At 38.2% G+C, this 71674-nt stretch overlaps 5 protein-coding genes, 1 long non-coding RNA gene and 1 other non-coding gene across 19 annotated transcripts; 3 read left to right on the forward strand and 4 right to left on the reverse strand.

Moving 5' to 3' along the window:
* The first annotated feature begins 1158 nt into the window (after positions 1-1158).
* LOC105052331 (GCN5-related N-acetyltransferase 3, chloroplastic) lies at positions 1159-8810 on the forward strand. Of its 11 annotated transcripts, none has more exons than XR_012134834.1 (6): positions 1159-2479; positions 4213-4338; positions 6417-6485; positions 7048-7104; positions 8223-8468; positions 8570-8810. XR_012134834.1 is itself a non-coding variant. In XM_073244463.1 (6 exons), exons 1-5 carry the CDS (start codon positions 2037-2039, stop codon positions 8465-8467), a joined length of 876 nt encoding a protein of 291 aa, XP_073100564.1. In that variant the 5' UTR covers positions 1719-2036; the 3' UTR covers position 8468; positions 8570-8810. The 11 variants fall into 11 exon arrangements, 7 of the variants coding, with proteins under 7 accessions (XP_073100569.1, XP_073100568.1, XP_073100565.1 ...); XM_073244463.1 differs by having other exon boundaries at positions 1719-2479; positions 8287-8468; XM_073244465.1 differs by having other exon boundaries at positions 1728-2480; positions 4277-4338; positions 8287-8468.
* Positions 8811-10093: 1283 nt separating this feature from the next.
* LOC105052330 (uncharacterized) lies at positions 10094-15125 on the reverse strand. 2 transcript variants are annotated; one of them, XM_073244383.1, is made up of 6 exons: positions 14787-15125; positions 14193-14679; positions 13729-14068; positions 12748-12846; positions 12547-12661; positions 10094-10584 (listed from the first exon to the last, which is right to left on the reverse strand). In XM_073244383.1, exons 1-6 carry the CDS (start codon positions 14974-14976, stop codon positions 10571-10573), a joined length of 1245 nt encoding a protein of 414 aa, XP_073100484.1. In that variant the 5' UTR covers positions 14977-15125; the 3' UTR covers positions 10094-10570. The 2 variants fall into 2 exon arrangements, with proteins under 2 accessions (XP_073100484.1, XP_010931404.1); XM_010933102.4 differs by lacking the exon at positions 10094-10584 and adding an exon at positions 10623-11104 and having other exon boundaries at positions 14787-15124.
* A 144-nt stretch (positions 15126-15269) lies between these two features.
* TRNAP-UGG (transfer RNA proline (anticodon UGG)) lies at positions 15270-15341 on the reverse strand. The gene has a single exon. It is a non-coding gene; the product is annotated as a tRNA-Pro (tRNA).
* Positions 15342-15683: 342 nt separating this feature from the next.
* Positions 15684-18011, reverse strand: LOC105052328 (pentatricopeptide repeat-containing protein At3g14730). Its single transcript, XM_010933101.4, has one exon. The coding sequence runs from the start codon at positions 17758-17760 to the stop codon at positions 15853-15855; it is 1908 nt and encodes a 635-aa protein (XP_010931403.4). The 5' UTR covers positions 17761-18011; the 3' UTR covers positions 15684-15852.
* Positions 18012-26773: 8762 nt separating this feature from the next.
* Positions 26774-30201, reverse strand: LOC105052327 (uncharacterized). Its single transcript, XR_833354.4, has 2 exons — positions 27226-30201; positions 26774-27134 (listed from the first exon to the last, which is right to left on the reverse strand). It is a non-coding gene; the product is annotated as an uncharacterized lncRNA (long non-coding RNA).
* A 24746-nt stretch (positions 30202-54947) lies between these two features.
* On the forward strand, positions 54948-59020 carry LOC105052326 (uncharacterized). Of its 2 annotated transcripts, none has more exons than XM_019853250.3 (6): positions 54948-55192; positions 56090-56266; positions 56681-56803; positions 57070-57249; positions 57884-58048; positions 58369-59020. In XM_019853250.3, exons 1-6 carry the CDS (start codon positions 54977-54979, stop codon positions 58873-58875), a joined length of 1368 nt encoding a protein of 455 aa, XP_019708809.1. In that variant the 5' UTR covers positions 54948-54976; the 3' UTR covers positions 58876-59020. The 2 variants fall into 2 exon arrangements, with proteins under 2 accessions (XP_019708809.1, XP_010931402.1); XM_010933100.4 differs by having other exon boundaries at positions 56684-56803; positions 58369-59019.
* Positions 59021-61622: 2602 nt separating this feature from the next.
* Positions 61623-64145, forward strand: LOC105052325 (uncharacterized). Its single transcript, XM_010933098.4, has 2 exons — positions 61623-62165; positions 62384-64145. The coding sequence occupies exon 2, from the start codon at positions 62591-62593 to the stop codon at positions 63539-63541; it is 951 nt and encodes a 316-aa protein (XP_010931400.1). The 5' UTR covers positions 61623-62165; positions 62384-62590; the 3' UTR covers positions 63542-64145.
* Positions 64146-71674: the final 7529 nt, after the last annotated feature.

Genomic DNA, 71674 nt, shown 5'->3' on the forward strand with positions numbered 1-71674 from the left:
TCTGCTAAACTCGATTAAAATCATCAGATGAGACCTCCCACTACGCTAATCCTAGAGGAATAACTTTAGAGAGAGAGGAATCCATCAAGAGAGAGAAATATCCTAGAGAGAGAAAATTCTAGAGAGAGAAAGTCCAATTTTAGAGAGAGAAAGTCAGAGTTCAGACTGAAAAGAAGAAAGAGAAGAGAGAGAAACTCTCTCTCTCATCAATTTCAATTTTTCTTTTTATTTATTTATTTATTTATTTACTTAATTACTTATTTGTTCATATATATATATATAAATATATATATATATATATATTTTATTATTATTATTATTATTATTATTTTCTTTTCTTTTCTTTTCTTTTTTTCTTTTCTTTTTTTCTTCTTTTCTTTTTCTTCTTTTTTTCTTCTTTTCTTTCCTTTTTCTTCTTTTTCTTCTTTTCTTTTCTTTTTCTTTTCTTTTCTTTTTCTTTTTCTTCTTCTTCTCGGTTCTTCCCACACCGGAACAGGGGACCGGCATCCCCTCGGCCTTGACCGGCCGTTCGGGCCACGACCGCCGCGGCAGAGGCCGGCGGCCGACGGGAATCACTCCCCCGGTCACGGAGGAGGGTGGCCGGCGATCAATTTTCGATCGCCGGCGCCGGAGATTTCAAGGAAAATAAGCCAAAAAAACAGAGTCTGTTCCCGACCAAAAATCGGCGACGCTCGTCGCCGGCCACCGCGCACAAACGCACGGGGGAAAGAGGAAGGAAGGGAGGAAAAAGTGAAGGACTTACCACGACCTCCTGGGACCTCGTCGGAGAGAAAACACGGCGAGGAACCAACTGCGCCCGCGGCTCTTCTTCGGGAAAATCGGAGAGAAAGAGGGGAAGAAAAGACCGATGAATCGATTCTAAAGAGAGGGGTCTTCTTATAGGAATTCCTAGGACTCCGAGGGGTCTTAGGAGTTCGATCTTTGCTCGGATTTCGCCAGAGAAGGAGACTCCTATCGGGAGTCTTCTTCCCGGTTTAGAATTTCTCTTTTTTTTTTTTTTTTTTTTTTTTTTTTTTTTTTTTTTTTTTTTTTTTTTTTTTTTTTTTTTTTTTTTTTTTTTTTTTTTTTGGCTTTTGGCTTTTGTGGGCTGAAAAGGGTTTTGGGCTATAACAACGTAAGTGTGTAGAGATAGAGAGAGAGAGAGACAGTCAGCCGACGGTGGACCTCGCTCGCTGGAAACGGTGGAGCAGACCGGAGAGAAGAGAAGAGTGATGAAACGGCGAGAAAGAAGGGAAGCTGGAAGACATAACCGCGGTGATATTCCTCCCTTAATTGCGGCAAGCGTAACAGCTAGCGTCAGATCACATGCCACGTTAGCACTACAACGTTTGCGAAAACGAAGCATCAAATCCCACCGTTCACATCCGCCGGAGGGGGAATCCCACCCTCTACGTTCGCCTGGCGCTTGGACCCGTAATGGCAGAAACCCGAATCCTCCCACGATCGTCAAATTTGCATCTTTTTAGAGACTATTCTCGCCGCCATTACTAGCCAATGACGAGGACGAAGACCCGGTCGACCCGAACATCCCCGACCGACGATGATCTCTGCCGGTGCAAGTTGGAGTCGCTCATGAGGAAGCTGAGGGAGGAGCAGAGCTGGAGGAGGTGGTGGACTGGAGGTCTCCGGAGTTGGGGACAGAGGAGGAGGATCGGGGAAGATGGGTATACCAGAGGACGATTTGAAGGCTGGGGTGAAGGGAAGGCGTTGGCGGTGGGGGACAAGAAGCGCCGGCGGCCGGCGGCCGATAAGTCCAACCACCGTCACCCGCGTCGGGGGAGGAGGTGGAGGTGGTCTTGGGAGAGTGGGGGGCGGATACGGCGGCTTAAGTGAGGAAGTACGGTTATTGGAGGTTCAGGAGAAGCTTGATTCGGCAAATCCATTACCGACATCGCTGCAAAATTAATACCGTACATTACTTAATTAACCCCCTACTAATGTTAACATTGCTAGATTTTATGTCACCCGCTTCTTGGTGGTTGGGCACAGTCGGATAGAGCTCTTTCTTCTTAATAATGGCGGCCACTTCCTCTCTGTTGTCGATCTCCTCCGCCTCTCTCCACTTCTCCCCCAACCCGACAACCCCGAAGATGCGAAGAAAACCCCCACCTATCTCCATCTCCACGAACCCCTCCCACGTCGATCCCCTCCAGCTCCAAGACCTCCTTCGCTCCGCTAATTTCTCCTGCCACCGCTTCCCGGCCCTCGCCGCTGATGGCCGTGCGGAGCCCGTCGATACCGGCAAGCTCCAGATTGCCCTCGCCCACAGCTTCGTCGTCGTCTCCGTCTTCTGCCGGCCCAAATACTTGGTCGAGGATGATAAAAATGAGATCTTGAGAGCTGGGATCGCAAATTTTTTTGAGAGGGCGTTGCCGGTGCCGGAATCGGACAGCCGATTGGTGGGGTTCGGCCGGGCGGTGTCGGATGGAGGACTGACGGCTTCGATCCATGACATTGTGGTAGGAGTAATTCTGGAATTTTATTACCCGTCCATAAAACTTGCTTTTTCTTTTTGTCGTTGTTGTTGAAAGATTCATATCGATTTTTGGTACTAATTACTACAGTTGCTGGCTTTTTGCTTTGGTATAGGAAATGTAATGGGAATCAGATTTTGATACTACTTCGTTTAGCAAATGATTAAATGGTTCCAGTTCTGCAGTAATTTCTCAAGTCCTTTTTAAAAAAAAAAAATTATGTAATACATATTAGAGGGTTCTTTTCATCAATTTTGGAGCAAAGCTAAGGTTTTGATCACATGATATGCACGTGCCATTTGGTAAATTAATAGTAAATAATATAATATTTATAAAAATTCAGGATTTGGTGAGATAAGAGTATAGCATTATATGATATACTCTTTTATGGAAATTATTTTACTGAAAGTGAATGGATGTTCATAAATGATTCTTGTTTTCCCTGGTTATCAAAGAGAACACAGCTTAAGTGAACACAACCTTTTTAGCATCTGACTACATGTTATCTTTATAGCCCTTTCAAACGCTTTTGGAAGGTTATAGAGATACATTAAGTTTCTAAAATGAAACCAGAAATTTCACATGAGAAATTGCTACTATCATAGACAAATAAATTAGTTGGAAAAAGCTAAGCAACTACCGACAAACCAAACAATTGAACAAGCGTATGCAATGCAAGGATATAAAAGTGCTTTATCTATTTTGTTGTTTGGTATGATCCCACACAAGTACAAAGGGGAAAATTGACCTTACCTTACTGCATACATGATACTCCACACGAATAAAATCTTCACGACATCTTCAGCTCAACAAGATAATCACTGACATTCATAATGTAATGCATGGTTGGCTATTGGATATATGATTAACAGATATGATCATGTCTCATAATAACAAATCCTTCCGGAAACACTAATAAGTTTTGCTGTGGCAAAGCACAGTAGTTGCATCCACAAACAATACATCCAACAAATAAATAAATAAATGGATGAGTAAATGAAAGAAAGACTTTAACATCAGTTGTTAGTAGCAACATCAAACTTAAAACTTTAGAGTGATTCTATATGTATAAAAAAATATATGATCATGGACATAGAAATTAGAATTTGATATAAGTTTAGTATAGATCATAGTTAGTAGCTAGATTAATGGAAATATGTTATTGAAATAAAGTACTTGCCTAATTCTGTTGCACGCATGAGAATGAAATGAATAGTTTGACAGCAAGACTCATTTCAAGTAACCATATCAAATGAACATTTTGACAAGAAAATCTGGTTTCCAACTAATATTCCATGTATGACCCATAATGATGCAAAATCATATTTCAATTTTTGAATGTTAGTATCTCAAACTTTCCAAACTCTTGCATACAGAAGTTTAGATCCCAAAGATGCCCACTGAGGTGAAAAATCACGATCTTATTCAAGTTATAATAATAGCAAAACTGATCTCAAAAAATAGTAAACATATATATCAGATGTTTTTTTCCTTGAATGAAGCATTTTCTTTTGGTATACAAGAGAATTGTCCTTGCATGGTTTCATTTTTTGTCTAAAAAAAATGATCTGTTAAGTTTTCATTCTATGAGTACATCAAGGGTTCACTTCAATTGTCAAGAGAAAAAATATGCTCCATTTTACGTTACTTCCAAAAATTTGCCTCCTCCTCTATAAAGAACATAAGCAACTGAATGTGGAGCAATCAAACATGTTCCGCTTGTCAGGGATTCATTCTACCTTGTGAAAAGGAAGAACTTGAGCATTCTGTCTCCATTGCAGAGACCAGCTTGGAAAGCTTTGACCTTGCTGCTTCCACTCCCAAGGATTTCAAAATTCAAACAGTAACTGGCAAGCGCTTCCTGTGCCTTTCATCAAACTGATTGCAATTGCTTTCCTTGCCCTTTATATTGGAGCTGCAAGTGTATCCACACCTGAAGGGACCAATCATATTCCTCCATAGCGAAACTTAGGCTTAAAGATATGACTCAAGTATACCGTGATCTCACCTTAATTTGTTCCTGCAATTTCCTCTGCACCTCGAATTGTACATGCAACATGGGTCCTGGAAAAAGAGATTTCCTCTAGAAGCAGAACCAAAGTTGCAACAAGTATTGGGGAAAGAATCCAGTAGCAATCTTATTCATCATACTCATTGAACTGAGGTGGTGTTTTCTCCTTGTTAATATGGATACTTAATTCTCCATGGTCTTGTCATTAGCTTACTTGCAATCTGTTGCAGAGAATCATTATAATCATGCAAGAAAATTTGTAAATATTGAACACCCTAGAAATAGAGTATCTTACCTTTTTTTTCTTACATCTCTCTTAATTTGCTGGCTTCCCTCCTCCATTAAAGAGCTCCACCATTTTGAATAATGAGCCTGCAACTTTCACCCACAGCGTATGGCAAAGAACGGCAAAAATAATTGACTGCTCCATATCATATGTTTTGCTTTTAAATACCACAACAAAGGTAATTGATTGTGCTAAAGGAAATCTCTCATTTTAGAAAGCAAAAATATTTTTTGACTGAAGTGCAAGATCGTGTCAAGCTTTTCTGCTGATAGGAGGAAAGAATCTATTCTAGATATAAGAAGGGAGAAATCTGAAACTTATGTCTTGCTCATTAGTTCATGCATGTAAAGAAATACAATACTTTAAAGGGTAACAAGGATAGTAAGATTACAAAACAAGCAGGATAGCATTCTTGCTGGAACCAGTCTTTCTGAGCTAGAGCTATTCGGTAAAGCAGATAAAATGCAGCTCACTATTTCCAAATGTTGACTTCAAACCAAAATAAACCTCAGCAACTTTAAGCTTCAAAACCTCAATTGCTTCATTAAAGATCGGGTTGGGTCCAGGTTTGGGCACCATTAAGTATCAAACATTATATTTTAAAAAAAATCAGGCTAAAACAATGAAACATCCTATACATGCTACAAAAATTAAATAATGAATAACAAGCACTTGATGCTTAACTATGTAACAGTGATCGGCTAGATACTGAAAATATATACTTAAAGCCAAGTGTATATATATATGTATATGTATATGTATATGTATATGTATATGTATATGTATATGTATATGTATATGTATATGTATATGTATATGTATATGTATATGTATATGTATATGTATATATGTATATGTATATGTATATGTATATGTATATGTATATGTATATGTATATATATGTATATGTATATGTATATATATGTATATATATATATATGTATATATGTGTATATGTATATGTATATGCATATACATATGTATATGTATATACAATATGCATATACATATGTATATGTATATGTATATGCATATGCATATGTATATGTATATGTATATGCATATGTATATGTATATGTATATGCATATGTATATGTATATGTATATGTATATACATATGTATATGTATATATATATATGTATATATATATATATATATATATACATATATATATATCATATGCTTTCGTGTCAGGTTTGGGTGGGCCAAAAAGCCTCAAACCACAAACTTGAACCTGAAAATTTCAGGGGTTCTGACTTTGGACCTATAGCCAATGCATCGTCATGTCGAAGTTGGGTTAGATCGCGGTTGGGTTGTGTACAGGTCGGTTGCCGGGTTTATGGGTTGGAGTGACAGCCGTACATACCCATAATCACTTGAAGAACCAATTTAGAAGTTTGTTATAGTCGCAAAACTCTCTTTTACTTATATTGCATTATGGTTTTTGAAAGATTCCTAGATGTATCAGGCTATCAGCTAAAATCTCTAGTCCACAGCATCATTTGAAAGAGGTGCATTGCCTCAATCAAGAAAGTCAAAAGTCCATTCATTACTTATCAGGCAGCTTAAATATTTCCTTTCATGCCAAGCACTCTTCCTTTTATTCATATCATTTATGGTCAGTGTCTTTCAGGTTATCCCTTCATTACAGAGACGGGGTATCGGTCAAAAAATAGTTGAAAGAATAATAAGGTATGTAGAGAAATAGTACGTTCTCAATATTGTAGAGAGTGATCCATGATACTGTAGCATCTGTGATTCTTCATCATAATATCAAGATTCCACTTCCCTGTAATTCTTTGGCTGAGATATTAACATTCAGTTTTTTGCATGCTTATGAACATGCATATATGTATAACTCTGAAGAGTATGTCGCTCCTTCAGCATCATGGATCTCAAACACTGGCTTATTGAATTGCTTTACTATATTGTCAGGCTTAAGTTTTTTTGTTCCATTTTGTAGAATGTTAATTCATCCAATAGGCTGAGAACTGCAAAATCTATAATAAAAAATTTTCCAGCTGCTAACTCCTGCATCTGCACAAGAGCTTACCTACTTTTCCACACTGTAAATAAACTACTACAATATACAAGTTATGCTGCTAAAATGCTTACAGTTTTGCTTTTAGATTATGAAAATGTCTTAACTCCATGAGATCTTGAGAAATTTGGTTTGAAAAGTTCACCTTTTCTGATAATATCTGCCAAAAGCCATTTTTTCACTTTGTCTCCCCCTTCAAACAATTTCTTTCAGGATTCTCACCAGCAAAGGCATATATGATATTTGTGCCTTGTGCACAGAAAAGGAGAGGTATGTCTGTCATACCTTTTTTGTGTATGTACTTATTGTATCATGGTAGTCAAACCCAATTTTTAATGGCACCTTTTGTGTTTGGGTTGAGAGGCTGATGGGTAAGAAAGGAGAAATAGTTCTCAGGACTTGTGCATGCATGCCTCCCTCCTTGCCTCATCCTTGAGGGCCAGATATAATGGTTTTGATCCTTGAAAGATGGATTGTGGAAAAACAAGAATAGTGGCTTGCAGATGTTTTTTTTTGGGGATTGCCGATAGCCTTGTGACTTTTTAACAATTCATTGAGGTTGAAACTTTTTTAAATTAGTGTAACATAATCTATATTATCATTACTTTCTCTGTCTGGCTCCAATAATCTTAGTATATCCCACTTTATTTTCTCCTTTTATTTTATTTATTTATTTTTGTGTACATGGCGGGGGCAGAAGGGCCACAATATCTTTTTAAATTGCATCAATATTTAAAACTATGCTAGAATCAGGAGGCCTCATTTCTTATTGTGCCATCAGGAAAACAGCTTACCTATGATTGAGATGGCTTGGCTTGTTTGAGCTGAAAAGGCAGGTTATGTAGATTCATCATTTGTAGAAATATAAAATGAATAAAATGTTTATTTAATTGCCTTTTGAATATTAAAATTAAAGGCTGTAGAATGCTTTAAAAGAAAAAAACCTCAGGAGTCAAATTTCTGCAATTCACAGAGGAAGTTACAAATAAATCATGTTCTTGTTGAATTTCTTAATGACACTATATTATTTATTTCTCTGTGTAGATATCTTTTACTTAATTTGGTCTCTTAACCCAAAGAGGATTCTGAATTTGAGCTTACCTCTAGAATATTGTTGGTAAAGTCCAGCTTGACTGAAATGGATGATCATTAGTAGTTAAGAGTGTTAAAACAAAATTCCATGAATATTTAGTACTTGGGTGGAACTATCTTTACCTCTTTTTTTTTTTTTTTGAAATGACTTTCTACTGATTAAAACAAATATCTGCTGACCTATGTATCTTTCCTTTACTACATGGATTCACATTTACTTATAATTGTATATATAATGCAACTCTTATCTTCTCCTCTTAACATGCATTCCCTTTTGCATGCATATACATGATTAGACCATTAATATATGTACAGACATGTAAAGTCTGGCTACGTATAGCATGTGGAAAGTTTTTTCAGGTTATTTTTCAAAGCATGTGGATTTGGAGGGGATTCTCTGGGGTCTACTACAATGATGTATACCCGATCTGCCTTGAGTTACCTGCAAGGCAATCTCATGGTCAGACCTGCTGGTAGGCTGCTGCTTTTGGTTCCACCCTCTCGAGGTCCCACGAGTGAAGTTCACACAGAAGTTTCATGAGGTAAGAATGCAGCAAATATGTCTTGTTTTTAATAAGGTTTTGTAGGAGCCCTACATGATGATATACTAATTTAAAGCTTCTCCATGATATGCTGTTCGTAGCTGTCAGGAAAAAAAGGTAGGAGCATGCGAGGACCCACATGTTTTTGAGTCAAATTATGACACCTTGCCATTAATTTTAAGAAAGCAGAGGAGAGGTGAGGATCACCCTCAACAGCAATACATGACCTCAATTTTTGTGACAGTTGTATAAAAAAGAAATTAAGACCAAGATAGGGATGATTCAAACTTTCACTCTATTGCAACTTTGTGAAAAGCAAATCCAACATGTTCTATTCGATCATCTGACTTCTTTTTTCTTTGTTTCCTTGAAAATTCTGAATCTAATACTCCTTGTCTGGGGACATACTTTTCTGTGCGCTTTTATTTCTATTTCCAGCACTTGCAGATTAGCATGTGATTCTTTGTATGAAAAGGGCAATTGGTTCCTCTAGAAGTGCTTTTCTGCTAGGTAGGAACCTACTTGTTATCTAGAAAAGCAGTGTTCTTTGCTATTATGCCGATATCCATCTATATGTTTTTTCTTTTCTTCTTTCAGTCTCACTTCACTGAAAAAACCTTACCAGATTGGTTTTTTTAACCTTTTATATCACACTTCGTGCAAAAAACGCTTCCAAAATGGCAAAAATCCACATCGAGATTGCATGATCTCTGCTCATGGCCTCCGTTGGTCATCATCTTTCTTGAAGCCCTAGTGATTTGTTGTAGGATGGATTTATCCCAACAACAAATACCGGACAGAGATGGACACTTCTGGGATTGATTTTTCATGAGTGAATGGGGCATTGGACATATATGAATATTAGAACAGACAAGCATCCATTTGAATCTGGTTTTCAATAAAGAAAAATGTTATAACAAAGGTTACATTCGTCAATTGCATACCAGATGGACACCAACTCAGTGCCCTTATAGCAGCCAAAACTAATTTGAAAAAGTTCGATCCAAACTTAATTCACCAGGCATTGGACCTGGTGTAATTATAACCGAGATTTCTGAGATAATTGCAAGCTTGTTTGTTTGGTGAGGTTTTGACTTGTGAAAGTATGATCGTCTTTTTGTTAAAAAAATTAGAATAAACAAATGAGGGTACTTCCACCCTGACCTGTTGTGTCTGCTTAAAAGGTATGGTAAAGATAAAAGCAAAGAAGATAGGATGGAATCTCCATTGCGATAGCAATTTCCGACTTCCGGGTTTATGATACATGGACTTCGCCTCCTCCATCGCACTTCCACTGGCACACGCTTTTTCTTGTCTTTAATTTTTCAAGAAGGTAGGAGAAGTGGGTAGCCCCAAGTTGTATATGTTAATGAAAACAATCTACAGTATCACAAAATTATAGCTCTGGTGGGATTAATAGATTGCCAGACTATCTTATTGCTTGCTGTGGCACCATGTTCGCCAACCAATCTGCAGCAAATCTCACTTCATTGTATATATTGGAGGCCAAACCAACCAATTTTTTAACTGCATTTAAGTTAGGATTTGTGTTCCATGCATGAGATATGGGACATCAAATAGTTGAAATTAAGTTGATGGATGCTGGGAGATCAACTACTAACATGTATGGATCCTCCTGAGATGAAGTATATGGTTATGGTTCAGACCACAAGCAGAGTGTTTAGTATTTTAGGACTATTAATTTGGGGCCTTATGTCCTTGACCCCTGCACATTTTGTGTCACCAGAGCCAGCTAGGTTATCCAACCCGACCTCAACCACCTCTACTTAGCCAGTTCGGAGATTTGAGCGAAAACAGCTACCCTTACGACGACCCAATGCCACCCCATGTTAACCATTCACAGCCATCAGAATCAGGAACATGGTAGCACTGGACTCGAACTCCTCCACCGTCTCCACCACCCTCCGGCTTCCTGCTAACGTTATTCCCAGGAACAAGTTGAATGCCACAGAACTACATGAATTTCCCACCTCTAGGGCCTGCGGAACAGCAGTGGACTAGGCTTTGGTGCAGGGGTTTGGCGGCTGAGGCTGTAATATTTGGCGATGACTTCATGTCGAGCACCAGCTTAGAGTCTAGGACTATACATGATCACCTGTCAACAAGATTTCAGCTTCAGCTAGTTTCTACAAGTAATCAAAATATTCTGTTCTTATAAGATGATAACATTGTTACATCAAAGTCCTAAGCCAGACCAACTTATGGAGGACTAAAAATCATTTGAATTTCAGTAGAATTTGATTGTCCTCTGTGGCAAAAGAACCAGGGACAGATCTGTCCTCTGCAAGAAGCAGTAACAATTATGGCTTCAGTACTATTGTTTCTATTGATTTATCAACATGTTGGGCTCTGGTTGCTAAAGAATTGCTTGTTTTCTACTCGTATTCGTTGCTACCATAGTCATGCTGCTGCTGGGGAGAACTGCCTGTTTGAAACTCCAAAAACTTTTTGAAGAAACCTTTCCACAGCCAATAGGAATTCTTCTACCCTTTCTTCATGAGGTAAGTGTCCACAATTCTTGATTACTTCAAGTGTAGAACCTGGTATGGCCCATGATAAGCGCTCAGCATTCCAGGAAGGAACAAGGCGGTCGGTGTCACCAGTAATGATCAACACTGGATCAAATGAACAAAAAGGCCAACTAGTAGGTATTAGTAATGCAATCAGCATCATGCTTCTGACTGCTTAAATAGTCCTTAGAGAAAAGTTCTAACTTTAAAATTAAATATTTTAAACCACATTACAGTCTCAATCAGTCAAACAAGAGACCAAATGCTAGTTTTGTAAAATGAAAGTAATAAGTAATGAGGTTTTTTCTCTGTATGCAGCAACTTTATTTGATAAAACATTAAAACAATATAGACAAACTTGATTTAATCAGCATAGACAAACTTAATTCAATCAGTTTAAATTAGGTTTACACTTCTTTCTAGAACTACATTTATATTCCAACTTTCTTCAACCTCCTAAAATTCAATGGGACAAACATCATTAGGTAATTTTTCTACGGTCCATTACCATACTCAATGTTACCCAACCTGCATTTTTAAGTTGACAGTGCCAATAAAGATATAGCAGCCATTCATTGATGACCAACTGGACCCCCCCCCCCCCTTGAGAAATTATCTCAGCTTAACAACCATGTAAAGTTCAGTTAAATCACTTTGGAGATTGACTACATATGTATAGCATTATTATCTTATGAGGGATCATCATGCTTGACTATGGTTCAGAATTTAATTAATATCGCAATGGAGTTGACCATACAGTCAATCTTTCTGCTGATTAAGCTTTGGCCGAGCAAGAGGAAACAGAATTTACCCTGCAGGAATAAGGAAAAGCTAGATGACCATATCCATACCTGATCAACTGACCCTAGTCAAGGAATATAATGGAATCGCATCAGAGTAAACTCGGATCCCAATTGTGCTCTAACACACAATTGGATCATCTGGACTATCATTCTGATAGGTTAGGATGGTTTTTAATAGCTTTATCAAGTGAACTCTGTGCCTAAACTCCTCAAAAATTGACAGCATCTAATAAAAAATTAGAGTTTCTCCTTAAAGATTTAGCTAGTTGGATTGCCCAGGATGTGAATACTGAGGGATAATAAGTTTGTCCTCTTCATCTGAACTATTTCCAGATTTAGCTAGTTGGATTGCCCAGGCCAATTTTCAAAATGCCACTTGACCTTCTAGGTCTCACAGGATGCCCCTTCCTTGCCTAGAGTTGGTTTGACCACAAATTTAGCACAAATTTAAGTCATGAGTCTATCATATCTCAAAAATACCTTGATCTATAAATCCATGTTGTATGTATTGAATGATATTGGTCAAGAGAGCTTTAATGTATATGAATCTTTATGCAACTTGTGATAGCATCATCTGTACTAGAATCCAATAGTGCTACACTATGTACAAACATAAATATATATTTGAGAAGCCAATAAATAATTACATGCATACTATTTAGAGTATTGCAGTACTACTGAATGACACAAACATTATACTTAATATAAAACAAAAGGCTAAAGAGAAGAGTTTAATAGCTTTACCAGGGCATGAGATCTCAGCAAGTCTTTTAGTCAGCGGTGGTTTAGATGCAGAATCTGTAAGCATGGCTAAAGTGTACTCCAAAAGGGCCATTTCCCAACCCTTAGATCTTAATGGCTGCATAAAAGCATGGACTCCTTAATTTTATTTAATATTTGAAATTAGATAATCTGAAATCATCACCTTACCTGATAGAAACTCACCTTTGTATAACCTTGAAGGACATGATCTGTGATTTGGTTTGCATCAAACCATGCATTTCTAATAGCAAGTATACCAAACTTATCCATGATCATCCTTACCTGCAAACCACGACTAGGTACAGTATTTAAGTAATACCTCATGAATGCTCACAATTGCAAGAGATATTGAAATCCGTTTCTTTGCAGAAATAGACAAAACTTGTCAAAAATGGAATAAAGTCAATAAGATGAGAAACTAGCATGAAGAGACTACAAAATTCATTCATTTATTTATTTAGTTTGATCAAAAGATGGGGATAAACCAATATATCGTTTTAGAAAATTTAATTATGTTAAGAGAAAGTTTCCTCATATAATATGTGTTGGCAGTTCATATTATAGAACCACTGATCAGGAAAAAACATCAATATGTTCATAAGTGAATAAGTGTAATCTAAAATTTCATCATATAAGGAAATACTACCATAGGAGGAAACTGGAATTTGAATTTCATGATAAACATGGCATGCAATAAATAAGAAGATAATCAATGTGTAAAACCTAGGGCATAAAATATTATGTTAGATGAGTGGGGGATATTACAGGAAGTTTTGGACTCACATAAGTAGAGAAGCAAGTCATGTACAATCAATTTAGGTTTTATGATTTTTGCCCAAAACAAGGGTTTTATGATAGCATGAAACAATACAGGGCAATTGTAAGGAGAGGGATTCTTACATGCGTGAATAGATAGAAGACAGAAGTGATGATATAGATCAACATTGTGAAGATATACTTGAAAGATAAAATTCTTTTTTGACAAGATCAAACAGTTCACTATCATGGTTGTATCTGTTGCCATGCCAGGTTACTCGAACATTACATTACAAATTAGATCCGTGCATGGTAAATAAAATGCTCATAAGATATGTTAAATTTGTAACAACACAATGAAATACAGTGTGATACATCAAATAAATACATTTCACTGCTTCCGCTTACCAGCATTACAGCAAAGGCAGACCGTAGAATTGCAGATAAAGCTTTGATATAAAGTGAGCTAACCATATCTCTCATCCCTGATAAAATCCCAAAAGCCACCCCAATAAGACCCATACATAGCTTACATAAAGCCTTCCAAATCCTTACAAATGGATGCTGATGAACATTTAAATTTGATTCTCCATTTTCTATCTTGTTTGCTTTCTCCATCTCATTCTCCTTTACCACTTTCTGCGAAATAAGTGGCGCAAAAATTGCTGGCGCAACCAAGATCAGTGCAGCAACCTTCTCAGGAGCTTCAAAGTATGTATTAACTGCTACAAGGCAACCAGCGGAGTGCCTGAGATCCCAATTTCCTTTCAATCTTTGCAAGTTTTAGAATATTTTCTAAGATGACAATAGCTAAGTTCCACAGAAGCAAAAGCAAACGCTACTTTCCTATCAACTAAGGGAACTGAACTTACCCCATTAAAATGGCTTTTCCGGCACCTAACAAGTCCATAAATGAGAGTGTGACAAGCACAGAGAAGGCCATCGAGTATGGATTCAAAGGCCTAGCATCGCCACCACCAACACCCTGCTGCCCCAAATAACTTGCCCTTGATGTCAGCCCAAAGGCAGGCCGATCAAAGGCAAGAACCTTCGAGCCAGTCAACCGTGCCAGAGGCTTCATCACTCTATCCCACGAGAACACCGAGGCCCCAAAACCATGCAATAGAATCATGGGCAATCCAAGTCTCGCAACTCCACTGCCCGTAACCTGAAAAGATTGCTCCTTTACCTCTTCTTCGGCCTCATGGTCGCATATCTTGTGGTGTATCTGAACTCCATTGAACTCACAAAAGAAGCTATCAGGATCAGCTAATTTTTCCGGGTCTACCAGATCCTCCTGGTCGACTCCCGCCACGCTCCTCCTCCTCCGCTTCCTTTGGGCATCATCCACCAACTGTTCTGCCGAAAAGGAAAAAAAAAAAAAAACCAGAAAAACAGTAAATTATACCGTTATAGTGGGAAATATTTGAATTAAAGAGGAGAGAGAAAGAAAATTTTCAGCTTACCGGGATAGTCAGCACCAGGACTGCTAACAGAAGCAGCTTTCGCGATGAATTTGAAATTTTCGCGGAGGGAAAAGTGGAGGGAGGTCTTGGAAATGTTGGCGGGAAGAATGGATTGGTGGCGGGAGCGGATAGGGCTCGGCTGAGAGAGGAGCGGGGAGAGGCAGAGGAGATGGCGGAGGGAGAAGGGCATCTCCAGCGAGGTGTGGTGGAGAGATGAGGATTTGGAGACTCCGGTAGGGTTCCGGCGAGGAAAAAGCTTGGGAGGTCTTACAGGGGAAAAGAAATAAGCAGCAAGAGGAAGGAGCTCGGATCGGATAAAAGTCGTATCCTTCGTTTAACAAATTCTATGCCCTTTTCTCTTTTCAGCCGTTGAAATAAATAAATAAAATAAAAACTAAAAGATTAAAAAAAACTAATTAAATAAAATAAAAACTAGAACATTAAAAAAATATTAATTAAATAAAATAAAAAAATAAAAAAAGTGGGGCGTTGCGAGAATCGAACTCGCGACCTCTTGCACCCAAAGCAAGAATCATACCACTAGACCAAACGCCCACGTTTTAAAATGATTTGGATTTTCTTAACTCGAGCTTAACTTAAACTTCAGCTAAAACATAAAACTTGGACTTGGGAAGGAAGAATTAATGTTTTTTTTTTTTTTTCTGTTAATTTTCCCATCTATGTGATTGTTGGAGGCACGGAAAGCTCCGTGAGGATCAAATGAGAATCGGATCATTTACACACCCCAGGTTCTTAAAAAAATAAAAATCAATAGCATTTTAAATAAAATATATAACACTTAATAATAGTTTTACAAATATTTTTTAAGCAACAAAAATAGATTATTATTTTTTTTTCATATCGCGCTACTTGTACCAATTTTCCAAAGAAAGAGGGGAAAAAAAAGAGTGAAAAATTAATCAGATGGGGATCAAATTCCCCTAACTCGCAAAAATGAGGGTAAAACTAAAATCCGGCAAAAGTTCGGGCCTCTTGCGACAGTGGCAATATGCAGTTGGCATCCACAAAGGCAGAGGCGAGGCCATGCAAGCCGTGAATACTAAGATCATTCGCCATTGATCAACATCACATCAGAAACGTCCCGATTCTCTCTCATCCGGCCAATGAGCCCGTGCAGCGCCCCGTAGATCCCCTCCGCTTCTGGGTGGTCCCGGTCCCCGGTCAGGAAGGCGTGCACCCCCTTCCCCGCCACCTCCACCCAGCTACACCCGGGCGCCTTCTTCACCCCGCGTCGCCTCATCTCCCGCCGCACCCCCGCCACCTCTCCCCACCTCCCCACCCCCCCGAGCGTATTCGCTAGCAGCACCCACCCCCCGCTCCCCGCCGGCTCCAATCCCACCACCCTCTCCGCCGCCTCCGCCGCCCGCCCCGCCTCCCCCTTCGCCCAGCACGCCGCCAGGTACGCCCTCCACGCCCCCGCCCCCGCCTCTCCCGCCACCTCCGCCACCACCCGCGCCTCCTCCAGCCGCCCTGACCGCCCCAGCATGTCTGCCACGCACGCCCAGTGCTCCGCCGCCGGCGCCACACCGAACTCCGCCACCATCCGCCTCAGCACCTCCCGCCCCTCCTCCACCATCCCCGAGTGGCTGCACGCCGCCAGCACCCCCACGAACGTCACCTCGTCCGGTGCCACCCCCGCCGCCGCCATTCCCTCGAACAGCCCCAGCACCTCCCGGCCCCGCCCGTGCGCTGCGTACCCGTCTATCATTATGTTCCACGAGGCCACGTCCCTCTCCCGCATTCCGTCGAACATTCTCCGCGCATTCTCCAGAGCCCCGCACTTAGCGTACATGTCCATCAGCGCGTTGTCGACGAACACGTCTCCTTCGCTACTCCTCATGCCGCTCGCGACCATGTACCCGTGGATTTCGCGGCCGAGCGAGAGGGCCGCCATCTGTGAGCACGCCGGGAGGACGGCCGCGAGGGTCACAGGGTCCGGCGGGACCCCGGCACGCCGCATCCGGCCGAAGAGCCGGAGGGTCTCGAGATGGTCAGCGGAGTACTGGCGGGCGGAGATCATGGAGTTCCAGGAGAAGAGGTCCCTCTCCGGCATGGACTCGAAAACCTCCGCCGCCGCCTCCACAGCATGGCACTTGCCGTAAAGGTCGATGAGAGCATTGGCGACCGCCACCTCGGAGTCGTACCCAAATTTCGTGGCAAAAGCTTGGATCTTTCTACCATTTTTCAGGTCGGCGGTGGCGGTGAAGACCGAGAGGATCCCGGTGACGGTGAATTTACTTGGAAGTATACCTTCATGCACCATGCGGCGATAGTAATCGAGAGCCATGGCGAACTGGCCCCTCTGGGCGAAGCCATTAACCATGGCATTCCAGAGGACCACATCTCTCTCGGGCAACTCGTCGAACACCCTCTGAGCGTCGTCCACGAAGCCCAATGTTAGATACGAATGGATCAGAGCACTTGAGGTGAAGACCTCAGTATCAAAGGCCGCCTTGAAGAGCTCGGCGTGGATCTTCCTGAGCTCGGCCGTGGCACCGAGGTCGGAGCAGGCTTTAATGGCGCAGGGGTAGGTGAACTCGTCGGGGGGAAGGGCGGCCTCGGAGCGGAGGCTGCGGAAGAGGAGGAGGGCATCAGCGGGGAGGCCATTGGAGGCGAGGGCGGCGATGGCAGCGTTCCAGAAGAAGAGGTTGGGAGGGCCGGTGGCTGAGCGGAATACGGCGAGGGCGTCGGCGGGACGGGCGCAGCGGGAATAGAGGGTGATGAGGGCGGTGACGGCGAAGGGGGAGGCGTGAAGGCCGGTGGCGAGGAGGCGGGCGTGGACCTCGCGGGCCTTGGGGAGATGACGCCGAAGGGCGCAGAGCTGGAGCTGAGAGACGTAGGTGGCGAGGTCTGATTTGGTGCGGTGATGGGATCTCAATGGGTTGGGCGAGCGAGGGATGATGGTGAGAGCGGGGCTTCTCGTGATGAGAGAAGAGAAGGGTCTAACGTTCATTTGGGTGGCATGGCTTTCGGGGGGATATTGAGCCTTTGTAGATGCGGCAAGGAGGTTTTGAATTGGTCGGCGACGCGAAAGAGCAACACGAAATAAAAATATTCGTGCAACCGGTTATTTTGAGCTCAATTTTGGTTGAGAAACAAGTGGAGCTCAAATTCGTTAGAGATTTTTTTTTTTCTTCTTCTTCTTTTGGCCCAAAAGAGATGGAGAATTGAAGGAAGATTCACTGCACTGTAATTATTTAGGTCAAATAGATATATGATTTACCACTTGAATAGATATATCAATGTTAGTTCATCTTGAGCTCAGTTTACCAAAGAGAATAAAGCTCACCAAAATGAATAGAAATTTGCTTAAACTTAAAATGGAACTCATTCAAGTTTAACTTGAACCATAAATAGGTCAAGCTCAAAAAATCTATTTATAAATTGGGCTCAACCTTGAATATCCTCTTTATATGACAAGCCTAGTTGAAGAAAGCTGCTATTCGTTTCAGCTCATCTGCATCCATGATGCCCGCAAACATAGTTTATATATGAGGCTTTCACATGGAGAGATGGATATATTTAAGTGCTACCATTTTTGTGTTAACTCCGAATTCAGATGAATATTTTTTTCTCGGTACCATGCATGGATAAGCTATCGTTAAGCCATGGAATTTTGAAGGTACTGTAGAGCTCTTTGCACAACTTATATGATGTCTATGAATCATATCATAATAAGACTGCATTTGGTATATTGTCAGACAATCTTAATCTAAATTATCTAATAATCTAGATTACTTATAACCTGCATAGATTGCCAATAATATTGATTACTATATTTGGTACATGCAGGTAATATTGTAGTAAAATTATTGAAAATCTTGATTGGCATGTTTAGTATGACAATTAGATTACTGATAATATAATATCAAATTCTCAAAATATTCTTAAATCAAATTATTAGTTTAGTATTTTAAACTATTTTTTTAATTTTTTAAAGATAAAAATTATTATTTTTAAATATTTATTTTTATTATTTGTATTATTTTATTTTTTTCCTCTTCCTTCTCTTTTCCCAACACGCCACACCTCGACACCATCCTCCCCCCACCCCCGGCGGCCCCTGCCTACTCCGCGCACCCTACCCCCCATGACACCCTGTTTGTTGCGCCTCTGGTACCGCCTCTTGGTTGTCCATGCCTCCTCCCACCCTCCTGCATTGTCTTTTGGTCCTCTGATGAACTCGCACCCCGTGCCTCCCACAATTGCCTCTATCACCACCCTCACCTGCTAGCATCGCCGCCCTCACCCATCCCACTGATCCCCCGCACCCCATCCCCCACAGCACCCCGCACGTCATGCCTCCGGTACGGCACCCCGACCACCAGCGCTGCCCTAACCACTGCACCCCGGCCCTCCGGTGAAGACCTGTCACCGCATCTTCGGACTCGCACCTCACCACCGCCTCATCTAGCTCCATCATTTGTCAGTACGAGCAAGGAGACGACGGCGAAGAGCGTCTCATCTGGCTCCACCACCGGCTCATCCAGCTCCACTGCCTCATCCAGTTCCATCACTGTCTGGTGAAGAGCGTCAAGGAGACGACAGCGGCCCACCGATTGGCTGGTTTCCGGCCACTGCCGATCCGATTTTATAGAAAAGGGCGTCGGTTTTAACCCTCTCTCTTTCCACTGCTTATCGTGAGGAAGAAAATCATCCGAATTTTTTGAGGATATTTTTGTCCAAAAAAATTATTTCAAGATTACCAAATATGTGATAATCTGGATAGCTACCCTTCTTGAAGGCAATCGAAATTGTCACTTAAAAGACATACCAAATATAATAATGTGGTGGGCTCATATTAAATTATCAGTAATCTGGATAGATTGCCAGCTGCCAAATGCAACCTAAGTGTTATAGGTGGGGCTTAGGTGTTTTAACACCCATGTTCAATTAGACATTTTACGCTTATCTGGGTTACGTTGGATAAGGGTACAGCTTCTAAACATATACTATTATTATATTTGTTTAAATCCGTTCATATGAACATATTTCATTACAAGATTATTTTAAGTAGGAATATTTGGTGAGCAAATATCTATAAGTCCATCAAATAGTTGAGCAAATATCTACAAGATTATTTTAGTAGTTATGGTCAAGTTTTATGCATATAAATTGATTGGTTTTATAAAACTTGTGGAGAATATAAAGGTAAAACTACATGTTTTATATTGGATGAGCTATAGTCTGAATCCAGCCCAGATATTGATAAGGTTTATAAAAGATAAATCCTAGAACTTGAACTATTACATAATTGAGTTGAGCTAGGTTTGGATCACCTTTTGCTAGAATAGGAAACAAACACAGAAGAGGACATAAACCCAAAAAGATTCAAAGGGTACCCAAAAAGATTCAATGGGTCCAACTTTCAAACTATGCTCATCCTATATGCATCCTTGTGCCTACGTTAGGTCGAATAAGATCCAAAAAAAACATCGAGTAATAAAGATGAACAAGTATCAACATTCTTTAGAGTTGAACCCTAGCCCCCTGCCTTAAGTGGCAAGGGATCATACCATCTGATCAAAAGCTGCTATTTTGCACTTCTTAGACTTATTTGATGAGATCTGATGCATTAGTATTGGTATGATCACCTCACTTCTTAAACTTATTTTAAGCCACCACTTCCTAGATATTTTGTTGCTCGGGTATCTCCCTGTTTGCTTGACAACCGCTCTTTTCTGGACCACTGGATCAATTAATTGAAGATGCCATACAACAACTTCAGTTCTTGTACCACTTAAAAGAAAAAAAACAACTACAGTTCTAACAAACACTACCAGATTAACCCAACTACCAAGCACTTAGTCTTAGAGATTGACTGCAGGACTCCAAATCACACCATCACTTGAATCTCACTGTTCTTTCTTGACTAGACCGGTAAACCGCAGCCAAACAAGCAAGAGCTATATCTTTTTCTTCTTTTCAGAAGGGGAGGAAGATCCATCCACATTAATAATTACCCAGAGCCAAATTGGGATGCACATCATTGAGATAACAACAACAAAGCTGTACCTTAACATCTGAATGATTTAGAGCATGAATAGATAGATCTACAATGTGATTAGATGATATTCTATCTACGCTTCAGCTGCTAAAGTAAAACTTTCGAGCAAACCACGCACATATCTACAGACAAGCATATAGAAAAAAAATTTCATCTCATAATTACATTCACTTAATTGGGCTGAGATTGTTCTCCAATTTTTATATGGCAGTGGGTCTTGGCCGGTGTTTACCAGCTTTGAGAAACCGGGTGTACTCCTGCTGGACCATCTCCCCTCCTTTCAGAGGATCAAAGCTGCACCTGCAGAAGCTGGAAAAGAAACAAGAAGGAATTATGAGAGCTACAATAGTAGGAGGAAACGAAACAATTTAAGACCGTTTTAAGTTTTGAGGCCCATCCAAACCTAACTCCAGGTTGGCGAATGATGGAGCTCAAGTACAGAAGGCAATAGCTTTCCCATTTTAAGTTCTGAGGCCCATCCCAACCTAACTCCAGGTTGGCGAATGATGGAGCTCAAGTACAGAAGGCAATGGCTTCCCATTTATGTTGCATTTGGTAGTTAGTAATCTATTCAGATTGTTGATAATTTAATATGATAATTTAAATTACTGTATTTGATATATTTTTTGAATGATAATTTAGATTGCCTCAAGGAAGGCAATCTGGATTATTTTGGGAGAGATGTTTATCCAAATTACTATTTTTTTGATAATGTTGCAATAAAAATTTGAGACAAAACTATCCCTCAAAAAAATTACATAAAATCCATTGTCCAACCCTCCTCCTACCCCCCTTCGCGTGCACCCCCGGCCCACGACTCCTTTATTCCCTACCACCCCGCATCGCTCCTCTACGCCTATCCCCACACCCCCTATGATTCCACATGCGCTCGTCCCCTCCCCACTCTCCAGTGCCCACAATTTTTCACATCTCTCAGTCCGTCACTTCTCCACGCCACCATCACATCTACATTACTCCTGCTACTTCTCATTAGGAAAAAGAAAAACATCAGAACAAAAATATTAGAATATTTTAAAATTTTGATTTCACATTAGATAATCTGATTGTCATATCAAACGTGTCAATCAAGATTTTCAATAATCTAACTACAATATTACCTATGTATCAAATATAATAATCAAAATTATTGATAATTTAATAATGATAATCTATTACATTATTTTTCAAAATTATCTAACATGCATCAAATGCAATCTTAGAGTTATCTGTAGTGTATATTAAAATATTTATTAGGTTAAAATAACAAATCAACTAAGGCGATGGCTTTTTATTGAACAAAAGGCAACTCAACAGCCCCTAGCTATCGTAATGTTGTTACGAAAATTAAAAACTAATCAGCCATTCTAAAACATAAGAATAAAAAAGTCAATAAAATTGTTGTCTACCGCATGCAAGAACAATAAAAATAATCAGGTATTTAGGAATGGCTAAAGGGTGTGCTGTCATTCAAATTTATATGAGTTCAAATTTATTTTTTTATAAAAAATTAAATATTTAAATCAAAATTTATCATCTCAGTATCAACTTTCATACCGATATTATTTTATTACAATATCGGTATGCGATACTATATGAAATAGGAAAGCATACAAAACATCAGTATGGTGCAAGAATATATATCGATTTGATACTGATATAGTATGGTACATCCAAAATAATATAATATCGACTGATATGATAAGTCTTGATTCAGACTAAGATGTAAATGATAGTTTCCTATAAATATGATGGGGATAATACCCTGATGATCACTTAAATAGTAAATTTCCCTCAAAAAGATTACTTGAATGGTTAAGATAATTCTAGATCATAATCACAAACAGGTATTACATATAGAGGTACATTTGCACCTGCTAGCATGTCACCTAAATGATTAACATATGGCCCAGCTAAGATGCCACAGGTGAGAAAATGTTTGGTTCCAAGTTGTTGACATGATTTGATATAAAATAGAAATGATGTGTATTTCCAAAGCAAGCCACATTTTTCATTGAAATACAACATTTTTCTTTGGAGAATTTTTCATTTAACAGACTGCAGCAATGATAGCTTTTTGATTAATTAGAGATCATGAAAGTTTTTTTTTTTAAAAGAAAAAAACAAATTAACTAGGAGCAGATAGACCATGATACTTTCACTGTCATACTGTTTAAGGAGTGCACCTAATAATCTAATAGCGGTGGAAAGGTTTGCAGGACCCACTACCATTAATTATTAATAGACGTTGTGGCAAAGTAACGTGCCATCCATCTCCTAATAATATTCCATATGCACACTCTCTCTGATTGGGCACTAAGCCAGCTGTTCCAGAAGGCTTTCTTCATCATTATCATTTTGGAAGGAAAGTAGGGACTTTTCTTCAGCCGATCTTTAATGCTACAGCCTTCATTAGTTTTGATTTATTTTTTAATCTTCCAACTTATTTTCTTCAGTTCAATTTGTTGTTCTTTCCAAGTATTTTACCAAATCAAATTTATGGAGAGGGATAACATTGTTTAAAGAAAGTGGAAAGTGCATCATGGTTACCTTACACCCTACAATCCCAACAAGATAGATTTGATGAACTTTAATTCTACACCTGGTGAGCGATCACCATAGCCACTCTTTTTCTAGCTTTTTCTTTTTCTTAAAAAAAAGGACAAAATCTAGATTTTGTCATACCCGGAGACCTCACTGTGAAATATTATCTACCGTTAGTAGCTCGAGGAGGTGGATGCATCATCAAAGAATCAAACCCATGAGAGAGGAGCACGACCAGTAGAGCAAGCCTTAGATTATCGTGATTATTCTAATATAAAATTATTAAAAAAATATATATTTTGTGAGTAAAAAGTTTACATATTCTTTTTCCAGAGATTTAGTTGGAGCACTATCTTCATGCAGCAAATTTGGAACCTTTCGTTGAGACGAGATATGCTAATATGCAAATATAATCTAATATGTTACGGTAGAAATTCATCTTTGATCGGATTGGTTGGAGCTAGACAGTGACCGTTGGTAGGCGATGGTAGGACCTGTAAGATAAGTCTCCGATCGAAGTTGGCTTCGACAGGGATCTTCCGACACTCAAGTTAGATATCTGAAATATATGGAAAGTAACGAGCATTTAGGAAGAGAAGTATTTCATATCTTGGGGGTCTTCTGTAGACCTCTATTTATAGACAGGGACTGAGCTGTCGTGAGAAACTAGGAAGGAGAATCAAATGGTTAACCCTATCTTAACGAACGTGATATACTTATAATCTTCTACCTTATTTAGAGAGATATTTTATTATTTTTTTCTTCATCCGCTTACGACAGGTTGTCATATTAATTCTAAGATTTCTCTAACTGGCATGAATCAAATATCATATCAGTTTGGATCGGCCATTATCGAGATCGGATCAGCCCATCTTTCCTGTGCATCGGCTTTATTAGAGAATTTTTTTTTCTATCTATAATATAATATATTAAAAAAAATTTGAATATTTTTTTATCAGAAAAGTGCCAGCTACCATCTGATTGAGTTTTGGTGATTATATCAAAGATTTGGGATTAAGTTTAATCTCCTAGGAGCTGTTGAGGGGTTTATTTCGGAGCAATGCGAAGTTGGCTTCTCATCTACTCACACATCCAACCAGCTTAGTAGCTTAATCATATATAACTTGCTCCCATTACAAAACAACAACAATTACTTTTATAAAATGCATAATTGGAATTGCTCATCGGATCGATTTGCCAAGAAAATCTATTTGTGAAAAAACTTAATATTTATAATTAAAATCATATACTAAAACAACTGTAACAAACAATTTGATGCAATAATTTATTACTTCACCTTGCTATTTCAAATTCACATGCCCCTAAAAATATCGCATTAGAACTAGTAACTCATGGACCATCGATTAAGAAGATAGTCATATTTCCAAAGTTAATTTGTTATTTACTAATCAATAAATTATAAAACAAGTATTGTATCCTTCCATATACTGTCGAATATCTTACCATCTTTAAATAATGCAACAGTTAAACCACAATTTATTACCATGAGCATAACAAAACTAGCTCTAACAACACCATATTTTTCTTGAACAAAATTATAGGTTTGCCATCTTAATTAGCCCCAGCATTATCACCACTCAAGAATGTTGCCAACGGAAAAAGGGTACATGAGCCAGAAAAATCAACTGCATCGTACCTGAGGAGTCAGGACAGAATATTTTGGAGGTTGGCCTGCTTCAAATCCCAACCCATATCCCACCTTTAGCCTTTGTTGCCAAGACAGCGACCACCCACCATTGCCTGTCTCTCTGGGCCCATCATAATGTACCCATACAAAGACAGATCGCAAACACTCGGAACCACTCACTGTGCCCAGCGGAAACCCTCTCCCCAATAGGACAGGAATGACCAAAGTCTTAATCCCCTGCCCCTTAATGAAAGCTCTTCCACCATGCTTTGCACAACCAATCATATGCTTCAATGGAGAAGTGGATGTCTTTTTCCAATTCATTCTCTAGATTGTAGAAGGTTGGAACCTAAAACCATATACTCTCTTGCTTAGTAACAGGAAAGTTCTACTTAAAGTGCGACACATATTTCAAAAACTTTCTGAAAACTTGTTAAAGCACCTGCTCAGATAGCCTTTGCCTGCTCTTGCAACACACATATATCTAAGATCCCACATCAGCCTCATTATGGCTTAGCTCTTGGTAAAAGAAAATTGTTTGTCTATGTCATGCCATATCGAAGAGACGCCATGGGGATTGGTAATTTGGTGAAGCTCCTTTATTGCTTGTTAGCTTTCTTTTTTGCCTCTTGTTGAAAAATATATTATATAGTGATAAAACCTTGCCGACCATTCTTTTCTGGCCTCTGGTTAGAATATATATTTTATTTTATCAAAACCTTAGCAACCAATCTCCCCATCATATTTTTCAAAAAAAAAAAAAAGAAAAAAAAGCAAAAAAACCATATTTATGCTAAGAAATCAATTGGTTTGCTGTCTCCAGAATACAGCCACTCTTCAAATCCAAAACACTTCAGTGCTGATTATTTGTCCTCAAGATTCTAATGTTTCTTTGTTGCCTTACTTTAAGACAGTCACATACTCCTTTGCGGTGTATCCATGGATTCATTGAATTATGTCAACACTGCTTTAGATGCCAAATTTTGATATCACATGAAAGAAAACATTTGCATATCACCTCACCTCTGGAAGGAAAACCAAAAAAAAAAAAAAAAAGGTTTAAGCAGTTGAGCTGCAGCCTGATCTGTAGGGGTTTCCATGAGAATTAGGAAGGCAGAAGCCATTGAAAATGGTGTCCATGAGAATTAGGAAGCAGAAAGGCAGCAGGCTGTGGAACACCAGATGCCAAACCACAAGTCTTACACACTCCGGTGATGTCACTCCTGGAAGCAAGCTAGTGTACCACCAGATGATATCCAGAAGCTTTAACCATCCATCAGTGTAGAGACTACATCTATGGAACCAACGTTCTGGTACTCTGGAAGTGATTATTCGCATTTATTCAGGTGAGAATAAATGTGGAATTTGATAGAATTCTAGGTTTAGATGATACCACCTGAAAGTACTCTACCTAAGGAGCTCCAATCCAATGACCCCAATGTGGATGCATTACTGTAGTTAAAAAGCCTATCAGCTATTAATTAAACTAAAAGAATCCTTAAGTACAAGGCCACGCATGGGCTTACACACCCTCCCTTTCCATAGAAGCTTCCATAAATGGCCGTCTTTTACATAGGAACCCTATCTCCACTAGGCTTTTGATAGGCACCTTATCCATATCTGGCAAGTCCCTTAACCCTGAGTGAACCCATTACCAATCTCAAAAGCAGAATTCTAAACATGGACTCCAAGAAACCATGCCAATCTCATTGCATTAGCACAACACCCAAGAGTAAGCTGTGGTTCAAAAATACACTTGTGTACACAGTCTTTTAAGAGAGAAGGATGCATTATAGAGCAAGTGCACCTTAGCATAGAATAAAATAACCAGGTGATGTGTACTTCTACAACATAATCCACATAAAAAGAACCCTTTGAAGGCAATGTTCACAACTTCCAAGGCAATGTTTAAGAGAGACATGCTCAGGTGAGGGACGCATGGGGAGGAGTGCATCAATTTATAGATGTGTGAAAGAAAAAGCATTTTTCATAAAGAACTTTATACAGCACAGGTATCAGCAAAAAAAAAGACAGGTATCAGGTCGAGATGAACAAAGCCATGGACCTGAAGTGATGTACTTCCACTGTAGATCAGAACAGTAACTCAGTCCTTCCTCAAGCTTTTTCAGACCTGCAGCAGAAGAAATACAAAAGTGAGACTTTTTTAAAATCTCCAAAGATGAGGCTGAAAACAAAAAAGCACTAGTTTTGATGACTGTTACCCTGTCCTCCTCCTTCAACGCATATTTCAAGGACTGGCAGAAGAGAGGCCGCCAGTTTCTGTTCCGAAATCCCAAAAAAAAAAAAAAAAAAAGAGAGAGAGAGAGAGAGGGAAGGGAATTGAGGGTTTACCAAGCATGTTATTACGACATAAATGCAAAAAGGCCACTAGCAACAAAAGTAGAGAATACTTGATCAATTTCATCCAAGCAACCACACCCCTATGTTCACTAAAAACAAAATAAACACCTGAAACACACTCAGTTGGGGAAGACTTTGTTTTAACCCTCTACTGAATTCCTCTGAGGTTGCACACAAAGGCCAGCGTGATGAGCCTGAGACTAGAGAATAGTATATATTAATGTCATTCCTTAAATAAGAGTGTTCCAAGGGACCCTACATCGAGCAAACTATCCACCAAGAGAAGCTACATATTGCAAACGAGAGGATGAAGAAAAGAGGCACAAAATAGACAGTAGAAGAGGAAAAAAAAAACACTATCTCAGTGAAGTATCAAGCAAAAGAGAGGTAGGTGCTATTCGCTCGGAAGAAAGAAACTAAATGGAAGTTTTCAAAGAGAATAAAGAGGGAGCTCCCTTCAGTCCAAGCATGGAATGGAAAGGAAGGAATAGACTCCCGCATCATTCACTCATTCACACAGTAGGGCAAAACTTCTTCCATTTCTGTCGGTGAGCTTGAGCAGTGGAAAAGTACTTTAAGTTCTACTGAGTGTTTGAATGAATGAGTCGGCAGCTGATTCCAACCCCGGAGCCATCCATGAGTGGGCTGAAGGAAGCTCTCTCCAACCCATTTTTCAATTCCTCCAATAAAGGGAAAAAACAGACAAGGAAATAAAAATGCTAGGATCACAAGGAAATGCTAGGTTCTTTTATTTTTTGAACATTATAATCAGTTCTCTCTCACACACAAGCACACAAAAGGAGGTTATGAAAGCAAACATATAATGTGACTCATGAGAATTAGTTGCATTAGTTCTGATCAATCAATAATTTTCCTTTTGACACAGGTTATGAGATTCCCTATCAATGGTTTCAAAATTAATTTCGACAAAAGCAAAGATCTTGGTAACAAGATGACTTTCTAAATAAGAATTAAGAAGAAGATGTTGATTCACCACTGGCGGATAGCATCCAAATCAGAGATGTTATGATGCAAAAATAACATGCCAAGAACTTCATGAGATTATTCCATTTGAGATTTTTATAAAGGAAAACAAAATACCTATCATGATGCTGAGTACCTGAGAAATATGGTGGCAGTGAATCACCAAGGTTTGACCCCTATAGACATCTTCCAAGTGGAGAGCTTGGGAGAGAGGGATGCAACGAACTCAGAAGGCTGGTCGGCCATGATCCTAAGCACCTGAGCCTTGTAGTAGAAAGGGCCCTTATAATCTCTCTAAAATATAACATGTTTAGGCCTTCTTGCTCCCTTTCTTTTCTTTTCTTTTTTTTTTTTTTTTTTTTGAGCAATGAAGGAAGTAAGAAGCTTCCGGCGGCTTTATGTTTAGGCCTTCTTGTTGATTCCAAATTCATACATGATAGTAGTTTTTAGAAAAAAATGATATATAATATCTCAAAAAGTTGGAAAACCAAAAGCCCAAAATCAAAGAAAAAATAATCAATCTTTAAGCATGATTCTAACTTCGATGTAAACCATCAAAAAAAAGAAAATAATAATAACTTCAATCTATTCTTCAAGTTATTATTCAAAGAAAAGTTCCAACCCTATCCAACAAAATATCCAAAAATATTAGAAGAATTGCGTACCTCACATCTTCTAGACCTCTTTAAACCATTACAACTGGAACAGCAAATTAAAAAAATGGAGGTCAACAACTGTTTGCTCAGTTGGTTGGAACCTCTCCTTTAAGGGCTTGCCCTTGGAGAAGAAGGTCCGGGATTTATATCCTAATAAATTAGCCCAACCTTTTTTTTCTCAGGGAAGAAAGAGGGAATCAACTAGATAATCCATATATTTCAGAGAGAACTGAAGCCATGATCACCTGTGGGAACCAAATCCTTCAACAATATTCCAACTACATAGACAAATAGATCAATAAAATCGCAAAGCAATGCAGATGAACTTGAAGCTCCACAAATATTTTTTGGAGGGTGGGGGGGCGGCGTGAGGGAGAGAGAGAGAGGGATCTTCCCATTTTCTTCTGGTCGATAAATAAACCTCCAAAGATCCTGGCACTCAGAAGGTCTAAAGTTTGATGGCTGCTGTTCTGCCTCCCCCTCCAAACCCTAATTCCAATTTCTCACCAAGCAAAGTGCATATATAGAAGAAAAAAGAGAAACAAGCACAACCTTCGCCAAAAAAAAACCTTCTAAGAATGCAAAGAAAGAGGAGATAGTACAGGATATGCCAGGAAATAGAGATTCTTTCCCTTCTAAAACACTTTTGGAGCCTCTATACTCCAACAGAACCTATTCTTATAATATAAAAGGCAAAGTCCCAAAAGTTTTAAAGCTTCAGGTCGCACCTCCAATAATTCTTATAAAACCATCTACAACACGCAGGATAGCCGAAAAGAGAGAGATTACTGAAACGAAAGAAAGCCAAAAGGGAGAGAATATAAACACACAAGACCCATACCACGTGCCAGCCCAAAACAATTCCAGGTAACACAAACAAATACAACACCATCCACAGTAACGAAATCAAAGACAGAAGGAGTAAGAGAACTTTTCCTCTTGGCTTGTCACCAGACACACAGGGAAAAACCTATCTATTTTATGATGAACGGAAGAGAGGAGCGGTCTTCAGCAGGAGGGAAGAGGAAGAGACTGTCGGCTTGGCTCATGGGAGTTAGAGACAGGGAAAGCGACCGGAGGCCGCTGCCGAATCCAAGCACAGGTAAAAGCGATTCATCTGAGGGGATCTTTCGAGTTATCTAATCTCTGGAGCAGATCAAACACACATGGGGGCGCTCAAAAAGTCCAAAGCGAGGGGGTCACAAGGCATTGGATACAGGTGTAAGGAAAGCTCAGTGGGTGGTGTACCGCCCCTTTGACTGTCTTTTCACTCTGGATAGGGAGGGTTAAACAGTACCAAGTGGAGCTTGCTCCACGTCCCGGGCCCAGATGACCTGGTCCTCACACTGAACTGGTTGCTAGCTAGAGAAGGAAGAAGTTGTAGTCTTTTAAGCCCATGGAACTTGAGTCTCCATGTAATGAATGGGTTGGAGGGGCCATTTCCACTTCCAGCCAGAGGTGTGGAATGGAGACAGAAGTAATAAAAGGGATTAAGGAGGCAGCTTGATCATGTGAAAGAAAAGGTGTGGTCACAGATTTTATCCACCTATACAGAGCCTAACGTGAAAACATTGCCTCTTTTATCCGCCAATGGCTATACAAAGCTAGGTAATAATGATGCAGGGGTCTCTTTCATTGCTTTTTAATTATTTTCTGGGCCCTTGGGTCACCTGAGATGCAGATGGATGTCTCGATCTTGTTTTTGCTTGAATCACAGTAAGAAGCTCGTCTTCCTGGTTTATCTAAACAATCTTTGCCCGTGATCAAGGCCAAATATATAAATTTTAAATTACTGAATGATTTATAGTTGGAGCATGATGACGAGCTAGTAATTTTCACTTTATATTTTGATATTTTATGCGAATATGGTAAAATTATTGTTGGGATATACCGACGGACGATCCCGACCGACGACTGACGGATGATCCTAACGGACGACTCCGACCGACAGCCCCGACAGACGGCTGCCGACAATATTCGACCAAAGGTGTATCGGCCGAACCGACCCATGCTGTTTCCGACCGATCGAGCGGTCGAACCCATATTACCGACTCACTGTCGGGCCTATATGTCCGACGCCCGACTTTACCGACCGACCGACCGACGGATGCCGTTATCGATCGATCGACGGCTATCAACCGACCGAGGATACGTCGGTCGGGCAGATCTTTTCCGCTCTCCCAACCGACTGCACCATGGAGTCCGATGCCCGACTCCTGCAACGTACCCGACTGACTGTCGGAGGGGCCCAAATTTTCATCCGACGCCCCTCAGCTGGCCGCCGACCTATGGTCGATCGGCTCCTCCAATCGCCGTACTACTGTCAGAGACTGTCAGTCCTGACAACTGCATGCAGCACTCCCGCCTAGGGGCATTATCCCATCTAAGGCATGGTCAACCCTAGCGATTTGACAGCCCCACGGTGATTTGACACCTTTATGGCGACTCTGACAGTCTCCAATGAGTTGACAATTCTTCAATTGTCCGCGCCATTAATGAGGGCGCCATACCATGCTTCGCTATATATATCGGGGAAGGCAACAGTGCTAGAGGTCTTTTCGAAACTCTTGGACTTGCTCCCTCTCTCTCTCACCCTCTCCCATTGAGCTCATTGTTTTCTTTTCACTGTTGCCTAGTCTCCTCTCTGACTTGACCGTCGGAGGGTCCTCGTCGGAGCCAACTTCGGTCAGTATGGACTTTTTTTTACAGACGTTCGTTTCCGACGATCAGACGATGAGAAGATTGACCGCAACAATTATGATTGTAAAAAAATGATAGAAAAGAATTACCTGATTGCTCACCTCCCCATATATCCTTGAACCTTTTCTTGATCTACTAAATTTTTTACTTTAAACGAATGATCACTTAGACTTCGCCCAAATCCTGACATGATATATAATCGACCCAAGTCTGGGTTGTAACCAACAAACATATAGCCACCATAATTCAACTCCTATTAAGCAGCCTTCTCCATAACCCTTAGTTAACCCCAATCTAAAACTCCACTAAACTCGTCATAATCTAACTTACATTAATCGGGTCTTAAAAAATAAATATCTCATGGCAATCCTGGACCTACTTTATTTTTGTCCTTTCCCTCCATTTCCAAATTATCCCGAATAAGCTCAATACCATGAAGCTCTCCATGTCCAATAGGTTAACATTATTTCCAAGTTGCATGGCCATTATTCTACAGGAAGCCTGATTTCTATATATTATTTTCATGTACTGGCCCAGCACCTCTATTCAGCCTTTTTCTATTTAATTTAACCGGTACTACTTTGTCTATGTCCACATTCATCCGTATACTTTTTTTAGCCTTACATCATCCTACCTGCATCCTCCTACCCTTTATTTTTTTTGAGCCTTCTATATGTCATTGTCTCCGTCTACCTTTTTACCCCGTGGTTGGAGCCCTTGTCCTCAATTATGTGCTAGATGAACTAACAAGTACTCCCCACTTGCCATGTACCTTCTTAGCTCAATACCATCATGATTATCTTGTAAGATGGACATGGGCCGGTGAGTTCTTAAAAATTGGTTAGACTCATCTAAGAGGTGAGATTAGAAGATGGTTACCTAACCTTTCCTTCTTGATGACCTTAGAACCCGTCATCCTCTTCCCCCAAAAATCTTATCCTTAATTCAATCACCGAATCCATCCTTAATTCAATCACCCATTCCTTGGACATCGAATAAACCCTTTCTCTTAACTGCCCCTTAAGTCCAAAAACCTCTTTCCTATTTAATAAGAAGAAAACTATGAAATGAAGGTAAGATCAATCCATTAAAGCTCGGAAGCATCAAGAGTCTAGGTTAAATACTTAAGCTTTCAAGTGGATGTGTACATAAGTATTTAAATATTATTATCGCAAAACTCTGAGGAGGTGCTAATGTGGTTAGAGCGGATGCCAATCAAGATTTGTGACATCGGAGGATATCTGTAAAGGAAGTCCACACTCGTCATAGGTGTTCCGATGGGGACCATCTGATGTTTAAGTTAGCTGGAACTTCAAAAACAGTAGAGAGAAAAGAACACAAGAGTTGGAAGAGTGAAAAGAGAACTCTGGAGTGTTTCAGTGTCTTTGCTTGTTTACTTTGGAGATTCCTTTCGTACCTCTTTTATTTGGAGGTTGAGCCTATAGGCCATTAGCTGGAATCTATGAGTTTGTTGGGCATAGCTCCGTAGGCTGTTAAGCCACATTCTAAATCTTTATCATGAAAGAAATATTTTTCACCTTCTCTGAGTCGAGATTGCTAGTCGTGGATGTCATGCGTAGGCTTCTCCCACACGGCTGGCTGATTTGATGGTCCTAGATTTACAGCTGGTGTAATCTCACCACATCATCTTGGGCATGCCTTGATGGAGGATTGATTTTGATCGATGGGTCTCTCCCGCAATATATGCCCTTCATTTCTGAGTTCGAAGTGGCTTTTAGGCTTCGAGCGAAGGAAGAAACTATCTTGGTAGTTGAACCACTGATCTATTTCTTTCTTGAATGTGCTTGCATTACTGTCTTCAAAAAAAATTCTTGGAGATTAATGATGTGTCTTTTTGCGACTTATATTATTTTTATTAGGAAGGAAGTTGAGGAGTTATGGAATGATGCTCTCGACAGAAGAAATATGGAGACTGTCCCTGGACTCACCTAGGACCCGCCACATGGCAAGCCATGGTAAGCTCCGAGGCACGCTTCATGAGTTGTCCTACATAGTTCAATCGGATAAAGGTGCAATGAAAGGCCATGTAGTCCACCACTTTAGGGCTGGTCATGTGGCAAGATCTGGTGATTCGATGACTGGATTTGCACCGTCAATGGCATATATAAATGGACCACTGTTGATGGCACCCAGTGGGATTTTCTGCCATCTAATTATCAACTCTTCTTTTATCATAGTAATCTTCAGAAGTAGATTCTCTTTTCTTATCGTGTAGCTATGAAGCTGTCGTTGTCATCCATCAAGTCAATCGGCCATGAAGAAGAAAATGAGTTCTTTATATGGGAAGTCCTCATCCAAAAGGAGAAGGAATACCAAGTCGGAGCTTTCTATCTCCAACTCGTGGCAGTCTTCGGCGGGGACTGGGTTGGCCATGGCTGTGAGGCCGCATGTTGCTGCATCGGAGCCGTATCGAGTTTTGTTTCATCAGGTTGGGCCCTGGCTCCCTCTGAGGGTCGGCAAGGCTCAGGGTGGACCCTTCCCAATCCGAGGGCAGTGGGGGCTCCGTCAGAGCTACAGTGGAGGTCCCCGTTGAGGTTAGGTACAGACGCATTGCGAAGTAAAAGACCTCAATGGACTTTGAGGATGAGCTTGTCGAGGCATCTTCAGTTGGATTCATCTAAGGCTTTGATGATTGCAAGACTCATTTGAAGAAGATGGTCCTGAACCTAGATCTAAGGCACCTTCACCCCGGTAACAGTGATAAGGAGGTCGGGGTATTTTCTTCAAATGAAAACTAGGTCTTCATCCTTTTGTCTTCACTTTTGATGTCTTCGCTTTGATAAAAAATTGTAGTAAATTTTTAATCAATGAAAAATATATTTCATTATGTTTATCTCATTCAAAGCTTTTGCCTTTCTGTGATGTTGGTGTGGTCGGCTCTTTGCCTCGATCAAGGGCTTGAATGGCTCAGACAAGTCAGTAGGACTAGTTTCGTGTTTAAGCCTAAATCTCCTCTGACCTTGTTCGAAGCTTCTGCTTCATTAGTATGTGATGGATGAACCTTTAAAAATTATAGGTTTGTGTGCGTGCCATTTATTTGATGTAAATTGATGCCACATTGCTTTTATGGATCAGAGAAGATGAATCATCTTGAGTTTACACAGTAGGGAGCCACACAATCTGAAGACTTTGGAGCTTGCATTTAATGCTGGTACCTACTTTTCAAAAAACACAACTTCCAAGGCCTTTATGGTGGCAACATTTGTCGCACAACCAGTGGGGCATTTGAATTCTCCTCGGCCTGCCCTTTCTAGCAATAGGAGTTCTATGGCCTGGGGCCAATACCACCTTGGTCATCTCCCTCAATGTCATGGTGGCACTGCCTTGGCCAGTGTCAAGGGATTGTCGGCACTCTTCTCCAACTTAAGAGATCTCCTTCTCCCTTCAATCAATCGTTGAATGTTTCGAGGGAACGCTTCAGTGGATATCCCATTTTGGCATGGAAGGTGTCAGAAAGTTCCACCGCTCCGACCGCAAGGCCACGACGGCGACCACCTGGGCTCTTCGCTCTTCATCCTTCATGTTCAAATCTTGGATCTTTCTGGAGGGCCTGTTTCTTCTTTCGCCCAATGTAGCCTTCCAGCCTTCCTTGGATGTGCATCGTGAAGACGAATGGATTTCCAAAAAGAGAGGCTCCCATACCATCATCGATGTCTTTTTAAGGGAGTTGATGAGCATCGTAAAATAGAGAGTCTTGCACTCTTCATCAGAGATTGCATTATACTGAAGCTCAGCTCATGCTCTTAGGGTGTTGGTCAGGCTTGAGCTTTATATTTCTTTTTCTTTCTTTATTGTAATGAGCTTGCTTGATTGAAATGTAATGAGTTTCTCTGAAATATACACGAACCCTTTGAATAAAATGCTCTTTATATTGAGGCTCTTTTTGCTGTGTCATCCAGCACTCCTTTCTTTAGGATGAGTCGATTCTTCTCTTGTAGTCATCACCAACCTCTGTTGACAGTATGAGATCTCTAAAAAATTAATCCCTATTGGCTTTAGTGGGCTATATGGCTATGGTGGGCCACCCGTGCTATGGTGGGCTATGTTGGATCTTTCGAAAAATTAACTCGATTGGCTACAATAGGCCATGTGGCTACAGTGGGCCATCCATGGGTACAGTAGGTCATGTTAGATTTCTCGGAGGATTACTCCAATTGGCTATAGTGGGCCATGTTGGATTTTTCGAGAGATTGTCTCGGTTGACTACAATAGGCCATGTGGCTATAGTGGGCCACATTGATAGCTATAGTGGGCCATCTGGACTACAGCGGATCATTTGGCTATAGTGGACCATGTTAGATTTCTCAAGAGATTGCCTCAATTGGCTACAATGGGCCATATTGATAGCTATAGTGGATCATCTGTGACTATAGTAGAACACGTTGATGGCTACAGTGGACCATCTCAGTTACAGTGGATCATGTTGATAGCTACAGTAGGCCATATGGCTATAGTGAGCCATCCGTGGTTATAGTGGGTCACATTAGATTTTTTAGGAGATTGTCCCGCTTGGCTATAGTGGGCCATCCGTGGCTACAGTGAGCCACATTAATGATTGCAGTAGGCCATCTCAATTATAGTGGGCCACATTGCATTTTTTAAAATATTATCTTGATTATCTATAGTGGGTCATGTGGCTACAATGGGCCACTCGTGACTATAATGGGCTGTCTTAGCTATAGTAGGCCGTATGCTATAGTGGGGCATGTTGGATTTTGTGTCGGCAGGGCCTTAATGTTATGAGAATCCTCAAAAAGCCTTTTGTTTTTCCTTGAATGTCGAGCCACCTCCTATCCCCGAGCCTTGGGAGGCTCGAGGCTGTGTCTGTGTGCGGGGACTGGTAGAGGATCTAATTATCTTGATTGGGTTGCCATGTGCCATGTGAGCCTTTTGAGGATACCATTGCTAGGGCCGAGCATTGTTCAATATAGCCTCGGCTCTAATCTCTCCTCCATTGGATTGGCTTGTGATTTTATCTTTCAGACAATATTATGAAACAAAATATTAGATAAGTTTTTATTAGAAGAAGAAACTGTATTTACATCATGGCTGGCTATTGTAGGCAGTGCAACAATAATGCCATTAACTTCCCTAAAAAATCAGGAAGGAAAGTGATGCCCCCCGAGGCACCATTCCCTTTCTTTCCTCAATTTTATCTCCTGCCTCCACGTCGGTAGCTAGGGTGGAGATGGCGTTGATGATGCCAATTGTTGGACGGCTGTTGTTGTTCTCCTCATTGACCACTCGATTTTGTTGCTCCCGAACATATTTATCGAGGTAGCCCTACGAATCAAAGCTTCGATCTCATCCTTGAGCTCGTGGCACTCCTCGATGTTATGGCTATGGTCATGATGAAAATGATAGTACTTCCTCCTGCTCCTCCTATTCGAAAGAAACTTTATCAGCTCAGGTCACCATAGGTACCCTTGGCCCTTGATCTTTATCAAAATCTAGGATTGAGGGGTGGACAGAGGAGTGTAATTATCGAATTGTCAGAGAGGACTCCTCGCACGATGACTCTTTCATGGTCGAAAAGATTCCCTCTCAGTTCGAGCTACTCGAAGATCTTCTCAATTTCTCTTCTTGTCAGAGATCTTTTTTCCTTCTGTCTACTTGTGGAGTTCTCGGACTTCTTCCATCTAAGCATACTGTCAAGCTCAGGCCAGCAGGTTAGCATAGTCCATCAGAAACTTCTTATCGAGAAAAAAGATAAGGTGCTCATTCCACAAGCCTCACTTGAGCACTGATATTGCCATCGAGTGGTTAAGGGTCTACACCTTGAGTGCGGTGGCATCGAAATGTGTGATATAGTCACACGGGGAGAAGGGGCTGTCCTGTTAGAAAACGTAGACGATTTCATACATATATTTTAATTTTTTTTTGAATAAATTACAGCGAAAGATAATTAGATTAATCAAATTAATCTCATATGCATATAATCTAATCATCAAATCAACCTACTCTAAGATTTATGATATGATATATTGCATATAAAATTCAAAAAATTACATGATAAAAATCTACATGCATGGATGAAAGCAATAGATCATATCTACTTCTAATTTGAATTCAGAATTCGATACCTAAACATGGGTCGATGATCGTCGCTGCTGAGAGATATGGTAATGATGATTCTTGCTGATTACTCACAGCCGTACATGCATCTGACCTCTACAGAAAGTCCACTCGAAGCTCCAATCTGATCGATTTTCTCGAGAGTGCTAGCTCGCACGAAGATCTTCTTCTTAGCTGATCTGAATATCTTCTTCAAATCTCTAAAATTTTTTAAGTGGTTGAAGATAGACTTCTGAAGGAGATAAAGAGATGAAAGAAATATGAAAAAAAAATTATTTTCTCTCTTATTTTTCTCTCTTCCCAAACCCTGAGATAGAAACCCTAGAAGACTAGGTTTTATGCACACCCCAAGAGAGAGGACTCTCCTCCTCTTTTTCATGCCAAGAACCATACACCAAAGCCCCTCAACATGGAGAACTCTTTCTCTGGTCTCTTACACATACAAAAGTGGGAAATAGACTCCTTTTTATTGATGTGTAATAGGGTTGGGTGAAGAGTCCTAAGGATCTTGGACTCTTCAAGATATGTCGCACCTTTTCTCAATTCTATGCTAAAACATGCCCAAAAAAAATGAGATGTCCCTTTTCATATTTTTTCATGATAAATCAGTTCTCCAACTGATTTCTTACAAAAAATATCCTCAAAATATCACACACATAAGGAGAAAAAAATAAATTGGCGTATGGAGTGATTTGGATAAGAACAGATTCTGTTGATAAGGAATATTTTGAAATCTAATTTCAAAACCTTCCTTTTATCAAAACCAAATCAGATTTGGATGAGAGAAAGGGAGGGAGAAGATCTCTTTGGCATGAAAAATCTCATACAAAAATCTCTTGAGTGTGGAGAAAGTTGGCATCAAAGTGGGAGGCACATGGAGAGGAAGAGTCCAATCCTATATAGACTCTAGGTTTTTTTATTTGAATCCAAACCAAATCACATCTGATTTAGTCCAAATAAAATATATAAAATCTAACCTAATTAGGTTTATAATTTTATAATTAAATTTTAATCAAATTAAAAATTGATTGAATCAAAATTCTGATCAAATCAGGGATAATTTTTTCTTAGTGATTAGGTCATCTCATAACCTAACTGGGTCCAATCTAATTGAATCTAATTAAATTAAATTTTATTTAATCCTTTTTGTTCAATCAAATTGAGCTAATCAGTGATCTAATTACTAATTAATCCTTCATTAATTCACTAATACTTGGTGAATTAATTTATTACAACTTTTGTATAAGATTAATCATCAATCGAATTGACGATTAAGCCCTTGAACGATTCTCAATCGTTGATCAGTCACATGATCAGTCAGAAACTTTTTTTGAGTGTGACCCCATAGGTTCGAAACTAAGCTGGTAGTATAAAAATAAATTTTTAAATCAATTGATATAACCATCTAACAATGATGATCCGACGTTCAGATAGGCGAATGATAGCGAAGCAACATTCAAGAATCTATTGGTGTATGGTTATCGTATAATTCATCCCTTTGACCCTAATGCTCAAGGACAATCAAGGATTTAACTGTCAATCCTAGATAAGTCATTCATATTATATTTCAATTTTTCAAATCCATCACATGGATTATCCAGGTTCAGATTTTGCTAAATAAAAATATATTGATATATTAACTCCTACTAATTTGGAGGGGTCAATTCCATCTTGACTCACGCACTGACTTGACAAGTACTTGACTGCACCCAAAAATCTTTCATTACTGAATTAAAAATTTAATTAGTCTGACACCAAAGTATAGTGAGTTGCTTGTAAGTTATCGTGGTGATCTCAGGTCGGAGGGATACTTATACCTATACCCTTTGCGAGCTACCCTTGACAACAGAGTGCTTCGCGTTGGTCACATTCAGTGACAATGTACTCCTACATCTCACCTGTATGCTATATCAGGATCTCTACACTATTTAGTTATAAGGACAATCAACGCATATGACATACAACGACCTACACTTGATATCACTATCATCCTAGTAATAGCATATCGTTTGGTCACGAACCAATTTAAGGACTATGCAATAAATCCTCCTTTATCGATCAAAGTAATCCTAAGAACTTTATCACAATATAGGAGTTCGTTAGAAGATGTATCTTTGTGATGAAGAAGGCCAAATAATTTTTATTATTTATCAATTCATATACATTTATAATTAGTACAATCGTCAAACGATTAGTTTTAGGATAATTTTCCAACAATTCCTACTTGGGCTAAAGCCAATCAGTATAGTATCATATATCTATCTTCAATTTATCATCTCGAAACTCTTACATACCGAGACTTTAGTAAATGGGTTGGTCAGATTTTTCTTTCCATCGATCTTCTAAAGATTGACGTTACCTTAACAGATTTTTCGAATAAGGTAGTAACGATGTAAAATGATAGATAAGCTAATGGGACTTCTGCTCCCTGGCATGAGCTATGACTCCAGTGCTGTACAATACAGCAAGATGATCATCAGAAGGCTCCACTCCTAGCTTACCAGTAAATCTGTACAATCACATAGCTTCCTTGCACGCATCGAATGCTGCAATATATTCTACCTCACAATTTGAATTTGGCTATATTACTCTGCTTGAAACTTTTCCAGCAGATTGCTCTATTATTTAGGGTAAGGATGTATTCCTACACGTTCTTGCTATTATTATGTCCAACTAAAAATTAAAATCATACTCTATAAGTTTTAAGTCAGATTCTCCATAACCGAAGCATCGGTCTTTAGTATTTCTCAAATATCTAAGGATGACCTTCCAGTGATTCTCATCTGGATCTTACAAGTATCCACTCACTACCTTAGTGAGTATACCATATCCAGTCTCATATATGGTGTTCATAATAGAATAAATTCTACTGATAAACACTTTATGTATGTTGGACTGGGATAACCCAAGCACCCTCTTAGATCTATCTTTATAGATCTTCATCTCTAGGATTATGGATGCTTTTCTCAAAGTCCTTTATGAAGAATCAATGATAACTGTGAAACCTTTATTTTCTGTAATATAAAGAATATCATTTTTGATTAAAAAAATTTTATTCATATACAAAATATGAAATATACTCATAGAACTATTAATCTATTTGTATTGCAGGGTTTATCTTCATTCTCAACGAAGTCATGCATTTTGATCACTTATCAAAATACACAACTCTAAAATATTTAACATTGTCATAAGAAAAAATATCTTGCTATGGTCAATACCATACTGTTGATAATATTCTTAGGCAACCAGACGGGTATTTTAGATCTCCACCTTCTCATCTGCACTTTCTGATCCTATTAAAGATCTACTTACACTCTATGGGCTTTACTCTTTTGAGTGGATCAATGAGTGTCCATACACCATTGACCATTATGGACTTTATTTCAGACTTTATGGCTTCAAGCCATTAATCAGAGTCAGATCTCTGCATAGCATCCATATAGGTGATCAAATCTTTGTTGTTCTCGTCGAGTTCAACAGGATCACGTCTCGAAAATAAAAATCGAAGTATCTATCCGACAGACGTAGTACTCTACCAGATCTCCTTAATGGTGCCTCTACAATGGATTTTGAGTTTGATCTAATCAAATTTGATTCTATAGATTCACTAGATTGTGTCGATTTTTTTACCTATCGAACTTCATAAGTTTCACATTAGAGGCATCAGTTCTTTCATCAAGGTACTTTTTTTAAAAAAAAGAATGCCGAACAACTCTTATTCTTGAGCATGGTAGAAATTATATCTTCTAGATTCTTTGGGGTTATCTTACAAAATAATACATATAGGATCGAGATTCAAGCTAATCGATCTGCAAATGCTTGATATAAAACAAACACTTTCAAATCCTAAGGTAAGAAAGTATTAGCTTATGTCTAGTCTATATCTCATATGGAGTCTTTGCGACTGATTAATTCGAAATTCAGTTCAGAATATAATAGACAGTCTTAAGAGCATAACCTTAAAAAAAGACTGGCATACTTGTAAACCTCATCATAGATCGAAATATATCTAACAAAGTCAATTTCAATAAGAGAGAATCCTATTCTCTTCTAGATATATCAAAAACTCACTAGAAAGGCATTCTTTTCTTTGAACTGACCGAAGAGTTTCAATACTTTTCTCAGTTTGTTTCTCTATCTTATTAAAAAATTATTTAAATATTTTAAATAATCTAAATTTATGATAAATATGTTTGTAGATCCAATACATCAGTATGTATTAGATTCAGAACATCATTGGTTCATTCACCTTTTCTAGTAAAAGGTGATTCGGTCATCTTACTAAAGAGATAGGATTGACAGGTTGGCAATGATTCACAATCATTGACTTCGAGAATTATCTCCTATTGATCTTCTTCTTGTTTATATGATCGAGCCTAAATTGTCAAAGATAGGCTTCCATGACATTATCTACTCTAAAGAGTTTGTTTGTTGTGTACAGTACACTAATAGGCTGTGTAAATATCATTTCTTTGTTGTCCACATGATTTTGATATTATTCATAATGATATCACATAAATCATTAGACAATAGTAACAATCACTAAAATGATATTGTTAGAATTGAAAATAAACTCAATAATTCTTAAAATCAGGATTGGAACATAACTTCCATCTCCAACATTCAGAAATCTTTTGCTATTTTCAATCTTTCTACTAATCCGAAGTCGTTGCAATAATCTGTATGGACTTTCGATATCCAATATCGAGGTAGTAGTGTCATAGACAGAAAAATGATAATGTATTATCATATAAGTACTTCGTCTAGCAACCCTTGCTGATTTCTCTTTCTTTATCTGTTCGGATCAAGGGACTCTGCCAGACTAGGTAATCTTAGACTCTTTTATCAGTTTGGGTTTCTCAGCCCAAGCATGACTCTTTAGCGTCTTCTTTTTCTTTCTCAAAGAATTGTTGTCCCACTGAAAACACATCTTCAGAGGTACAAAAGAACTCCTTCAATATTTGCAAAATTTTCTCTTACTGAGCATCATCGAATTTACAGCTGAATTCATATTTTTTACTGCTCTCAAAAATCATCACTCGATGATATGATCATTTGGCCACTTCTGATAAGTGCCTTTGATTGCATCATGTGTGTTGGATATGGGAACATCAGGTGCTAGATCCATAATCATATTTAGGATCCATTCATGCTCTAGAACTATTTGCAACTTTCGATACTATCTATCGAAGTTGGATCCTATAAATAAGTCACTGTCAAACAGTGAATGAAGCAACGAATATCTAGCCATAACTGAAAGAAAAATATAAAACCTCAATGTTTATGAATTAATTAAGCCTAAAGACTTGAACTTTAGTCTAAAGATTCTCTCACTATTTTATACGAATTGGTAGCCTCTACCTTCAATTCGAGAAATTACTTTAATTCTTTAGTGGGTATTAGAATCCACACAGACTGCATACAAGTCCAAAGATGGCTCGGTCAACCTATATGCATCTATAGGTAGGTTCTCAACCAATTATTTCTCTAAATAATTTTTAGTAGTTAATTTAGTTTCAAATTTCATTTCAGTAAGCGATAGGCCTCCACTGAAAATTTTGATTAGATCAAATCATTAACATGAATGTACTTAGTGATTCTAACTGATGAATGATCAAGTCTGAAGATGGCTCGATCAATTCAACCATCATCAGATAGTACAACAGAGTCATCATATGATGAATGATAATTTTATCATTCAGAGAGAACACTAGACGGATGGTATCTGCAATGTCAATCAGAAATAATGGACTCATTACCATTCACCTTAATGAGAGGCTATGATCCAGTTATCCCCATAACTAGCTCATTTTATAGATTTAATAATTTAAAAATTTTAATTAATTTAGAGAAGAGAGAAGAAGAGATCAATCTGTAGGCCATAATCCTTCCATTGACTTCACCAAATTACTTAATTGGATTAGGATCATGCTAATCGAATTGGCACCTAGATCAGTCATAATGATCAACTTTAATGGTATGGATCAACTCGAATCACTTAGCGGTCTAATCAAGATATAATCCATCAAATTGATCAGATAGGTAAGATCAATGGGAGGGTCTGCTAAACTTGCCTTAGACACCGTCAAAATGGTCAGGTAAGCCACTCCCAATTAAAAATCATCGATCGAAATGTCAAACTTATTTTAGACACTAACTGGTTAACTAGTTTTGATTTGATCAGCCTAATGATTTGGATTTAACTACTGAGCTATAATCAAGATTCTTTTGGTCTAATCAAAGACATGGACTTGGCTATTTACAATTATTGTATTGGTTCTAGAGAAATTGATTTAATCTAATTCAATATTTGGTTAGATTTAATCAATTTTTCCATATAATCTATTAATTCTTTGATTCTAACTTTAGGTCTAACCCAATTAAGAGGACCTAATTTGAGCTAATCCATGCCCTCTGTTTTATATGAACAATATTAGATCTTTAATTCACAATTCTAGATCTAATCGCTTCTTCATTTAATTCTCAATTAAGTTTAGCATCAACATGGATTTAGATTTAAGTTTGAAATAATTTTAATTTTTTATTTTATAAATAATTTACAATAAATATTATGCAAAAATTTTTTATTCTAAAACTAGATCGACTCAATTAATATTGAGCTGATTACACAAGAAGACTGGATCAACTCAGTTCAAAACTGAATCAGCTCAGTAATTATGCAAGCACGTTTCAGATCTGAAAAATCTTGTATAATTCTAAAATAAAATTAATCATAAATATCTTTTTAAATCATATCTAAATTTGTTATGATTTGAGATTTTATTTTTTTATAATTAAAATAATTTTAATTACATAGATTAGATATCTTACATTTCACACAACTTTGTATCACATACAACAAATCTAAGATTTCAAGATCTAGAATTTTGTAGAAAAATAAGTTCTTTCTTTCGTATTTTTCTTTGTATGATCTAATCACATGGCACCCCTACACGCCATAAGAGCACCCCATCAAATGAGAAGAGAGGTCATTTAAATCTTTCTTGCTCCTATGATTGGATGGTCTGGTGATCAACCTAATTCAAGTACTTACTAATCGGATCATCTAATTTAATCACATATCATATATGTTTGAATTTAAATCTAATTTAAATGACATCAGATCTGATCATAATCTTAGATCACATCTAAATCAGAATATAAATATCACATACAATATATAAAATTAAATTTTATCAATGATCAACACAAACTAGGACAACCTTTTCACTGTAAGGGATAAATCCTATAGCAGGATAATCTTATATCAGTTTGTGCGATCAATCATTAATTAAATTTAAATTAAAATATCATATATCAGATCTAAATAAAATTAAAATTTATATTTAATATGCACATATAATATGTCATAATGAATCTAGGCTCTGATACTACTGTTGAAAAATATAGGTGATTTCATGCATGTATTTTGAAATTTTTTCAAATAAATTATAACGAAAGATAATTTGATTAATCAAATTAATCTAATATGCATATGATCTAATCATCAAATCAACCTACTCTAGGATCTATGACATGATATATTGCATATAAAATTTGAAATAATCATATGATAAAAACTGCATGCATGGATGTAAGCAGTAGATCACATCTACTTTTATTCTGAGTTCAGAACTCAATACCTAAGCATGAGTCGATGATCGTCACTACTGAGAGATATGATAAAGATGATCTTTGCTGGTTGCTCATAGCCGCATACGCATCCGACCTCTACGAGAAGTCCACTCGAAGCTCCGATCTGATCGATCTTTTCGAGAGTGCTAGCTCGCATGAAAACTTTCTTCTTGACTGATCTGGATCTCTTTTTTAAATCTCTACAATCTTTCTAGAGGTTGAAGATGGACTTCTGGAGGAGATGAACAGGTGAAAGAAAGATGGAGAAGAAATTATTTTCTTTCTTATTTTCACTCTTCCCAAACCCTGAGGTAGAAATCCTAGAAGATTAGGTTTTGCGCACACCCCAAAAGAGAGGACTCTCCTCCTCTTTTTCATGCCAAGAACCATGCCCCAAAGCCCCTCAACATGGAGAACTCCTTCTCTAATCTCTTACACACACAAAAGTGAAAAATAGACCCCTTTTTATTGGCGTGTAATAGGGTTGGGTGAAGAGTCCTAAGGATCTTGGACTCTTCAAGATATGTCGCATCTTCTTCTAATTCTATGCCAAAATATATCCAAAAAAATATGACACATCTCTTTCCATATTTTTTCATGATAAATCAATTCTCCAATTGATTTGTCACAAAATATCTCCTTAAAATGTCGCACACATAAGGAGAAAAAAATAAGTTTGCATGTGGAGTGATTTGGATAAGAACAGATTCTTTTGATAAGAAATATTCTGAAATTCAATTTTAAAATCTTTCTTTTATCAAAATCAAATCAGATTTGGATGTGAGAAAGGGAGGGAGAAGACCTCTTTGGCATGAAAAAATCTCATGCAAAAACCTCTTGAGCATGGAGAAAGTTGGCATCAAAGTGGGAGGCACATGGGGAGGAAGAGTCCAATCCTATATGGACTCTAGATTTTCTTATTTAAATCTAAATCAAATCATATCTGGTTTAGTTCAAATAAAATATATAAAATTTAATCTAATTAGGTTCATAATTTTATAATTAAATTTTAATTAAATTAAAAATTTATTGAATCAAAGTCCTGATCAAATCAGAGATAATTCTCTCTTAGTGATTAGGTCATCTCATAATCTAATCGGATCAAATTTGATTGGATTTAATTTAATTTAATTTAATTTAATCTTTTTTGCTCAATCAAATTGAGCTAATCAGCAATCTAACTGTTAATTAATCCTTTATTAATTCACTAACACTTGATGAATTAATTTATTATAACTTTTGCATAAGGTTAATCATCAATCAAATTGATGATTAAGCCCTTGAATGATTCTCAATCATTGATCAGCCACATAATCAGTTAGAAATTTTTTTTGAGTATGATCTCATAGGTTCAAATCTAAATTCGTAGCACAGAAATAAATTTTTGAATCAATCGATGTAACTAACTAGTAATGGTGATCCGACATCTGGATAGATCGAATGATGGTGAAGTAATATTCCAGAATCTATTGGCATATGATTATCGTATAATTCATCTTTTTGATTCTAATGCTCGAGGACGATCTAGGATTTAACTATCAATCCTAGATACATCATCCATATTATATTTCAATCTTTCAAATCCATCACATAGATTATCCGGACTCAGATTTTACAAAATTGAAATACATTGATACATTAACTCCTACTAATTCGAAGGGATCAATCCCATCTTAACTCATGTACTGATTTGATAAGTACTTGACTGCATCCAGAAATCTTTCGTTATTGAATTAGAAACTCAGTTAGTCTGGCATCAAAGTACAGTGAGTTGCTTATAAGTCACCATGGTGATCTCAGATAAGAGGGACACGTATACCCATACCCTTCGTGAGCTATCCTTGATAGCAGAGTGCTCCACAGTTGGTCACATTCTGTAATGATGTACTTCTACTTTTTATCTGCATGTCATAATAGTGTCTCTACACCATTTGGTTATAAGGACAACCAACATATATGGCACATAACGACCTACACTTGATATCGCTATCGTCCTAGTAATAGCGTATCCTTTGGTCGTGAACCAATTTAAGGACTACGTAATAAATCCTCCTTTATCAATCAATATAATCCTAAGGACTTCATCACAACACAAGAGTTCGTTAGAAGATGTAATCTTGTGATAAAGAAAACTAAATAATTTTTATTATTTTTTAATTCATATATATTTATAATTAGCATAATTGTCAAATGATTGACTTTGGAATATATTTTTCAACATATCCGAGTTTCTTAGTTGGGGTTGACAGCTGCTAAAATGAGTAATGAACAACCTACCAAGTTGCTCGAATGAATAAATAGACCTCGATTGGAGTCCAAAATACCATGTTCATGCCGACTTTCTGAGGGTGGTCGGAAAGGCAAGGCAAAGAAGGGCGTTTAAAGCATCCTCTCGCATTATGAGGTTTCTATAATCCTGCAAATGATCAAGAGGATCTGTAGAGACATCATACGGCTCTAGTTGAGGTATCTTGAACCAAGTTGGGATCGGTTCTTCCATAACGGCCTAGGTGAATGGTGGTCGAGATTTGAAGTCAAGGCCGTCGTTGCTTTGATGCGGCCTGTCCTGGACTTTGCCAAGACGATGCTAGATATTCTGAATTCTTTTCTTGAGCTCCTCCTCCCGCTAGAATCTTTCGATCCTAGGAAAATAGGTCGGGACCAAAGCATCGATCGAGGAAGAGCTTCTTGGGTGTGTCTCTTCTCTCAAGCTCTGATGGAAAGATGAACGAACTGAAATGGCAATGGAGTGATGGGAATTCTGCTGGATGGCAGATCTCAAACTTTGAGAGCAAGACCGTCGACTGAGATGAGAGGGAACCGTTTGGGAGTTCGATTTCATATATTGCTGTTGCTACTCCATCGCTTGTTGGAGTCGCTGTATAACACTAATCAGCACCTGAATTTGATAAGCCAGGGCATCAAATAGTGGTGGATCTATGGTAGCTGGAGGCTGCAATATAATAGATTCATGAGTAGCACTACTCTGACTGTGATGGGCGGATTGTCGATGGGAGGTAGTAGAGTTTTGTGTCTGACTGTGATAGGTGGATTGTCGATAGGAGCCAGTAGAGTTTTGTGCTTTTATCTGCATCATATTTTTTTTTCTCTTAAAGGAGCCTAGGTTTTTCATCTAGTATGAATCTATTGCAACAAAACTCTGGAGAGATGCTACTGTGGCTGGAGCTAGATGCAAAAGAAGTCCACATTCGTGAGGTGTGTTTCAGTGAGGGATCCTCTAATGCTTAAGTTAGCCGAAGTGGAGAGAGAGCTCTAGAGTGTTTGAGTGTCCTTGCTTGCTTATCTTGGAGATCTCCTTCATACATCTTTTATTTAGAGTTTGAGCCCGTAGACCGCTAGTCGAAATTTGTTGGTTGGTTAGCCCTAGCTTTACAGACCGTTAGGCCACGTTATGGCTCTTTATTATGGGAGGAATATTTTTCATCTTCTCTGAATCGAGATTGTTAGTCACAAATGTCAGGCACAGGCTTCTCTCGTATAGCTGGCCAAATTGATGGTCATGGGTTCACAGTTGGTGTAACCTTACCACATCATCTTGGATGCATCTTGATGGAGGATTGATCCCGATCAGTGGATCTCTCCCGTAACAAATATTTTTAGAGTCCTTAACCTATTCCACGTGAGACTATTTCTTAACATCATGAGGAAGAAACTAAAGAGAGATAATATGTAGATTAGATGAAAGTGTGAAGATATTGGTAAGCAAGAGGTGGAGATATCAGTAGGCAAGAAGGATCATGCACTCTGATGCCTTGTTAGAATCTAATTCAAAAGCTTAATCTAATATATGAATGGACATGAGTATATAAGAACCATTATAGGACTATTCCTCGATAAGGAGAAGCCCTCTTTAGTCTTTTATAAGTGCCAAACGCAATCTTTTGTAAGAACCATTATGAGTATATGGGCTTCCTTCTAGCTTAAAAGTAATCTTTTATAATTTACCAAAAAAAAAATGCAATCTTTTATAAGTGCCAAATATAAGGAAGGCTCCTAATCCATTCTCCCTTTCTCCTCTCGTCTCTTCTCTTCTAAATTTTCTGCTTATCATTTGCCTTTTACTTGCTTGCTCGTGTGAAGCGTGGCCCAATTGGGTCTGTTTTGGGTTGTAATTGACAAGTCGTACCAACTTCAGTTTAAAATTCAAAAAAATTAAGATTAAAATAGAGAAAATCATAATCCCCTGCTCTGATCTTTCGTGGTAAAAGATAAGGCCACCTAATGGTGGTTGGTGTGATCATTACGAGCTGGTGGAACGGTCGATGGCCATTGGGGGCTAATGCAACCGATGACTGGTGTTAGGCTAGTCTTATCCCCTTCCAAACTTTCTTTTATTTATTTAAACCCCACCCCTCTTGGTTGATCCACCACCGAAGCCCATCTCACTCTCTCTTCTTCCTCACCTCTAGTAGCTACGTACCAAGCCATTGTAGCCAAACACCACCATCCTATAAATCCCATTTTCCTCCTAAAATCCATTTATTTCTCAATTTTCCCCTATTTTGAGTTTGATGAAGTCTTCTTTGCTGTCGGAAACCAACACTGCTGGCCGCAACCTATTGCCATTGGTAAGCTCTTCTCCCTCCCTTTCATTCTTTTTGGCCTTGAGTGCCACTGCCTTGGCAATAAGGGGTAGTGTCCCTTTTTCTTCTCTCAGCTCCCTTGTGCACGATCAGACTAATGCTCCTAGTTGTCAGCACTCCAGTCGTGCCACCACCACCGGCCATCATTGACCCCACCCCTCTACTCTCCCTTAGGAAGCCTCGGTGAAACCAATGGTTGGGCAGGAGAAGAGAGGAAGAAAGAAAGCGAGGAAGAGAGAGAGAGAGAGTGAGAAATTGAGTTTCGATAGAACCTAGATTGGGTCTCTTATTCTCTATTGATTAATTCGGATCAAGCCTAATTTTTTAATTATCCTTTAGTTTGTGAATTAAATCGAACTTAAGGATTTTATTTTGATCAGCTTGGAACTCGGATCTCATTAGCAAGAAGATGTGATCACAACCGAACCCTTTACATTCAGATGTAATCGATTTCTTCTGATTACGAGTTTTGCAGAATTTTAGGGCAAAAATAATAAGTTATCTCTATCCCTAATGTGTTTTATTATGCATGTGATTTAATTTAAAAAAGTTACCTATGGCTATGATAATTTGTATAAATTGAGTATGTTATATAATCTATATGAAAATGATTTATAAAATATTGGATTGAATATACATAATATACTTGAACATAAATTTTATTTTATTGCATCAAAAGTGTATTATGTGTCGGTTCCACTGCTTTCTAATCCGATTATGATCACATGGATTCAAAATTTGATCTCCTTTTGAACCTCCAGTAGGGCGATCATTAGCGGATGTCGATTGACAGTGTATTGTAATCAGCAGTTAGTTTTTCTTTCAAGCCTAGCTAGATGAGGCTAATCACTAGTATATGCTAATGGGAGCATGTTTCTCTGTATGATATCAGAGCTAATTTTTTTTTCGGACTTCAGTGGGATGATCATTGGCACATGACCGATAGACAATATATTGTAGTCAAAAATCTAGTCTTTTTCAAAGCTAGCTATGGACCGATCATAGTCATAGTCAGGGGGACTAAGAGAATGTGAGTGGATGGTCGACTCTTTGTTTGAAAATTTTACTCCGATCAAATATATATTTTGATTCTATGTTAATTGATATGGCATATTTCTATACTCACTAGAATATTTTTATAAAAAATTATATAATTTAAAATTTTATTTTTTATATATAATATTTAATTGGACTATACGTTCTAATAACTTATCAAGCGTGTAAAGCTCATTGTCTCTTTTCTATTTTTTTTTCAGATAAAACTAAATAGTTAAGATACGGGATCCAGCTACGAAGAGCTTAGAATGTAAAAAAAATTAAATTAATTTTTTTAATAAATTATTTAAATATTTATATATGAAATTTTGAAATTATAATTATATCAAATCAATTATTACTGATTTATCTTTGTGTAAGTTTGGAATGATGTAAATACATAAGAATGAAAAGACACACCTTGTGTCCCGTGGGATCAAATTCCGAAGACATGCGCACATCTGTCACACCCCCGATTTGAACCGTGACAACCAGCCTTTCTAACTGATGAACTTCACTGCTATATGGTTTTTTCAGAAAAACTGGAGGAAGAGATTTATTAATCCCTATGGTTATGTTCCTCCGTTGGGCAACATCTTGGGTTTCATCTATATATAATCATATTCTTACGTAGAGAAGTAGAGTCTAAACATGACGAACCAATGGACGAACTACTACCTCTAAATTATAATATTCTGGTCTTTCCAAAGGATGATAAAATTATCCTGTGCGGCCATATTTTGTTGCAAGAACCATGTATAGGCCTAAAGAAGAAACACAATTCAATTCATAGAAAGCAAAATGGATCGAAGACGATGAAAGCCCAAGGTTCTGCTCAGTGATTAGGCGATCAAGCAAACAAAAGCACTGTCGAACGCAACTCTGGCTGGCAATTAAGCTCTGCTTATTATCGGATACAAAATATATATATAAAACTACAAGAGTATATATGAAACGCAACAAAACCATAGACTTTATCATGACCCGAAAATAAAGTGGACATTTTGAACAGTAAAGGAAACACCTCAGTATGCTTGATGCGAAAAGTCCAAGGTTCAAGTTCATCCCGATAGCTACAGCTCTAGTGGATGAAGTTTACTGCAATTTTATTTTACTTTGGAACGAGTTACTTCACAACGTTCAGAAGATTTTAGTTGCAAGAGAAGCGAGTGTAGATCAAGGTGGGACCTGAAGAACTCAGGCTAGAGATGAAGAGAAACAGATAGATGTAGAAAAAAAATGTCGATGATGTTATTTTCAGGTATAGAACATCCACAAACACGCTGCTGATTGTTTAAGGAGACAGGCGCTTTGGAGTTCTAGGTATTTTCGTTTGCAATCTTGTCTGATCTTTTTGCTGTTGTAGATGAATTAAGCATTCGCTTGTTATGAATTTAGGCTTGTGCAGTATTTCAATCCTCTCAGATGCTTTTTGAGACCTGCAGTAGAAGAAATACTAACCTTAGGCCTCTTCGAAACCAGGAAGATTAGACTAAAATAAAAAGGTGATAACTTTTGTTTTGACGATTGGGAGTCCCAATGATCTCTCTCAACCAACCACCTCCCCCCCCCCCCCCCAACCCAACCAACTCTACACGCACAAATCCCCTGGTGACAATTTTTATCCGATCAATTTAGTTTTATGTTTTGTACCCAACGCCATCTTAATGATACCTAGTATATTGGCCAAAAAAAATATATGATAATTATTAGGGTAAATTCTCATCGCCTGGTCAACTATTTCTCCTCCTTGTCTCTCTATCGACTAAATATGCGACGACTACCTTCCTTACTCATCTCTGCACGGATTTGGTTATGGATTCAGCTGACTAAGTGCTATGCTATAAATTGAGCCGATTTTGATTGGCGGGACTTGACCAAATCAGCATTTAATCGGCTTAGTTAAACACAATCAACAACTGACCAACTATGATTTGACACATAGTCGATATTTGATCGATGACTTCTTCGACGTTATGCCGACTATTTTAATCCCGTAGTTTTAGAGATCAAACGACAGTTATTCGATACGAATATTAACTACCTACAAATGTGGAGCACGATAGTCGCCCACCAACGGCTCATTACTCGGCCTTAATGGCAGTTAATAAGGTAACCATCCAGTAAATATCATAACTCCCACGTCCCAAATATTAAGGGACGAGAGTGACACAGTAATATCTTTTCTCATGCTACATACAATGGTAAATTATCGGAGACCTGGTAAGCTTTCTAATTACAAACTTTTGCTCTTGCTTTTGGTTCTCAGCTGTTTCCTTTCTCCAGCTAACTTAAGTATTGAAAGGTCCCCACCAGACAACTTTCGATAAGAGGACTTGTTTTGTAAGATTCCTACTGTCTATCATTCAAGTGCAACAGCTTAGCTAACCATCGACCATCTCACCAGCCATTGGCTGCAACAATAATATTTATTATACTTAATATATATTTCTTGTGATATATACATGCATGCATGCATGCACGTATACCCCCCACACATACACACATATATATATATATATATATATATATATATATATATAGAGAGAGAGAGAGAGAGAGAGAGAGAGAGAGATAGACTAGGATATGGTCGGTCTGATTTGGAGTCAAATTCGATCACGAGTTTTCCATCATTCGATCCCCCTAATACGTATCAATCTCTATGCAACAAAACAAAAATCAACGACCACTTTTTCATTCATTTTGAATTAAAAATATATTAAAAAAGATAAATTATATATGAAAATAGGATGAAAAAATATAAAAAAAAAGTCATTAATACAAATGGGATGAGGGTGGGATTGAATGTGTTTATTCTAAAATATTTTTGCAAAGTTCATATTTATTTTATAATATTTTTATTTATTCTATTTCAATTATCTAGGAATCTTTGTGTTTGTTCCAGATAAGTTTGTGTTTATTTTGAAAAAATATATATTTATTTCATTCAAATTTATATTTATCTTATATAATTTATATTTATCGTAGAGAAATAGATGGAATAAATATAAATTATGTAGGATAAATATAAATTTTTAATAAAATAAAAAAATATATTTAAAAATAAATATAAAAATAATAAAAAAATATAGAATAGATATAAATTTTGTAAGATAAATAGCCACATTTCATAATAAGTATAAATTAGACCCCACAACCATCCCATCTTCATTGATGATCTATATTTTAATTTTCTTTTGTCACATCCATATTAATAAATTGATATTTTTATATTTTTTCATTATATCTGTGACAACTTATTTTTTACATTTTTTTCTATCTATATTAATTATTTTTTATATTTTTTTCATTTCATTCCATGAATGATCTGACTTGCTCATATCTCATCCATATTAATGATCTAATTTTTAAAATTTAAATAGATAAAAAAATAGCCATTAATTATTTTTTTATTTTCGCTGCATCATGCTTGTTGTTAGTATAGAAGCAATAGGTGTATTCATGGACCACAAATCCGTGATCCCCTTTACTGAGTTATGCGTTGAGCCTTTCTCTAAAGCTACACATACATCACCCAATCAAAGCCGACTAACAAATCTAAACCGGGCCAATTACGAGTCCAGGCCGGCCCGGCTTGAGAAAAGCCCAAACTCTTAGGAGGTTCGGACCGGGGCCCGGCTAGCTGAGGTAGGCGGCCTAGTTCCCACTTCCCACTCCGAATCAAACCATCATCGCCGTTCATCAGGTATACCAAGGTGGGGCTCCGTGTCTAATGATGTACGTACCAATCACAGTTCGCGCGTCCCATTTGGTGATTGGACGGTCATGATGAGGGGGATCTTGCACGCGGTCCGCGCCTCCAATCGTCCAGAGAGTTCGTTATAGAAGCGGCATTTACGAATACTTCGGTGCTCGCTTCTCTGCGCCGTGCCTTGGCCATGGCGTATCGGAGGAAGCTCGGTGCGCCCAAGGCCACCACCTTCGAGGACTTCGGATCCACGCCGCCGGAGGACTCCTCTCAGGCGTCGCCAGAGCTCGTCGCCCAAGCCATCCGTGCGTCCGCCGCCCACCGCGACTCCTCTCTCTCCTCCGCCTATGGCGAATCCGCCTTCTCTTCCGCCTATCGGGAATCCAATCTCCCCAGGTCACCCCTGGTGCGTCACTTTCGATCTTTTCTCTCTATTTCGGTTCTGGAGATCCGATTTTGCTCGGATCTCTGGGAATCGGAGGCTGTTTTTACGCGTAGATGATTGGATTCTTTTATGTGGAGATAGTTGAGGAATGCGTGGTGGAGATGATTGGAACTGGTGTTTTTTCTTTGATTAGATTTGGAAGGGGGGTATTGTTTTGGGTTTGGATGTAACCTTTTTCTATAAAAGAGAAACTTTTGGCGAGTTGAGGAGCGATCGATCGAGATGCATCATGCAAGCTTATTTGATTTTGAGAAAGAATAAAAAGGAATTGATGAAAATAGCTGGAATAGGGAAACCGATGGATATTTTGGTTTCATAAATTAATTTAGACACAAAATATTCTAAAAACAGAGGTGCTTGGATTGATATTGAAAGTTTGCGAAATTCTAATATATTTGCAGTAAATTCTTTGATAAACACAGGGAAAATTCTAAGGATTAGATATTATGGAACTTTACTGTACGCGGTTGTGTCTCGAATGAGAAGTTGTTGCTGGTGTCTCTTTGCTGTCTACATGAAATATCCTATTTTGACTGTATGAGTCCAAATGCTTAGGGAAGTAGTCCATAACAGTGATATATATTACTTTGACCTTTTGGACATCTGGTTTTTAGTTACCTTTTGGATACTCAGGTTAATAGTTTGTACAGACACCTCTTTTCTGTGTTCTGTAGACTAATACTTATGGGACAAGTTTACCATTGTTTACAAAAATTAGTCCTTTCTTTATGTTTCACCAGAAACTTTATTATGTTATGCAAGTGCATGTGTTAGCTTCCTGTAAATTGTGGTACCAATAAGGTATTAAGTGTAAATCCAGTCTGTTGTTTTGTCATGTCTGGGGAAATTTATGTGCAGGATTCAAATACCTATGCGTTCACATCGATGAAGAGCTTGAATGAACCTAAACATGGTTTCTGGGGGATTCTGGCTAGAAAAGCTAAAGCAATTCTTGAAGACGACAATGCAACCCAGCAATTTGATGAGCATGGCAGGAACCAGGTCCAGATGGTTGACTTATCAACAAGTACACAGGTTATCCTTGGAAAAGAAAATTGAAATTTCTTTTTTAATATTAAAATCATCAGACTGATATTGATAAGAATGAAATAGTGGTCTGAGGCTGGATCATCTCTTTTTTCTGGGTAATAAAGGTATTTAATTTGTAGGAAATCTGAGCTTGAAGACTTTTTTTTAAAAAAAAAATGAAAGAGCTTGAAGAAATTGGTCTTTGCTTAAATTTACCCTTTTTCCTCTTGGGGGGGAAAAAACTTGTTGGAACAGTTTGGTTATTAACTCATTTTAGTTATCATTATTAGGCCTTAACTTTGCATAATTGTCTCTTCTTTTAACGTTTTTTATCATTTTGTGCTTGTATCACAACTTGACCTTTTGTGGTATGGTGGTAGGATTTAAGTTTTTGCTTTCCTGACTTCAATCTGATGACAGCAGTTCCATCTATCCTATTCTGAAGGCTACCGGGAGACAGAAAAGCCTGCACTTCATAAAGGATCAGATTCAATTGCTTCTTCCCTTAACCACATTGGTGGTTCAATTAGAAATGCCCTAGAAGTAAGTTCTCTCAGAGTTCTTTACCCTTGGTTTATTCCTCAATTCCAATAGTTATTCAAGTCAACAATGGAAAGCTTCCTTTTTTTATTAACCTGTTGATATTCATTTCATGCGATTACTTCTAATAGTTATACCGACATATTCCTTGTTTGGTTTCAAAAAACTGTTTATGTTCTGTATTGTGCACGTAGAACTTGGTATTACTTTGATAAATTTCTGGTTTATATTCTCAGTTTAAGTAACTCTGTGTTCCTTACTTTTGTCAGGAAGGCCTGACAATTGTGGAGAATAGAACAGCTGATATCATTCAAGAAACACGAAAGCTGCAAATTAGGAGAAAAGCAAGTGGTTCCAGTGCACAAGATCAGTCCACAGATACATTGGCTCCAAATACTTTCTCTCAGATTCAAACTGACCAAGAAACACAACTGAAGGCTTCACGCGACGTAAAGTGGCAACTGTGTATCACTGGATTATGTAGGAAAAAGTTTTGCATTTGTCCGTCTGGGTTATTTCATCAAATAATGTGTCATACCAACCTTATTTTCCAAACATTATATGATTTGCTTAAGATTTCAAATTTGCAACTTCATGCATGCGTTACATGGAAATAATCTTGAAAGTGGTAAGGCCTTTTGAAAATTGGAGAGTTTCAGGTAAAGACCGACATGAATAAAGTCATTTCTTAAAATCTGAGTAGGGAACCATGCTTCGTGAGCTCAGCTCATGTTGATGGTAGCAATAACTATAGATCGTATCCCTAAGAATCAGTGAGAATCCTCATCTCTTATGTTGTCCTTTCAGAATGCAATTTGTACTCTTTAGTCAAGCAGATCTTAGCAGGGCATGTCTGTTCTAGGTTTGTCTAGCCCATCATGGTACATGCATTTTGCTGCCATGCAATGGTTTCTTGCTGTTTTCTCCTGATAACTTTTTCTAGTTAATATTAAAATTCTATATAGCAGATTTGGCTTTGGATGTTTTTTTATTATTCGACAATAAGAAGTTATTGGACCTTCCGTTTCCTCAAAAAAAAGAAAAAAAGCAAAATAAGAAATAGTCTTTTGTTTATTATTGCAGGTTGCAAATGCAATGGCTGCCAAGGCCAAACTTCTATTACGAGAACTAAAAACAGTCAGGGCAGACCTGGCTTTTGTGAGGCAACGGTGCTCCCAGCTTGAAGAGGAGAACAAAATCTTGCGAGAGAGCCGTGAAAAGGGAAGCGACGATGAAGATGACGACCTGGTATGCATGTTCCCTTGTAGCTTTTGCATGTCAAATTAGAGCTCAAAGTTCAGGAAATTCTGCATTATTTTCCCATATACATGTAATATTATTTTCCTGTATACATGTAATACCTAAGTTTCAGTATATTGCTTCAGCATCAAATTGTGATATCATTCACTTGATCACTTACGTGGAGGATGGTTACATCAAAAAATGGATATCCCATCTCGTGTTTTACGGAGGGCTGGGCTGCAATGCTTTTATGTAGTGGAGCTGTAATGTCATGTTCGTGTCCTGAGATCTTATAATCATATTTTTATTCTCATGTGTGGATACAGATAAGACTCCAGTTGGAGACATTATTGGCTGAGAAGGCAAGGCTGGCACATGAGAACTCATTATACGCACGAGAGAATCGGTTCCTGAGGGAGATTGTGGAATACCATCAACTAACCTTGCAGGATGTCGTCTACTTGGATGAGGGCATTGAAGAGTTCACAGAGGTCTACCAGATCCCATCCCATTCCTCGCTATCTCCTTCTGCACCTGAATTCCCCTCTCCTGCCTTCTCTAGCACTCCCTCTCCATCTCCAGAGACGGTATCCATATCGAGAACCCCCGCCGATCCTACATCTCCTCCGAAGATAATTGCGAAAGATGTGCCTGCAGACATAGAGACAAGTCCATCAATGTTGCCCGAGGCCGAAGGTCCCAAGCAGCAGGAGATTATTCCATCACCATCTTCAAGTACAGTTGAAGGTCCTCGGTGGCAAGAGAGGAGTCCATCCCCATCTCCAGCAACTCAAGGCCCCTGGCTGCTGCAGTCTCCAACCCTGCCTGCCTGAGATCTTCTAGCCTTCTCTTCTTGGGTGTGCTTTTGGTTTGTTTGTGCATGTAGAATTTCATTTATTCTTGATTTTATTGTTTGTAATCATAAACTATGTCATTTGTTTGTGTAATCACTATTTGCATACTTATGATAATAGTGTAGATTTTTATGGGTCTTACGTGCCATCTTCCATGGGGTTGGGTAGCTACCTCAGTGGTTTGGGACCATTCATCAGCTTTTAGATTCTAATTCTTGTCTGCTTGGGTTGAACTCCTTGCCCCTATATCTGGTGGAAGCATTGAACACAGTCAGCAAAAAGACGGGGCAAAGTTGCAGGGTGTGCAAGTCAGTGAAACTTGTACACGCTCCTTTTCCTTTTCTTCTATTTTCTTTTTTTTTTTAATTCTTTTCTTTTCTTTATAAAAGACCAGTACGAGATAAAGCACAGCGAAATAGAGTGAGGGCAGGATTTAAACTTAAGTCACTAGTAATCAATATTTAGTAATTTTACCGAATCAATCAGCTGGCACCTTCATGATCAATCTCCAAAATTTTCAACAAAAATACAATTTGGATTGAAGCAGGTATGGTTGGCCATGTCGGGTACATTTAAGCTAGCTCTAATGCAAGCTTGGTCTGAGTTTAAATTAGGCTGGGTAAAGAAAATGGAAATTAGGCTTGACTTAAGTTAGCAAGGCGAGTCCCATATCTGGATTGTGTTTGGTTACCCGAACTTAATTAGAAATCTAACAAAACTTGAAATTGTATTACCATGCTTAATAGAAAATCCAATTCTTGAAATTTATATTGTCACGCTCAACCTCCCAATCCAAGTTAGCTACTTATTCTCAGCGCACTGAACGTGAAATCTACTAGTCTGGAGAGGGTTGGCTTGGGAACGATCCTATCCAAATTTCAACTTAGTTAAGATAAAGTATACTTTGATCTAAATAATAATTATATAGATGAGGTATCACATAGTTATGCTTATATTTTCATACAAGTACATAAGTGTGGACAGACCAACACTTACAGAAAAGCTGAAGCAAAAATCTCCTGCTTACATTCTTTAGCAATTTGTAGCCATAGTTGCAAGTAATTAAATTAATCTTCTGTTCTATAATTATTAAAATATTTATGTTTCTTTTACTATTAATTATTAGTTTAAAGCATCTTAAGACCCAATATTTTTTTAAAAAAACAGAAATATGTATGAATAGTCATGCTATCAAATTAAGCGATTTTTTTTTTTTAATCCTACCAAAAAAACTAAGAGATTTTTATTTCTCTTTATTTCTTTCTTCAAGGAATTCACGGCATCCAAAGTAGAGCTATTTTGTCACAGTTCTACTTCACTCACGTGCACCACAGCTGCCATGTATTTGGTCGGTGTCACAGCTTGTGGATGCGGAGATGCCCATGTAACTTTTCGTAACGACTATTCGAATGCGTGGCAGTAGATCGCAATAACATCAGCCTATAGAAACATGACGCGTGTCCAAGCAGCCAAAAAACGACGACCCACTCCTGGATCATCATCAGAAAGCCGCGCACCTAAAATTAAAAAGCGTTTGTCCACAGTGCAATCCAGCAGCCCAGCCCATCCCTGGGCCCACCCGATCCCCACCCAAGCGTGTGGCCCGCCGCCCGCCACATGTCGACAGCAAGCCGACAAAGATCCCTTCGAGGCGCTGCCGCCTTTAACTCGGTTCCAACCACCACATCCATAGAAATTGTTATACGACCATCATCGCTACCGCCCGATTTTTCATCGACACAAATCGTGAAGTCCCGCATATGAATTTTCTGCGGTGGAATTAGGGAATAATGGCGCTGCGATGTAGCAATGATACAGACCCTTCCACCGTCCCGGTTCTTCACGTACACGAGTTTGCGGCACAGCGATCGAAAGGTTTCCTACCCCCATCGATGGGATGTGATACGACCCCTCGTGATGTGTACGGTACAATACAAACATTATGGACACCGCAAGGCCCGTCTGCACCACATCCTCCGGTGTTCCCCGTACCTAAACAAAATTAAATTAAAAATAGAAATTTAATAGCTGGTGAGCCCCTCTTAAAACTGGCGGTCAATACGATCCAAGGACCATAAAATTAACCCAAGCAGGAACCCAACTATCGGATATGTTGTTAGATATCGGCCCATTTCTGGTGTCCAAGTTGAGGTGGTCCATGGGGTTCGAAGAGGTAAAATAGTATTCCGCATTCGGACGCTGACGGAGCCCGTAATCCCGTGGGCTCCACTTTCCACTTACGGCAAAACCATACAGCTACCCTCTGTGTGTATAAATGTTCCACAGCCATTGATGAGCTGGATTCGCAGGCCCAGCTAACAACCACATGATTCTCATCTAATGGCTGTGATCGAGACTCGCTAGAAACCCGGGACCATGGACATCAACTTAGTCTTGTCCTTCGGGTCAAAGTCCAGCCGATGTGGAACACTGCATCAGGATCTTTACATAAAGGCCCCTGTCTGGCAAAAAAGTTTCTCGAACGAGTCCATAAAAACTGACAAAGGTGCTCGGATCGAATCTAGACGTTGCGAAAAGGACTAGAAAGAAAAATTCCCTCGCGAGCAAAGCCAGATCGCCGTTAAAGCGGGACGCCGACGCCGTAGTCTCTGCCCGACAAAAAAGGGTGGGCGTTTTGGGAAGTTTAGGGGCATTTTGGGAATTTCGAAAATGCCAGTGGGATTTATCAGTGTTTTTATGCTGTAACAGCGCCTTGTGATCTTTTCCCTCTCTCTCCCCTCTTCGTACTTCCGATTTTTTTTTCCTTGTTTTTCTGGGACGATTAGGGTTTTGGGAGGCCCTAATCTCGCTCTCGACAGCTATCTTGATCTCGCGAGAGCGTGGGAGTCGATCCGGAGGCGTTTGGAGGCGATTGCGACGCGCTTTCTGGCGTGAGATCTGCAGTTTTTTTTGCTCTGAAATCGTCTTTCAGGCAAATATTGCCGAGGCTTCCAAGTGATAGAGTTTTTTTGGGAAAAATTTTGATTTTGAAGTCGCGCTGCTGGAGTTGAATATAAGCTGATAGAGGTTTCGATTGGCTGACATTGGTGGAGCGCGAGCCGTCATGGGGACTGGGTTTCTGGACGCTAGTGGGTTTTGAGCTAGAGAAGAGGGCTTCGAAAAGAGAGATTTTGCTGAACGAATTGGGGTTCCTGGTAGAGTTCTGGGACATTTCTTGGAGATTTAGTTGGAAAAGGCTCCGAAGACAGGCATTGCTGCAGATTGTATCGATCTGGACGGTGCTAGGGTTTCGATTGAGCGGGATTCAGGTACTTCGGAGAAAGTTTAGGTTTTGAGCTTTATCTCTGTTGTTTCTTTGATGATTTCATATGAATGTACTAGAAGATGAGTCCATTGCTTTGGAGGTTCGAAAGTTTGTTAAAGTAGAAGCTGATTTCCTCTTGCTTTCGGTTTTCTGGTGTAATTCTCGAGCATCTCTTCCACCGTTAGATACTCTAATATGGCTTTGTTCGTTGCTATTTTGAAGTTTTAGAAATGAGGAGAGCTAGGAGCGTATGAAGTCTTTGAATCGGTTGTTTGGGGGATTGTGAGGTCGTCCTCTTGTTTTGCCCAATCCCTTTGAAAGAAACTTGATAGAAGGAGGGATTTGGGGCATTATATGTAATCTATATAAAAGCTTCAGAGATCGGCTAAGGTTACTAATTGGAACAGTCTTCAAAAACTTTCAGCATCCATGGAGTCCATTCACCATTTCATGATCATCCTTGTGTCCATTGGGGTTCTATCGGCATATCAATATAAGGCCCAATCAACTGGAGGTTCCATGACATCTTCAAGATCACTAGATGCACTCCTTCAGGACTATGCTTTCCGAGCTTTTGTCCATCCCCGCACCGGAAAACCATATGATGGTCAAGTCCCATCCAATATCACTGGTATCAAGATTTCAGCATTGAGGCTCAGGAGTGGGAGCTTATATAACAGAGGAGTTCCAAGCTTCAAGGAATTTCACATCCCCAAAGGAGTCATCATTCAGCCATATGTGGAAAGGCTTGTGCTGGTTTACCAAAATTTGGATAACTGGTCCTCTACCTACTACAACCTTCCTGGTTTCACCTACTTAACTCCTGTGCTAGGTCTCCTTGCTTATGATGCAGCAAATCTGTCTGCAAACAACTTGCCGGAATTAGGTGTTGTTGTTTCAAAATCACCCATTTCGATTAATTTCACAAATGTGAGCATGGTACCAAGTGGTCTGAGTGCCAGATGTGTATATTTCAATTTGGATGGATTTCCAGAGTTTGGAGATTTAGTATCGAGTAGTGCTTGTTTAACATACCGACAAGGTCACTTCTCCATTGTGGTCAACACCAGTGGGATTGCTCCTTCTCCTGCACCAAGTGAAGTCCCAAGTCCTGGTCCAAGCCCTGGTCACGCTAAGAGTAATACGTCTAAGGTGTCGAAGATTGTTGGTGCTGTGGTTGGTGGGTTCATTGCTTTGGTTCTATTGGCATTGCTTGTGGCATGGATGTCTCGGTACAGGCAGAAAAGCAAGGTAGCAGAGATGGAAAAGCGTGCTGATGTGGGAGAAGCATTACAAATGGCAAGGGTTGGAAACACTCAGGCACCTGTGGCCTCAGGGACACGGACACAGCCAGTTCTTGAGAATGAATATGTTGCTTGATTTGTTGCATAGAATGAGTACCAAACTGGTGCCCTTTCATGGCTGGTATGTGAGGAACAAGCTGAAGATTTTCTTTCAAGCGTTTGATATGTACAGAGCTTATGGACAAGCAACACCATGTTCTTTTGCCCAACTGTCAATTGAGAGGTGGATTTTCCATGATATTGGTTGGGTTCTGGGATCGACATTTATTTAAGATTCGTTGACACATTCTTTTTGGGTGGGGGGGGGGGTTGTTGTGTAGATGTTTGTGTTTGGATGGTTCCAGTCCTAGCTGCTCGATGGTACCATAATCATACAGGGTGAAAATTCAATAGTTGCGGAAACACGTCGTGCAGGAGATGGCATTCTGTGCTATGCTTTGGTCTGGAACTGTTTCAATTATTTATTAGGTAAATGTGTTCAGATGGAACTTTGCAATAAAGATGAGGTATTATTCTTTTTCTTGCTACCCGGCACATTTCTGATATGCTCATGTGTCAACTTCTAGTTTAAAGATTATTACAGTCAATTCCTGTAAATATGTGCTATCAACTTTCTCTTTTCAACCAGTAGCTGTGGTAGATATAGACCAAAATAAAGTAAGAAAAAGGGGAAGAAACTGTGGTTGCAATTGTCTGGAAACAGATGTGAAGTTTTAGAAAATTTCAAAATCACAATGCATTTATTATGTGCTTTTCTTTGACAATGTATTTTCTAAATTAGAGCATCAACATCTAGGGCAGTTTTTTTTATGGGGGAGAAACATGAACCAGTCCTCAAAGTTCCAACAAAAACGCAATGTAATATTTTTGGAACTACATTAATAAACAGACTGTTAACAAATGTTAGATGAAAGAATGGGTGCTTGTTTGAAATGTTACCAAATTGCTTTGATACTTCCATCTTATTAACAAAACCCATACGGACTTAAATTAAATAGTGAGGATGAGTTAGTGGCCATATCTATGTAGAAATTTAATAAAGAAGTACAAGCACATATACATTACTCTTTATTGTAGATAATGCCAAAAGCATAATATTACAAAGAAAAGAGCACATCGGATGATTTGTCGTTGATGGCATGTTTGACAAGTTGGCCAGCGTATATTTGTGGTCCAACACCAATGTAGAGCATGGGAACTTAAAAGTCACATTCAAAGAAGGGGGGAATATTTAGGTCTTTGTGTGGTGTATTTGGTTATTTTCTCTGTATTCTGCTTCGCAATTTTCAAATCAGATAATAGTAGCACCACTTGTAGACTCACTGCCTCATGCGCACTATAGTGGATGATATGTGTATTATAATCATTTTTTGTTTACAAAGACCAATCCTATGCAGTATTAGTGAGTGTTTTGCCTTTTATGCTCTAACTTTAGCATGATTTTGCTTTTTCATGTTTCTGGGCAATTTCAGAGTCCTGCTGATTAATCTATTTCAGTTATGACTCGCGATTTCTGGAGAGATTCTTAATAAGATGCATCCAGCTTTAGAAAATGAAATATCATCCATCCACAGATGGTTGAATTTAGAAGGTAAGGCCACCATCTTCATTTATTTTCACCTAATTAGCCTGGTAGAATATCTACATCAATCAATGATTATACCAATATTGCTAAAAGCCAATGAAGTAGTGGCCCCTTAGTGACAGCTTTTCAACCTTTCTTAGTCCTGACAAAGGTGTCTTGTTCGGATCCTATGGAGTCTCCCAAGGGTGGCATAGGTTAGTGACAGGGTGGGTCCACATATGAGCTTGTTGGTTTTGGCTTGAGAGGGAATATATTAGCAGGGTTTTTTATTTATGCTCTTGTGAGTTGACATGATTTGTATAAAGTGGTGTGGTCTGTTGCAGTCCAAGACTGCGTAAGTGGAGTTTAGTGTAGCCTACGTGGAGTATATTTGGGGTTGCTGGTAGTGCTAGAGTTTTTGAAATTTTTGAAAGTAAAATTTTTGAGGAGTAAAATTTTTGAAAATAAAATTTTTATAAAAAATTATTTATTGTTTAGTAATCATATTGATAAAGTATTTAAAAAAAAATAAAATAATTTTTTGATTTTAGCTGATAAATATTTTTTTTAAAAAAATTTAAAATATAATTTTTTTAAATAAATTTTTTTAATTTTTTAATAAAATGAAAATAATTTTTTGATATTTTTATCAAATATTATTGTATCACTTTAAAATATTTTTTAAAAATTTAAAAATATTTTTTGATATTCTAAAAATTTAATCAAACAGAATCAAAGAGTTATTAAGTGTAGTCTCGTGAACTGCCTCTTTACAAGCCCTATGGTAATCTTGATGCTTCTCTCACGGATAAAACAGAGGGACTATCAGATTCTCAGCATCCCTTCAATCAACCAGTCAGAACCGTCTCAGGTACCAGAGTTCTACAACCATTAGAAAAGAAATGAAAAATATTATTTCAGTCCTTGGCTTATGTGTACTCCTAGCTAGCTTTTTGGCTTGTAAATATATTAAAAATAATGGTAAGAGTAGTCTTTTTAAATGTTAACATTAGTCAAGGGACTAAGCCATCTCGTCCATTATGCGTGCCTTTTTTTTTTTCTTTCCTAATGTCGGTGGAGGTGGGTAAAGAATTCCTGGCGCGTGGTTTGATTCCTTTTTTTTTTTTTTTGGTTACGAACTACCATTAGTATTTTAGTATTGCTCCCTATGTTTCATTATCTTTTAATTCTTGGACTGTACGTCATTGACTTGTCTTGTTCTATACACGTGTAATTTTCTACATATTCATGCTTGATATATAATTACGAATGCCTTGTCTTACTAGTTATAAAAAATGGGTTTTATCATAAAAAAATAAAATAAAAAAAGAGTTAGGGACTAAGAAATAAATATCAACCTCCGACAGATCTAAAAGTAATTTTCCGGTCAACAGGCCCTGGGCATTATGCTGGAAAGTAAAATTTTCTTAATAAAGAAATATTGGGAAGTTTAACGGTAACATCAGAGCAAACCGTCTCATAAACGAGATGACATTAACAATTGAACCTTTTGAAAGCTGATCTCTCTTTATTTTTTTCTTTTTGTCCTTCTTGGTAGAACGAAATCCGATCTCATAAACTGTTTGGATCCCTTCATATCACGGTCACAATCCCAACAACCTTCGTAAATTAATTACTCCTAACAGAACCATCACTGCTAAGTTGGTCAACAGGACTAGGCCGGTCTTCCCTCCAAAAAAAAAGAAAGCAGTTTCTCGTGTGCCCAGTGGCAATCTTGTGGTCTAAATGAAGCATTCGAACGGGTGTTTGGTTGGAAAAATTAAAATCTGAACTAAGAATCAGAATGGATGATTTCTAATTTAACTATTCAGTTGGAAAAAAATTTATTTCGATTTTCATTCCAAAGAGGAATGAGAATGGTGCAATTCCTTTCCAGTCCAATCCAAATTTTTTTCGTTGGATTGAGATTCCATTCCACCAGAACAGGAATTAAAAAAAGATATCGATTTAGAGCTCTTCCTCCTCCATTGCATTAAACGTCTTCCTTATCACCTCCATCGAGATCTCCCTTTCTCTGACGTGAATTCTGCCAAAAAACTACTGATTAGAGTGATAAATCGAGTAAAAATCTCTTCTACGAGGGGCAAGTGGTAGATGAGTAGTATGGAGGCGGGGGAAAAGATGGTTGTGGACGAAGCGGGAGGCCTCGGGCCGTTGTGCCCATCGAAGATGCCAAAGAAGGTGGCGGAGGGGGAGGTGAGGATCCTCCAGGGAAGAGTTGGTTTGGACGACTGCGATGGAGAAGTCGTCGAAGGCGTGAGGCTTTAGATCCAAGTGCCAGAGGAGCCCATCTCCATCGTCGGTGACGTCGGGCCATCGAAAGCACCGCTCCAGCGGTCGGCAGCACGCTTGCAGCATCGCATCCTCGCCGGCTTTCTGGCGAGGACGCCTTCACCCTCTCTGCCCTTCTCAAGTCCCTCTCCTCCCTCCCCACCTCCTCGCTCCCCCGCCTCATCGAAAGGGAGGTCCATGCCTTCGCCCTCCACATTGGCCTCAGCGCCGACCTCTTCGTCTCCAATGGATTGATAATGCTTATGCTCGGATGGATGATTTGACCTCCGTGAGGAAGTTGTTCAATGCGATGCTCCAAAGAGATATCATCTCCTGGAACTTCATGGTATCTGGGTACTCTCAGGGCGGCAACTATGAAGCGTGCTTGGGACTATACGAGGAGATGGAATGGAGGCAGGACAGCGTGGTCCCTAATAGGGTCACGGTTGCACGCTTGTGCTGAGCTCAAGAACCTTACTTTTGGAATCAGAGTTCGCCGGATGGCAGTAAAAGATGGAATTGAAATGCATACTGTATTGTGGAATTTGATCATCGGGTTGTATGTCAAGTGTGGGAGCTTAGATTATGCTAGAATTTTTTAATGATAATTTTTTTTAAAAAAATAAAAATATTATTATTATGTTTAATTTTTATTTAATATTAATTTTTAAAATAATTAATTTTTAAAAATTTTAATTAAGAATAAAAGTAAAAATTTGAGTTGACTACGATTTTTATTTTTGCATGAACCAAACAACAACAATGGAAATCATCTATTTCGATTCTTATTCCGATCACAAATCAAACACTTCGAATGATTTGATCATTTTCATTTCGATTCTAATTTTAATTCATTCTGATTTCGATTCCAATTGCGAATCAAACATCCTCTGAGTTTATGTTTCGACCGCCAATAGTTAGGAAGTTGGTTTCCCCCAATACGAAGTTGGAATAAATCTAAAGCAATTCTGCCCCGCACCACGTGATGACCCCCAGGTCCCTTTGTTTCTAAAGTCACCATCCAATCTTTCGCATTCTTGAAGTTGGATATCTAAGATTACAATAAAATAATAATCTTGGATTGAAATTTTAAAAAAATATATTTAACTTTATTTAGGCCATTGATATATTATTTTTATTCTTCTCAAGACAACTCTTTTTTTACGCTATCATTAACGTGACACAACTAGGTTGGGGGAGCCAAAATTTCTTAATCCATCGTCCTGATCCCAACTGCCCACATAAAATGCTTGTCAAAAGCAATAGATGTCCTAAACATGTTTACATGGCTAATCAAATGCAAAAATAATACTTATTTAACAGCTGGCAAAACTAAACAAATGTTTATTGACCCAGAGGAATGAAGATTTCGTGGGTTTGAAGGAGGTTCGAAAAAAAAAAAAAAAAGTTTTCCCATTTTAGGACCTGACATCTCGTTTTTAAAAGGCTCAAAATAACCCTCCATATACCATTTTGCTATGAAGTTGGCCCCCCTTTGTCCATCTCCCCGTTAATGCTGAACGGTGTTGTATTAAATGACCAAAATACCTCTAAGGACTTATTTGGTTCACCGGAAGCGTAGGGGGAAAAAAAAGTAATTTTTGAAAAATAAAGAAGAAATTTTTTATTTGGTTAGAATTTTTAGAGAAAAGAGAATAAAAAAATATCTTAACATAGGAAGACACTTCTCACGTTTCATAGAAAGTAAAAATTCATGGAAGGTGAAAGTTTTGGAACTCCTCATAGGATAAAAATTAATGATTTTTTTTATTCAAAAATATTTTTTTAAGATTCACGGCTAAAAATTTTATAAAATATTAATGGATGGTGAAAATTAAATACTTAATATTATAATATTTATTATATTTTAATATTATTTTAATATTTATATTAATATAATATTTTTATTAATATTAATATAGTACTAATATTTATATTAATAAATTTATTATTTTAAAATATTAATATTATATTAATATAATATTAATATATATTAGTATTATATTAATATAATAAATTATTATGATGTAATGTTATATTATAATATATTTATAATATATTTATATTAATATAATTATAATATTATTATTTATATAAAATTTAAGAATAAAAAGATATGATCTTTTATCTATTAAGGGCATAATAGGTATTCTATACAATTCTAGAAAAATAGGAGCTCAACTAAACTAGTTAGAGGTGTATTTCTTTCTTATGTTAAGACTATGGGATTGTGTAGACTTTGAGCTACATTGTATGGATAGCTTTTATGATTGATATTTATTTATGTATAGTATTATTTATTTCTTATATCTTTGTATTGCTTTTGGAATGGAGGACACATCCTTGTTTGAGTGTCACTGGGTTAAAATTGGCCCTCTTATATGGGCAATTTATCTTGATGCTGAGATAGCGAGCAAACTGAGATATTTATATCTTTGGTGCTTAGCAAGCGAGCAAGATGTTGCTATACTAAATAACTATATGTCACCTTAGTTGGAACTAAGATGAAACTTTTTTTAAGCTCGATCATAGAGTATATTTATAACTCTATGAAGTCTGTATAAAGCTGGATGTGAGTTTTTTAAGCAAGAACAGTGGAAGCGATCGATTTGTTTAACTTAGGAGATAGTGACTAGACTAAAATCCATATAGTGTCCTTTATTTTCTTATGAGTGACACGACTATATTTATGGGATGACACCATAGCATACGCATCATACCGTATGTGCTAGAAGCTGATCGATAGACGGAGTGATGAATGAATCCCTGCTTTGTCACTATGTGAGTCCCAAGGATCGTTTATACTTGGTCTAATGTATATCATTATTGATCTAAGATTATTTCATGAAGAGGAAGCTCAATGATAGCTACTTTAGCATGTTACTTAGGGTTATGGAATGATGTGGCCCATTAGTGCATGTCTAGGAAAGTGATTGAGTTAAATTATATGGACATGTGGGCTTAGGAAAAACCATCTAGTATTGCACATGGTATTGTGACTCATAGTCTGGATGACTAATTAGTCAATTTTATATCGATAAAGTTATGAGTATAGTACCCATGATGTTTGAGCATCGCTTGTTATGAGAGATTCAGGGTGCTTAATCTTGTAGATATAGATGATCTGGGGTATATGAGATGCTTCTGAGTTTGATGTGCATTGTTAGTAGGGGCAGCTCAACACATATGGAGACCTAAAGCTAAATACTAAAATAATTTTTTTTTTCTATTGAAATATATGTAAATTTTTTATTAAAATTTTATTTTTCTAGCTTTTTGAGATGTAAAATTTCTAATTAAATTTTTATAATCAAGTTTTTTAATATTTCTTTTTCAATTGATAATATAGTCAACTATTTAATCTTTCTTGAGACATTGTTGATCTTAAATAAGATTTTATTAATTTTAGTTTTGCAAAACTTCTTTCTACTGAAGCAACACTTACTGAAATTATTAACATTATTCTAAAAATAATATATATATTTAAAAAAGAGTTGAGTCTTCTTATGTGATTGAGTATATCCATTGGACTGTTATATTCCATTTGTATAATTTTTTTTAAAATTTTTAGCTCTGAAAATAAATCTAAACCATCAATATCAGAGTAATTATTATATTTTAAGGAACATTTAAGATTAAGACAATATTCTTTCAAACTATCATTGTCTAATGACTTCAATTTTTTATCACTAAATAGAAAACTAAAAATATTTTCATAAATCTTAAGCCATTCAAATCTATTTTGGAGTAAAAAAATTGCTTGATCTACTATATATAAGAAATAATCAATTCTAAATAATTTTTTAAGAGATTTTATTTTTTTATTATCAATATTCTCATCAAATTATTTCTTTCTATGAATGATATGTTTATCATAAAATTTAGGTTCTATTTTTATTTTAGATATAATTTCTTTAGAAGAAATCATAGCGGATGCAAATCCATCTTCTCTACATTTTTCAAAAAAAGAAAGAAGACATTTTAGTTATTCTATAGCAACATTAATACACATATCTTTGAAGCGAAAATTTAGTGCAGGGGCAAAATGATAATTTTAAAATTTTTTCAAAATTACTATTTTACAGCAGAATTATTAATTAATCTCATTAATTAATACTAATTAACCCTACACTAGGATCTAAATATGATACAACAGCATGCATTTAAATTTGAAATTCAAATTTGAATCAGTAAACGTTTTACAGTACTGTGTTCAGAACACATCACCTTTTGCGGGTAGTCGATCACCGCAATCTGATCACCGTCGGAGGGCTCTGATCGTCACGTCGCAGCCACCCAACTGTCTGGCCTCTGCGGATCGTCCACACGAAGCTCCCGTCTGATCAGCTCCTC

Source organism: Elaeis guineensis, chromosome 10, assembly GCF_000442705.2.
Source record: "Elaeis guineensis isolate ETL-2024a chromosome 10, EG11, whole genome shotgun sequence".
Taxonomy (NCBI): Eukaryota; Viridiplantae; Streptophyta; class Magnoliopsida; order Arecales; family Arecaceae; genus Elaeis; species Elaeis guineensis.

Excerpts from the sequence above, each read along its gene's own strand:
- LOC105052331 (XM_073244463.1), top strand. The coding sequence starts at position 2,037 with ATGGCGGCCACTTCCTCTCTGTTGTCGATCTCCTCCGCCTCTCTCCAC. Across the intron at positions 6,486-7,047 it reads ATAGTTGAAAGAATAATAAG|GATTCTCACCAGCAAAGGCA; the intron begins GTATGTAGAGAA and ends AATTTCTTTCAG. Across the intron at positions 7,105-8,286 it reads TTGTGCACAGAAAAGGAGAG|GTTATTTTTCAAAGCATGTG; the intron begins GTATGTCTGTCA and ends AAGTTTTTTCAG.
- LOC105052330 (XM_010933102.4), bottom strand. The coding sequence starts at position 14,976 with ATGCCCTTCTCCCTCCGCCATCTCCTCTGCCTCTCCCCGCTCCTCTCT. Across the intron at positions 14,680-14,786 it reads TCCTGGTGCTGACTATCCCG|AACAGTTGGTGGATGATGCC; the intron begins GTAAGCTGAAAA and ends CCTTTTCGGCAG. Across the intron at positions 14,069-14,192 it reads GGAAAAGCCATTTTAATGGG|GCACTCCGCTGGTTGCCTTG; the intron begins GTAAGTTCAGTT and ends TTGGGATCTCAG.
- LOC105052328 (XM_010933101.4), bottom strand. The coding sequence starts at position 17,760 with ATGAACGTTAGACCCTTCTCTTCTCTCATCACGAGAAGCCCCGCTCTC.
- LOC105052326 (XM_019853250.3), top strand. The coding sequence starts at position 54,977 with ATGGCGTATCGGAGGAAGCTCGGTGCGCCCAAGGCCACCACCTTCGAG. Across the intron at positions 57,250-57,883 it reads AACTGAAGGCTTCACGCGAC|GTTGCAAATGCAATGGCTGC; the intron begins GTAAAGTGGCAA and ends TTATTATTGCAG. Across the intron at positions 58,049-58,368 it reads ACGATGAAGATGACGACCTG|ATAAGACTCCAGTTGGAGAC; the intron begins GTATGCATGTTC and ends GTGTGGATACAG.
- LOC105052325 (XM_010933098.4), top strand. The coding sequence starts at position 62,591 with ATGGAGTCCATTCACCATTTCATGATCATCCTTGTGTCCATTGGGGTT.